The following is a 72,089-nucleotide window of genomic DNA, read 5'->3' as shown; positions in this document are numbered from 1 at the left end:
CAAGAACTTTCCTAGAGTAGCTCAAGGATTCATGGAAGAGTGTAATTAACCAGAAAGATTAGCAACTGGGACAACTCTAAGTCACTCCAGCACCAGGAATTCATGGACCTTTCCCCTCAAGCTGTACCTATTTATACCTACTCCAAATCTCTGTCTCACTTCAAAACTAGGAGGGAGTATGTAAGCAGCTCAGCCTCAAGCAGCTACCTGTTCCTTTGCCAATCAACCGTGTTCAGGAAATCGAATCAAACAGCTGCTAGTGGCTCACCCCGTGGATTGGGGTCAGTTTCTGAGGAATCCATTTTGAGCTGGGTAAACACTCAGGAAAGATCTGCCACAATGAGCAAGACGATGAACTTGGATTTGCTGGGCTGAATTTTCAAAAACATCTTCTGGAAGAATTGACAAGGTAACAATTAGAGGTGAGAGATAAATACACAGACCACTGGGGGTAGGTTTTGGCAGTCCTTATCATCCAGAATAAGAAGTACAGCTGGGACAGAGCATCAAAGCATCGGGGAAGGTAGCTGGCAAGAGTGGTGAACTGGACACAGCCTCGTGAGAGAGAAAATGAGGTTAGATTACCCAGAAAAATGCAAGTTGTGTAAAGAGCCAGATTCATGGGGGAAGGAGTTAGAAAGCCTGAGAGATGTGACAGCATTTAAGGAATAAAACCTGTTAGATTTGGTGGTTTGGAAGGCTATGACCTTTTCAAGTGGCAGGACAGAAGTTAGACATGGAACAGAATTAATGGGTGGTCGTGTTGGGAAGGGAAGAGGTAGGGCGGTCGCTCCGGGAGGAACCAGAGAAAGGGAGGGCTTGTGTTTTGTCATCTGAGGGGAGAACTGGACAGAGTTTGTAAACCTGAGGAGTGAGAGGCAGCCCTGAGGTAAAGATGATGGTGAAGTCACATAAGCCCCAAGGAAATTCAGACATTAGGGATCAAGAACACAAGTTAATGGGTTAGTTTTGAACAAGTGAAAGGATACTTTCATCCCGAGATGGGAGAGAAATAGGGGATGGATGTTAGAGGAGAAACGAAGTCCAAAGGAGAGAGGTTGCCTCTGGTCCCTCGGGGTGTCCTGTCATCTCCACAAACATGAAATGAGTGCTGGAGTTCTCAGTTTCAAGAGTGCACATTGAACCCAACAATTTTTGATCGATGGAAGGTTCAAGAGACTCTCTAAGAGGTGAGAAGAAGCCTTTATTAAGGACCATTCATCTAAAGAGAAAAAATTACTGGCCATGTATATCACCAGTTCTACAAGCTGTCCTAAATTGTTCAGGTAGCTTTGAAGAATATGATAGAAAATAAGTAGAAAGCTTCCCAATTATCTGCTTTTTTTAAAATAAAAATCAACATATTCAACAAGCAAATGAAATACACTTTCCGTTTCAAAGAGAACAATATCAGTTTTATGTGGTTCAGTCGCATTGGGTATTCACGAGGTGTTCCTACAGCTTCCCCTTCTAGGAAGGAATTGTCCGTAGTAACCATGTAAGTGGTTCCCCACATGATCTCCAGGTCATTTCTTCGTCGGAGCTGAGTAGATTGTGGCAACAGCCCTCATGCCTGAGTCTTTCAGCGTCTCTCAGAGCTGGCGGAGCCCTGAAGTCACATCCTGGCAGGTACTTTCGAGAAGGTCAGAAGAAATTCAGAGTGGAGATTGGTCTTGGATCTCATTCTCACCTGGACAGTTCTATAAACTACGTTTTATCAGCTCCTTCAAAATGATCCGGATGTGAGAGGCTGGCCGGTCACACTAGGGAACCTCACTAGATGGCCGTTCCCACATGATCTCACAGTGCAGCGGGCACGCACTTCCTGCGGCTCCGTCATCCCAGACACATTCGCACTTTGCTGTCGTTGGGTAATCATGGAGGCTAAAAGAGGACACAGAAGAAACAATGTCTCAACCACAGTGAAGCCTGAGGCTTCCCTGAGCCTCCAAAGAAAATACACACAGCTCCCTCCAGAGTGCCTAGCAGAGTGTGGGAATTCAGTCGGGGAGGGTTGTGGGCCAGTGAACACGCGTTGGCTAATCCTAGTCTCAGTCTGACTGCAATGGAAACATACAGTCTTTGGGACCCTTTTTTTTTTTTTTTTTTCATTCAAGCCAACTTTGTTCCTTTCGGGATATGTTAGTGGCCCCGACTTGGCTGAAGTCGCCAGTACAGTCTGACATTCATGGGACTAGACCTTTGTCCCTGTCTTTCCAGCTCCATTCATCCCGTGGTGCTACCAGAACCATACTGACTTCTGCAAGCTTGCTCTCACCCATCGCGTTTTGACACGTGACTGCTTTGGCTGGGTAGAGATACTGGTTTCCAAGACTATCTTCAGTGATGCCTTTTCCCTGGACATCAGAGGGTCTTCTAGGCACCCTTTGAACCATCCAGTGTCCTGAGCTGTCTATTGGGAGCAATGCTCTTGGCTTCAGTTATTGAGACGCTGTTCAGTATTGAGACCAGCCCTTCCCTTGTGGCTTTGACCTTCTTGTTCTTACGGAATTCCCTCCCAGGTCCTCTCCCACTCAGGCCTGCTCCCCTCCAGGTTTGTGTCTCAGTTCCAAAACCCCTCCTGAAGACATGGTTTCCAGACCCTTCCCTTGTGACGGCTTGCTGTTAACTGCAATCTGATTCCTCACTGTTCCAAAACGGGTTACTCAGACTGTAGTGTTGCTCCAGGGAGCACAGATTAGCGTGAAAAGAATACTTCTCCTGGGGCTCGACATCCTAAGAAAATGGCACCAGGTTTTAAAAAATACCCACATCTTACGTTTTTGCTTCTTGTGATCATGTAACCACTCAGAGTTTTTAAAATGAGCATCACCATTCGTTTACATTCAGCAATACTTTTCAACGTAATTATAGGACTTTGCAAGTATCCCAGTGATATTTCACTTTTCTCACACAGATTAAAAGGTAAAGCACAGTTTGAAATAAAAATGCAGGTAGCAAAGGCCTTTCCAAGTGCAAAATGGGTTGGTTTCAGTTGCCAGAGGATGTACAAATCTATTCATCCAAGACCAGAAAACCCTCCCACAGCTTGGACATCTCTCCTTTGTTCAGCTTTCTTACACACGCGTGCGCATACACACACACACACATCCCATTGCTGTGGACCTCTCTTTCTTCGTGTGTGTTTTGTAAAAAGGAACTTTATAATTTACCTATTTTCCACGTAAAATCACCTCTTGATAGTCACATAGTGGAGATCCTAGTTCACATGATAAAGAATGAGCCTGGGAGAGGTAAACTGATGAAGTTGAAATAAAGAAGAGATTTTCAGTCCCTGAACCTCCCTGTCTTTTGAGTAGCATATTTGTAGGAGAAGCATCAGGAATTGTGTTTTGAGCTGCAACTCTCATTAGAGCAGAATGACCTTATTAGCGAGATGTTATTCTAGCCTCAAAAAGAGCTTCCCGCTCTCCACTTCCATTGATGGCAAGTGTCTGCCCTCTTCTGGCCAAATGGAGATGACAAGGACCGCTGAGCAAATTCTTGGGACAAAAGTTAGACCTTGGAATCTGGGAAGTGTGTAGGTGCTCCAGGATAATTAGTGCTTTTTAGTGAATTCTGGTCCTGGCTCTGCATGTAACTTTTCTCTGGAACGCTCAGGGCACCCAAACCACCCTCCCACACGCCCCCCGCCCCGCCGTCCCTTGAACTAGGTAATCTCTGAACTCCTCACCAGCCCGGATTCTAAGAATCATCAAGGTGGCTGTGTGCTAATGATGTCCTATAGAAATAAGGAGCACCTGATCCGGATCCACTGGGCATTGCTGTCTGGCGTCGGGGGGGAGGGGGCGCTAGTATAAATAGGTTGCAATTAGCTACTGATTCTGCACGCCCACACTTCTCCTCGCTCTTCTGAGCTCCATCAGGTAGCTCCTGTACCCAGCAACCCTTTCCAGCGGGGTGAGCCTGGGTGTGAGGGCCTTCACTCCCAGTTAAGCAGACTGTCTCCAGTTCAGGGACACTGAGAGACTGAGCTACAGCCTGGAGCAACCACCACAGGAAATCTTCCCACCAGATGCCTGGCCAACGTTCCTCGCACGCTGACCCAACGGAAATGCTGCACTAGTAGTGCAAGGTAATGGAGTGGGTTACCCATGTTTTTTCTAATTTAAAAATTTTCCTCTTTCATCAAGCAAGTGGAGACCTAATGGGGTGGACAGATTAGAAGGTCCTGGCCAGTACTCTCACTCCACAACTAAGCGCTGTGTGTCTCTGGCCAAGTTATAGTACCTTTCTGGACCTAGCTTGATCTAGTTTGATCAAGTGTTTATTATACCACATTTAGTAATACTAAATGTTGGGAAGAATACTGCGTAAGGATATGCACCCTAGGCGCCATGGTTTGGAAGACAGGCAGCAGCTGCACAGATAAGATTTGGGAGTGTGTACTGTGTACTAGCTTGATGCAGAGCAGAGTGTGTGTGAGAAACAGATAGTTAGAACAAGGGCGAAGAAGAAAAAGAGAGGGAGGGAGTGGGGAGGAAATTGAAAATAAGTTGGGGCCATGAGAAAAAAAACTGAAACAAAATTTGTTGTGAGTTGGAATTTCTGCCAATCATTGCAACTGACCCAGAGGTGAGTGGGTAGGGGCCACTCATATAGGTGCACCAGCCAGCCCAGAAGGACAGCCCTATTAGCCTTGGAAATTAACATGTAAACCATCATTGCCCATAATTAGCATCGGACATAGCTATTTGCCGCCCTCTGCTGGCCAAAATAAATATGTCTGCATTACAAAAAACCGGTTTATCTGCTTGCAACAATACTTACCCAAGATTTATTTATGGAACACGTATTAAGTACCAGACACTGTTCTAAAACAGACTAGTGACCAAAATAGACAAGGATTCCTACCTTCATAATATTTATTTGATAACAATGACGATAATATCTAATTATAGAGTCCTTGCTATGTAGGTGACAGGCAGTATTGATATTTGATATTTATCAACTTGATATTAGTCTGATATTTATCAACTCATTTTAACCCTTAAATTATTTTTTAAAGATTTTATTTATTTGTCAGAGAGAGAGAGAGAGAGCACAGTCAGGGGGAGGGGCAGGCAGAGGGAAAAGCAGGCTCCCAGCTGAACAAGGAGCCCAGTGCAGGACTTGATCCCAGGACCCTGGGATCAAGACTGGTTCTAAAGGCAGACACTTAACCCACTGAGCCACCCAGGTATCCCAACCCTGAAATCAGTCCTATGAGTTAGGTATGATTATTTCCCATTTTACAGATGAGGAAATTGCTGCATAGAGAGTTTGACTGAACCACCCGAGGTCACACAGCTGGGAAGTAACTGAGCCTTGTTTAAATCAGTCTGGCTCCAGAGCCTATTCTAAACCACTCCGTACATTCCGTTTACTGTCATGTTCTAGTAGATATGCTCTCCTTCCTGCCCCCAATATTATACAGATGGGGCATTATTAAATGGCAAACACCAGCTCTGCTCATTTGGCTCAGGCTCAGCCACTCATCAATTTCTGCCACCGTATAGCTCGAGCTAGTCCCTCACCCCATGTAGGTGTGGGAAGATTAATGCCTGGCAAGTGCCTACTCACAACAGGGCCCTACCAGCTGTTTCCCCCAACCTCCTCCCTCACAAACACTGGCCCTCAGATGGGAAGGTCAAAGAAGCCACAGGGGTCTACAATTTTTAGAAACCCTTGATTTCTATTTGTTAATTTCAAAAATCAAGTGTTCTTAATCTCAGACAAAATATTAATTTTATAAGGAGAGAACAACATATTTTTTTAAAAGATTTTATTTATTTATTTGACAGACAGAGATCACAAGTAAGCAGAGAGGCAGGCAGAGAGAGAGGAAGGGAAGCAGGCTCCCCTGCTGAGCAGAGAGCCCATGTGGGGCTTGATCCCAGGACCCTGAGATCATGACCTGAGCTGAAGGCAGAGGCTTTAACCCACTGAGCCACCCAGGTGCCCCAGAGAACAACATATTTTTAAAAGGCAATTTTTAAGAGTTTACTGTTATGGTATATACCCGAGAATCCTCTCTTGTAACCAATGTCCAAATAACCGTGGTTATAGCAACAATGAGAGACCTTAAAGAAACACTGATGTGCCAGCCCCTTCCAGCAGCCCCATGGCATAGGTAGTGATACTCACGGCACTTACAGATGAGTACACTGAGCTCAGAGAGGTTAAGTCACTTGCCTGGGGTTACACAGCCAACACAAGGCTCTGCCTGGGTGACTCCATTACCACCACTCTATGCTATGTCCCCAAATGAGGGAAGCATGATAAACTGAGTGACTCACCTCTAGGACCCAGAGACCCCTACATGTCTTCCCAAGAGGCAGAGAAAATGTATACCTGGGTTTTGTCTGACCTCGAGGGTTCTGTTGCTGTGATTTGGAGGTGACAGATCTGTGTGTCCCTGAGTTGGGGGGGCGGGGGTTAGGCCAGTTCTCACGAGATGCAGATCACCAGTGTGGAGCAGCCACGAGCCCTGGGGGGCCTGGAAAGGACTTCTTGAGAAGCAGTGTTCAAACATGAGGTGGCAAGCATTGTCCCCCACACTAAAGGAGAGGATCTCAGCAGCTTATGTGGGGGAGGGGAGGGTGGGCAATATAATTTTTCCACCCATTAAAGAGAAGGGACTATGGCCCAGGTGAAGAGGCTTGCCAGAAGATACACGGCAGCTGGGAGTCAGTGCTGAGCCTAGAGCCCAGGCCATGCAAGGCCAAGGTTCCTTCTACCTTCAGCCTAGCACCATGCCCTCTTTCAAGACAGAAGAGCAATATCAGCATCGCCCAGGAGCATGATGGAAATTCAGATTCTCTCCCAGCCTCAGGCCCACAATTGGGGCCACACCTGTCTGCACCTGCCCAACTCAGTGCTGCCTCCCATCTGAAATGGCTCCTCTAAATGGAACAGGAGAGACTTTTCCTCAAAGGTGATTCAACTTTGTTGGTTTACACTATTCCAGAAGGAATGCGCCCATAGCATGGTAACTGGCAATTCTGCTGAGGCACAAATTTGAATCACACTTGCCTTGGGCTGGGGCTCTGGGTAAGGCTCTCAGCTCCTGGGGAGCCAGAGGAAAGGATGGGGGTACTCAGGCACCACTTCATCATCTGGCTGCTTGGGTCTCTCTACCAGTCACTTGGCACTTAGATCTTAGAAGTCATGATTCACATAAAAGGAATTGAAATGAGGACCTGGCCCTGTTGCTCAGTTCCCTCGTGTGTAAAATGCATACGCTGCTCATCTCCCAGCATTGAGTCTGGAAAACATGAGTACGACAGTGCTTGGCATGTAAGGAACCACCAGTAAGTGTTCGCTATCACCATCGTCACCATGATCATCATCATGGATTCTGGACACTTGTGTACTATGAATGGCTCTGGACCTTCCCAAATTTCCTCAGTGACAAGAGATGCTATATTGGCTCCCAGGTTTCTCCAAATGGCATGTTCCTTCTAGAATATAGCATTTCCTGTGTATATTTTCCCATAATAAGTGAACCAGCAATTTAAATCAGAGTGAAGGCTTCTTTCTCCCGTGGTGGCTGGTATTCATGGAGATTCGGTGTCTTTTTTCCCCAAGAGCATTGCCATAGAGTCACTCAGTCATGGGCAGGGACCAATTCAGCCATATGAAGGAATAATCTCTGGGTCCCCTCCATCCCCCTAGCCTGCCCTCCAGAACTGAGACCTTTGTCCAGAGCCCCAACTGGGCAGTGGGCATGATTCAGATTTGTGTCTTGGCAAAGCTGCCTATTATCATCCTGTTGGCTCATTCCATCTGGAACTATTTAAACCAAGCAAGGTGAATCTGTGCATGCCAGGGGGCCATATGGTTTTTCCCAAGGTGCGTTTCACAGGACACTAGTTCCATCGAATGTTTACCATTGTTGAGTCATCATTGAGCTACCAAATACGTCTGAGGAGCTTGGTGTTTTAAGCAAGTGTCCTTTCTGAGGACATCCTCGTCTTTCACATGCCAGCTTGCTGAGTCTGCAAGGGAGGGACAAGGTACGCTTCTCAAACTTGCTTGGCCATTCGGCTCTCTTCTGTTTGTGGGATGGTTTGGGGGACTTGGGATTCTATAGTTTGATTTCCAAACCTTTCCCTGCACATGGTTCACCTGGAGAGCTCATTAAGATGCTGTATTGAAAGGCAGTTTCTGCTTCAGAAGGCCTGGGAGGAGCCTGAGATTCTGCTCACATATCATGCTCCCAGACGGTCTGACGCTGCTGGTCTGAAGACCGCACTTTGTTGTTGTTGCTATTGTTTTAAGATTTTATTTATTTGACACAGAAAGAGAGAGTGAGTGAGAGTACAAGCAGGGAGAGTGGCAGAAGGTGAGGGAGAAGCAGGCTATCACCTGAGCAGGGAGCCTGATGAGGGGCTCCATCCCAGGACCCTGGAATCATGACCTGAGCCAGAAGGCAGACGCTTAACCGACTGAGCCACCCAGGTGCCCCCACAGACCACACTTTGAACAGTGATATCTGAGGAATACTTCTGAAAGGTACATCTGCTGGGTTCCCTTCCCCAGGAGCTCCTGTGACACACCTGTCCCAGCGCAAATGTTTCCTGCAGGGCTTGGATCCCGTGAAAAGTGGGCTGGACATTGAGCTGGAGTGCATGCTTGTGAGGGCAGGGAATTCTGTTTCATTCCCATCGGCAAGTCTAGAACCAAGAACTGCGCCTAGATCACAGAGGCAGTCAGTAAACATCTGTGCAGTGATTGCATGGCAAGGGACATTCAGCAAAGATGCCCTTTTCCTGGCATTTTCTGAAACATCTGCTCTGCTGAGCTGTGGTAGATTTAAGTCCTTAAGGTCTATGATGGCTGCAAATTCATCAAAGATTTTGAAACCCAAAGCACCTTTTTCTTAACCTTGTCAACCTGACTCAGCCAACTTACGTGTGAGGCTTCCACCTATGAAGACATGGCTGTTTTTTCTTGTGAGAAGAGCTTCAGCCCTGATGGTCTCCAACTCTCATGCGGAAGGTGCTTCCTTGCTTCCTGTGCCAGCATTGAGGGGTGCATGCTAGAGGTGCCCCGGAAGCTCCAGAGGGAAGCACTTTGTTTCAGATGGCACCAAAGCATCCCAGGCTAAGTTCACGGGCAACTTACTAAACCAGGTTCACAGATCTGGCCTCATCCTCCTCCTGATGCCCTCATTGCCAGTCTAGGCAGGGAGCCAATTCTCTTGCTCTTCAACAGTTTATCTGTCTCTCTGTTTTGATCAGAGAGAACAGGAAGATAAGCCATTTGTTACCATGGTAACTGCTTATTGAGCTTCTTAAGCTCAAGTGAGCATGGGGGCCAAGTCTCCCCCAATTCTTCTTTTTTTTAATTCAAGTTAATTAACATATAGTGTATTATTAGTTTCAGAGGTAGAATTTAGTGATTCATCAGTTGCATGTAACACCCAGTGCTCATTCCATCAAATGTCCTCCTCAATGCCCTTCACCCTCGTACCCCATCCCCTCACCCACCTCCCCTTCAGCAACTCTCAGTTCCCTACAGTTAAGACTCTTACGGTTTGCCTGTTTATATCTTATTTTATTTTTCCTTCCCTTCCACTGTTCATTTGTTCTGTTTCTTAAGTTCTACATATGAGTGAAATTATTTGGTATTTATCTTTTTCTGACTGACTTATTTTGCTTAGCATAATACTCTCTAGTTCTATCCACGCCATTGCAAATGGCAATATTTCATTATTTTTGATGGCTGAGTAGTACACACACACACACACCACACACACACCCCATATCTTCTTGATCCATCCAACTGTTGATGGATATCTGGGCTCTTCCCATATTTTGGCAATTGCAGACATTGCTACCAGAAACATTAGGATGTGTGTTGCCCTTCTAATCACTATTTTTGTGTCCACTGGATAAATACCTAGTAGTGCAATTGCTGAGTCATTGGGTAGTTAGTTCTTTTCCCCTAAGGTCAAGAACACAACAGGGATATCCACTCTTACCACTGTTTTTCAACATGGTACTGGAAATCCTAACCTCAGCAATCAGACAACAAAAAGAAATAAAAGACATCCAATTCGGCAAAGAAGAAGTCAAACTTCCACTCTTTGAAGATGACATGATACTCTATGTAGAAAGCCCTAAAGAAACCACCAAAAAAACTGCTAGAACTGATACAGGATTTCAGCAAAGTTGCAGAATGTAAAATTCACTTCTTAACCCAATTCAGTTCTTACCTTCCAGGAAATTATAATCTTCTTGGAGAGCAGGGCTACCAATGCATAAGCTGTATAGCCCGAGCCCAAAAGGAGAGACAGTGCATATTTTCCGTGATTCCTGTGCTGGGGCCATCCCAGAAATCTTCCCAGAGAAGCAAAAATGAGCCAAGCTTTCAAATAGTTGGGTAACAGGGAAGCACAGAGAAGGGGTGTGTGAGAGTGTGAAGATGAAATTTCAGAAGCATTATTTGGGAGGCAAGGTAAAGTAGACTGCTTAGAAGAAAGTCGGGTGTGGTGAGTGGAAAAGCAAACTGGAATCTGCAATGTCAGGTCACGGGGACTGGACACTTGGATCCATTACTTTAGAAGTACAATCTGTAGGTATGTGTTGTTAGGTTCAGGCAACCACAAGGCGGTCACAGAGCGGCTCCTTAGCAAAGCCAAGGCTGGGTCACCAGACTGGCAGGGAATGAGAGGGTCTGGCCACTAAATAGAACTGTGCAGCTCAAGCATTGCACAGAATCACCGGGCCAAGGGGGCAGGTGAGCACTGACACCCCCACTTCTTTGTTAACTAAGGCACCCCCCAGGGCTGGCGATGGTCTGATTGGCTCCTCACAGCCGCGAGCTCTTTCGTCCTCGAGGTAAGGCATTTTCCTGGAGCAGCCACTCCAGTGCATTCCTGGTGTGTCCCAAGGAGGGCGCTGCTGAGCTTTTCACAGGGCAACAGAGCCCCAATGCACAGTTGTTCCGAGAACGCAATGAGAACTGGAGCAAACCGGTTTTCTTCGCCTGTTGGCTGCGGGACGGAGCAAGCGTGGTCTGTAGTGTTTGTAATTGTCCTCTCCAAACGAATTCAACGCAATCTCACTTCAAGAATGATTTAGCTTCCAAGCAGGAAATAGATGAGAACAGAGCATCTGTGGCACTCAAGATCCTGAAGTTAGGACCAGCAACCAATTTTCCCAAGGGGCTGGGCAGAGATGTGCACATTGACACTGTGCTTCCCCTCCCCCCCCCGCCCCCAGTTTCCTGGGCGGCTGGCAGCAGTGAATATCACATATGCGGGTGACAGAAATGTGATGGCTTGAAGGGTGATAAGAACAGGTGCTTCTCATTCAGGGCGCCACTGGCATTCTTGTTCCTCAGTCACTGTGACAACCAGAAATTTCCTCTGCTTGTTTCATAAGGCCTCTCCCGAGGGTCGAATCACCCCCAAATGAGAACAACCAATCCCCTTTCTTGACAGAAGAGAGAACTGGAGCACAGTAACATGTCCAGGCTCTCAGAGCTAGGGAGAGGAGGCTGGGTCTCCCTAGAGACCCAGAGACCCAGAGGAGGCTGGGTCTCCCCCCAAGCAGGATCTGGGGACAGGCGGCTCCGAGGGCTCACCACGAGGGTCCTTCCTTCCCTCAGCCTTACTCTTTCTCTGTCTAGGTTTCTGAGTTCAGACCACAGAACATAGTGGAACCAACGGATCCAAGTTCACCCATGGTTCCCAAGTGTCCATAACAGCTAAACAGAGAAAAGATAAACAGGCATATGATCTCTCTGATATGAGGAATGTGAGAGGCAGGGCAGGGGGCCATGGGGTCGTGGGGGGTAGGGAAGAAAAAAATGAAACAAGATGGGATTGGGAGAGAGATCAACCATAAGAGACTCTTAATCTCAGGAAACAAACTGAGGGTTGCTGGGGGGGTGAGGGGGTAGGGATAGGGTGGCAGGGTTACGGATATTGGGGAGGGTATGTGCTATGGTAAGTGCTATGGAATGTGTAAGCCTGATGATTCACAGACCTGTACCCCTGGGACTAATAATATACTATATGTTTAAAAAAAAAAAAAAAAGATAAACAGAACAGTCAGGCTCCTGGCTTTGGTCTGTAGCCCTTGGTCTTGAACTGGTTCATGTGAGTACAGATATGTGGGGCTCCTGGCTGGCCCTGACTTCCAAGGTCCCACAGGGTCCTGCCATGCCCTCACTTTCCCCTGGGCTGGACCCACATCCCCCACACAACCTTGGCAGCCTATGCAGTAATTCACCGCTTTGTTCACACCACTGACTAGTACTAGCTGAATCCTCTCTGCTCCTTGCCAGGGCTGTGCTTACAATGAGAAGGGGAAACTCCTCTCTCACTCTTGGAGGGGGTCTAGGCAGAGGACCTGGTGGGGAGGCAGCACCAGTGCCCTGCACCCCCAGCATTTGACTGCATCCCTCATCCCTATGCCTATATCTGGACCCCGTCCCTGACCTTGGGAGGTAACATGGATCCTAACCAGCCATGGGCTTCAAACTCATGCACTGTGATCTCTAGAAACAGAGCTCAGAAAGGGCCCTTTGCAGATTCCTGGGTTCCTTGCATTAATACCTAATAATAAATTCCGGCCAATATATGTGTTACTATTATAACTTTGAATATTCCTCTGGTATCTTAAGATTTTTATATGTAATACTTAATAATACAAAATGTGTATGTAATGTTTATATAAACGATTAAAGGAAATGATAAAAGCCCACCAACAACTTAGGAATGAGAGTATTACCAGCAGTTTCATTTCTGCCTATGTCCTGGGGCTCCGTGACACACTATTTCTTGGTGTGTTCCAAGTCATCACTTCTCTAAATTGGGTTGTTTACTGTTCCTCTGCCTTATTTTTATATTTTATCACATACTTATGAATGTTTAAACAATATATTGTTTCATCGTGCTCGTTTTGAACATGAGGGACAGATAATGCTATATGAGTGCTATATGAGCTACTTCTGTCTAAAATTCAAAACTACATTTGGAGTTGGTCATATAGGCAAAGAATATTCATTTCACATTTCTTATTCATGTCTCCCAGCACATGTGTGCAAGAGTTCCTCTAGCTGCACATTTAGGAATGGAGTTAGTCGGTCATAGAAGATGCAAGTTTTCAACTTTCGTAAATGCTGATTGTTTTGCAAAGTGATTGCAAAAGCAGTAGTCCCTGCTACTAGCTAAAGGCTCCCGTTAACCCACATCCTCCATAAACACTTGCTATTGTACTAATTTCCCCCAATCTAGTGGGTAGTTACTAGACAATCTAGTACTATCTAGTATCTAGTACTGTATGTAGTACTAGTACAATCTAGTACTCAGTACTTTAAGTACTGAGGTTAAGCATATATTCATATGTGTATTTGTTATTTGCATTGTTTCTTCTGTAAAATGCCTATTTGTATTCTGTTTCCATATCTTATTATGCTGTCCTAATTGATTTGTAGAATTTTAAAAAATACAAGCTGGACATTCATTCCTTATCAGTTATATCTGTTCTATCTGTTATGAATATTTTTCAGCAAGATATTTGATATTTTTTACTTTTTTTAATAGTGTCTTCTGATGATACCCGTGTAGTTGATTCATCAGCTTGGGGGGTGGTACTTTATCTTTTAATAAATCCTAAGGTTATAAAGATATTCAAATTTTCTTCTAAAAGTTTTAAAGCTTCATTTTCCATATTGAAGATTTTAATCTATCAGAAATTAATCTTTGGATATGAGGATAAGGATTGCCTTTCATTTTTTTTCCTGTTGGATAACCAGTGGCCTCAGCCCCAGGTATTGAATGGTCCACCCGTGATCTACTATCATGTTCTGCATCTAACAACTTATCATATATATAGAGAGAGAGTTCTATTTCTCTAGTCCACTCCTTTGACCAATTTGATTATCCTCACTATCCTGTTTTAATTAGTTTAGCTGTTTAGTAAGTCAGGCAGTCCAGAAAAGCAAGCTCTTTTGTCCTGTTTGTCTTCAAAATGTCTTGGCTCTTCTTGGACATTTGCTTTTCTGTTTAATGATAGAATAAGGGGTACTTGTGTGGCTCAATTGGTTGAGCATCTGCCTTCAACTCAGGTCATGATCCCAAGGTCCTGGGATAGAGCCCTGCATCGGGCTTCCTGCTCAGCTGGGAGTCAGTCTGCCTCTCCCACTCTCCCTGCTCATACTCTCTCTCTCTCTGTCTCAAATAAACAAATAAAATATTTTTTAAAATGATATAATCATATGCCAGTAAAACTATCTGAATATTTTCTTTACAGAAGATTTTGGGCTACTGTTTCAATTTGTTTCATAATTATAAGGCTGTTTAGATTTTCTATTTCTTTTTTTTTTAAATATATATTTATTTATTTGACAGAGATCACAAGTAGGCAGAGAGGCAGGCAGAGAGGGGTGGGGGGAAGCAGGCTCCCCGCTGAGCAGAGAGCCCGACGTGGGGCTCGATCCCAGGACCCCGGGATCACGACCCGAGCCAAAGGCAGAGGTTTTAACCCACTGAGCCACCCAGGTGCCCCTAGATTTTCTATTTCTTCTTCAGTTACTTTTATAAGTAATATTTTTCCAAGAGTATTTTTTTCATTTCTTTGAAAGTATAGGTGTAAATATTTTAGAGTATTCTATTACCACCTTTGAAAAACTTTTGCCTATCTGTGGATATGCCCCTTTGTTCATATATATTCATATCTTATCTCTTTTTTTCTCAATCTTAGCAGAGATTAATCTATTTTTATAGTCTTCTCAAAGAACTTTTGCTTTGGTAGTTTTTCTCTGTTGTATCTTTACTTCCCATTATACTACTTTCTCTATTAAATACTTCCTTCAACTTTACTTGTGTTTGTTTTACTAGGAAATCAGGTTGATTCAACGCTTTTCTCACCATCAGTTTATTATTTGGCTTTCTTAGTTCTAATGTCTATTATCACTTGTTCATCTGCCTTTCATTTTCTAAAAGTTTGTTGGTATTATCTTTTCTCATATTCTGCTCATCCTTGTGGGTTTATATCATTTTAAAAAAATCCCTTTACTATAGTTTTAATGGATTTGGGGAAGGGAATAAGTTAGATACATGTGTGCAATCTACTGTTTTTATCTGGAACCTATGATCATTATTTATTAATCTTTCTTATCATCTTCTGTTTATCCCTCAGATGTACCCTGTTTAATTTCTTCAACTCTGTTTTTCATTTCACTTAATTCTCTCTTCTTCTGTTTAACCCATTTATTGGGTTTTGTTTAAATAATAATAATAATTTTACTTTATAAAAGTTATATCTAATTCTCTTTTGAAATTTCCCATTTCATTTTTGATGGCATTGGATGCTTATTTCTGTGAGTTTACATTCTATTTAAGGATTTAATAAATCATTACTTTGCATTTACGTGTGATTATTCCACTACTTCAAGTCCTTCAAGCTCCGAACTGGGTGTTTTTTGTTTCTTCTTCCTCTCCCTTACAGTGGTTTGGTTTCGTGTGTGTTTGGTTACATTTTCCTGAGAGCTGATATTTGTATTACTGATCTTAATCAGTGAAAATCCTAGAAAACCAAAGTGAAGGTGATTTCCTCTAGAGAGGGTTTGCATTTGCCCTTGCTCAGAGCCAGGGGGTGCTACCCACCTATTAAAAACTTTTACCCCCTGCTAGCATCCCAGGCTTAATCTGTCTGCCAACTTACTTAGTTAGCTTTTGACTGTGGTTTTAACATCAGCATTTGCCAGCAGGGCCGACTGCTGTGAAGTGATTTCACCTACAATTACCACTTAGTGCTTAGCTAGGCTGTGAGTGGAAGAGTCCTCTATCTCTTCCTGCAAGCCCAGAAATCAAATGAAAATTATGTTTTATCAGGTTGTATTGGTCATGTAGCAGCAAGCACTCCAATGAACAGTTTTCCATGGTGCCAGAATGCTTTTCATTCTACTGGATTCTACTAACATGAGGATTTTGGTATATATGCTCAAGACAGAAATTATATGATCTTCACAATCATCTCTATCTCCCAACTGGTGTCTGAATAACTTCAAACATTCCTGTTTCCTTTCTTTATATTCCTTTGGCTTTTCTCTGAATTCATAGCCTCTTGGATGTGCTTATTTTTTCAATGATATGAAAATCTCTCCCCAATTTTTCAGCTCTTTGACTTCTGTTTTACCTTCTCCAGAGATGCCTATAGACCTGAGCTGTTCAATATGGTAGCCACTAATTCCATGTGACTATTTATTTATTATATCATGACCTGAGCCGACATCAAGAGTTGATCATTTAACCAACTGAGTCACCCAGGTGCCCCCCATGTGGCTGGTGGACATTTTTTAATATTCTCTATGACCTTATCTGGTCTTCAAGACCGTAAGTGTTACTATCCCCATTAATGACTCCTTTTAGAAGATGGAAAATCTGAGAATCTGAAAAGTGAAGTAAGTTAACCAAAGCTGCATAGCTAATAAGTTCCAAAACCAGGATTCAAAACCAGGTCGTTTTTACTTTAAAGACTAGATCCTGGGCGCCTGGGTGGCTCAGTTGTTAAGTGTCTGCCTTGGGCTCAGGTCATGATCCCAGGGTTCTGGGATAAAGTCCCATGTCAGGCCCCCTGCTCAGTGGGGAGCCTCTTCTCCCTCTCCCACTCCCCCTGCTTGTGTTCCTTCTCTCTCTCTCTCTCTCTGTGTCAAATAAATGAATAAAAAAAATAAAGACCATCTCCTTTTCCAGTAAGCTGGGAATATGCTCCTTTCAAATGATTTGGGAACCAGCCATCAGGAGTTTTCTTTGTCCCAATATAGGATGTGAGGTTTGAGAAGCCACTCATCCCCTGTAGGAGACCTACCTCACCCATAACACAGAACTATCAGCGGGACCAGGTGAGAGGATGGAAGGCAAACAGCTTGAAAGTAGACAGTTATTATGTACATTTAAGGATTATTATACCCATTTCCAAGATTGATTTTTTAAAAATCTCTTTGAGGGGCACCTCGGTGGCTCAGTGGATTAAGCCTCTGCTTCGGCTCAGGTCATGATCCCAGGGTCCTGGAGTTGAGCCCCGCATTGGGCTCTCTGCTCAGCGGGGAATTTGCTTCCCCCTCTCTCTTTGCCTGCTTCTCTGCCTACTTGTGATTTCTCTCTCTGTCAAATAAATAAATAAAATCTTTTAAAAAATCCCTTTGAACTTAGGCTACGAGGCTTGTCAGGACCACTTTGGTCTTAGTGCTTAGTTTCCACCAAAAATTCTGTTCATCTCCCAAGAGCCAGGTGTGGAGGCCAGCGGTGGTCGTAGAGCTGGCTTTCTGGAGAACTGCAGGACGTGCCTTCTTCTGCTTCAGGTTCACCTCGGAGCCTGGGCTTTGAGTCAGGCGGACCTGGGTCTGAGTCCCCGTTCTGCCACATTCAGCACTGTGCCTCTGATTGGGTAGATGGTGCACCTGTCTCATTTCCACCCGTGTAAAAACATGGGTAATAGACTAGTACCTGCTTATAGGTTTGCCATGAAGTTTAAATATTCCCCCTCCCAGGGCGTACCAGGATGTTTGCCAGGCTTGTTTGCTTTGTCATGATGTGTGTGTGTGTGCGCGCGCGCATGCCTGCTCGTGCATGTTTTTGCATGTGAGTAGAGGCTGCAGGCATTTAATGCCTGAGAAACCCTGAACTCTTCTGCCCTGAAATCTGGCATTGTTGAATAGCTGCTGGTGACTTCCTAGATTGACCCAGTTTCTGGAATAGGGTTTGGAATAATTTGCCTGCTGGGTGAAATCAAGTGATAGCCCACTTTCCTGGGTCTGGGGATTAGGGGGGTCCCAGAGCTGGAGGCCACTGGGGGGGCTTTATCTCCTGCCCAGAGATGCTGTCTTTATCCTTCACACTGCCTCTTAGTGTAGTCAAGATGCAGAGGTCACACCGAGTCTTGGGAACCCTGAGGATGCCAACTTCCAGCACACTTTCAGGGGTCCCTTGGGGTCTCCCCACCAGCCCTGCCCGTGCAGCTTCAACGTCTTGCCTGAGCACTCTCCCCTGACTCTTCTCCTGGCCCTTGGGGCATGTTGTCTTACACTAGCCATTGCTCGTTATGAATGGTTCTAAGTGCCTTTTAATAAACCACTCAAGAACCTATATATTATTGATGTATCTATGTTTTAAGTACAGAGCATTGCTAGGAGAGTGACCATTTGTTGTTTTTAGCTGGGATTCTTCCCAGACACAAATTTGCACAAAGGAATTCTAGAATTTCAGAACCATGCACTTGGTTTCCTTTAACAAAACTTTGACTGTAGTGACCAATGTTAAGCTTAAGGTCATTGTTCTAAAGGAAAATAATAGAAAAATGCTGGCATATTATCCTCTTTTCTTTTTTCTCACCCCTGGTACCTCGACACCAAACTCATGCACCTTCCCATGAGAGGCTGAAGACATTTTTTCCTTTTTCTACTGAAATGTCTTTGCATGCTCCTCTGACTTTCAATGTGGAGATCTCTTTCCATAGATGCAGACTCAGAACTCAATCCTGTCTTCCCACTCCTATTTCCTTAGGTCAAACATATTCTGACTCCTTGCTCTAAGGCTGAGGTTACTCAAATGCCTACATTCCAAGAAATATGTCCTTTCTGGATTTCTAGTTTAGTATGGCAGTTAGTTTCCTAGTACATCTTGAGTAGAATTCAGAGAGAAAACTAGGATCCCTTTTCCACTGGGATTTGGACTTCCTCGTTTGGAATCTGCAAAGTCGCCACTCATGACAATTAAGTTCTTCTTGGAGTCTTTCTCAAGTCTTGGTTATTGCTCTGTGGCAAATAAACTAGACTTTCCACAAGAGTAATTGAACTGAATGAAAATTTAGCAAATGTGTCCGATCTATTAGACCTTAGAAATCTTTGTTAAAACAATTGAGTGCAGGGGTGCCTGGGTGGCTCAGTCGATTATGTGTCTGTCTGGCTTGGGTCATGATCCCAGGGTCCTGGGATAGAGCCCCGCATCGGGCTCTCTGCTCAGTGGAGAGCCTGCTTCCCCCTCTCTTTCTGCCGGCCTCTCTGCCTACTTGTGATCTCTCTCTCTGTCAAATAAATAAATAAAATCTAAAAAAAAAAAAAAAAAAACCAACGAAATACAGAAGTACTAGACAGTGTATGAGCCCTCCGCAAAGGATGGATGCTCAGGTGGGAAGCCTTTTTCCAAATCCTGAGGGCAATACATTACCAGGTAAATTAACTATGATGTTTCAACAGATTCGAGAAAGAGCAGAGAAGTCCTCAGCTCCTGCCTTTCCTCCAACTTTTCTGTCAAGAAATTAGAAAGAGAAAGGAGAGCCATTGATAAAGGACAGGTTAGGCATTTAGCTTCATTAAACATGCTAATCTAGATAAATTCGAGTTGAAAAAACTGGACCATGCAGATAAGATCGATTATTCACGGGCAGTAACCTCCTGGGGCCTTAAAAACCAGGAGAGGTGCACAGTGGCTGGGTGGCTCAGTGGGTTAAGCATCTGCCTTCAGCTCAGGTCATGATCCCAGGGTCCTGAGGTCGAGTCCCACATCAGGCTAAGGAGCCTGCTTCTCCACAGCCTGCTTTTCCCCCTGCTTGTGCTTACTGTCTCTCTCTCTTGCTCACTCTCTTTGGGTCAAATAAATGCTAAAATCTTGGGGGGAAAAAAAACAAAACAGGAGAGGTGCTAAAGAACCAGAGACAGGATTGCACTTTGATTTTGGTTTTGGTTTTCACCACGGTGAGGTAAGCACTCCCTGTAATCGTGAATTTTAAAATGCTGAAGCTGAGCTGAACTTGACAACAGAAGAAGCCAAGGGGCTAGAAGGGGTCCTGGACCCCCACAGAGCTGAGGTGGGGAGCCATGTGATGTTGCACCAACAAATGAGAGAGCACCTCGGGGGTTTGCGCTGGTTACGCAGGGCCCACCATGAGTCACCAGCAGGAGGCCCCAGCCATGAGCTAATGTGAAGTCCAGCCAGATTAATGGAACTGTGGTGTTTCCAAAGGAGGGAACGGTGACCTCCCCCCCCCACCCCCAGACTTCACACACCCGGCCATATCTGTAACACTGAGTCCTCCTGCATTGACCCAGATACCGTGGAAAGAAGAGGTTTTATTTGACATTTACCCCCGGGCAACAGGGTCTGCACTTTGATTTTGGTTTTTATCACACACATGCAGTGAACATCCCAGGGTCCTCAGAGATGGAGGTGATTCTCTTTGTTCTTAATCAAACACTGCATCAAGGAACATTGAATTTTTTTTCCCTACTGTTTCTTCCCTCTGCCTGAAGGTGGGAATGTCCAACTGGCTGGGACATCCTGGGCCCAAAAGCCAGCCTGGCTTGCTCGGTGATGGGCATACAGGACAGAGGGTGACTATGTCTCAGGTTTGTAAATAAGTCTCGGAACTCAGCCAGCCAACTGCATCAAGGAGGGAACCCATTTTAACTCAAGATAAGGCAGATTTGAGGACTGTCTCAGCTATTTTAAAAAAGATTTGACTATCTTGGGAGAGAGTCCTTCATCACTGAAAATGTCCAAGAGCACAGTGTGGGCAACCCTCCCAGTATGGATGCAAATCAAGAAAAGGTTTGGCACAGATAATGCCAGTGTCTCTTCCAAATCTGACACCCTACATGTAGAACACCCTGGGTCTTTTTCTGATGATGAAAATTCCCAAATAACTTGATGATTCTTTTTTTTTTTTTAAGAATTTTTTTTTTCACTTATTTATTTGACGCATTTGAGAGAAGGAACACTAGAAGGGGCAGAGGGAGAGGGAAAAGCAGTCTCCCCACCGAGCAGGGAGCTTGAGGTGGGGCTCGATCCAGGGACCCCTTCTGCTGAAGGCAGACGCCTAATGACTGAGCCACCCAGGTGCCCCAGCTTGATTCTTCTAATGTGGAGTTAGCAGCCTCTTTTGAATTATGATCTTAGGATTCAGAATTAACTTTACTTACTTACTTATGCTTAATTTTTAAAATTTCACATTTTTAATTAAATTCCAGTTAGTTAATGTGCAGTGTAATATTAGTTTCAGGTGTAGAATTTAGTGATTCATTCCTTACATACACTATCCGTGCTCATCACAAGTCCCCTCCTTAATGCTCATCCCCCCACCCACTTCACCTCCAGCAAACTTGTTTGTTCTCTATACCCAAGAGTCTCTTTCTTAGTTTGCCTCTCTCTCTCTCTCTCTTTTTTTCTCCCTATGTTCATCTGTCTTGTTTCTTAAATTCCACATATAAATGAAATCATATGGTATTTGTCTTTCTCTGACTGACTTATTTCACTTAGCATAACACCCTCTAGCTCTATCCAGGTCATTGCAAAAATGGCAAGGTTTCATTCCAAATCCATTTTAAAATGACAACAAGTCCTTTAATCTCTCCCTTTCATGAGGGCACTGCCGTCCCTCTCCCGCCCCCATCCCCATCTGATTCTTGAGAAGAGTAGGAAGGACTGCACTATTTTGTTTTTCTAGCTTTCCTGTCAACTAAAAGCACACCATGGCATTCCCTGTAGTTTCCTCTCTAATCCCTTTGCCTTTTTGGCAAAGCAGTGGAAAAAACCCTTTGTAAGGACTGTGACTGTATTGCAATGGAAGGCAACTCACGATTATTCCCTCCTCCTCACCTGCTTCCAAGTCAGCTCAGCCCCAATCCTTTTGAAACAAAAGCACAAATGAGTGCTAACTTAGGGCAATTCCAGGATTTACAAATTAAACCTATTCCCATTGGTTTCCCTAGCAACCATCTCTGAATCACACAATGAGCTAAAATTATTGTTCTGTTTAGTGGAGTCCAATATGAGGAGAAGCCCAAATACATAACTCGCAGTGAGTAGCCACCCAGGTGTGCGCCAAAGAGCATGGGGCAGGAGCCCTATATTCAGCTTCCAGGATCTTATCCCAAGACCCTGGTGGGGGGATGCTCCCAGCAGAGAACAAGGGTTTGAGCAGTGCCAAGGTGAGGAAGGCTCAGGTATTTCCCAGGGAGTGAAAGCAACAGAGAACAGTTTGAGGCCAGGGGTCTGCTGGACAGAGCGGAGGTGCAGTGAGGTCTGATAGAGGGCCGCTCATCCAGCTCCACAGGGCGCAGGCTGTGCTGAAAGCAGTGGAACAATGGAACAGTCTCAGGCAATGCACTTCATTATGTGGCCAGCACCTTGCTGCAGTCTGGGAGGCTAGGCCAGCCAGAAGGCATTAGGGTCTCAGCTTTCTACCTACACGGTATGGGGCTTGAGCAGTATCATTTTTCTGGCTCCTACAGCTCTTGTAAACAGTAGGACTTTTCTGGTTCTGGACCAATTAAAATCTGTCCTATTTACATTCAAACAAAGATGAGTATAGCAGCTTTTATTGGTGGTCATGTTGGAGCCATCAAACTGCACCTGCCACCAGATGACCTTCAAATGGCACTACTCTGGGTCTGGACCCCCATGGGGGCAGACTTGGGGCAATGGCTCAGATGCATGGGGTTGGGAAGCCTGTCTTGAACCCATGAATTCTGGTGGAAGAGACCTTGCTCTCTGGACCCTAGCCTGGAATTCAGCTGTTTTTCCCATGGGAAAGCAGCAGCAGTGACAAAGGGTTCCAACCCGTGTGCAGCCAGCCTGAAAAGAGAGCCCACCATTCAGGACTCATGCAAGGTAACTGGGAGGAGAGGTCATTGCCACCCATTGGAGGAAGTGAAGGAGAGGTAGAGGCATGGACACAGGCTTCTTTCTAATGCCCTCAAGAGGTCAGAAATTCCTGTTTTGTAGACTGGCAAGAATGCAGGAGGGAAGAACATGGTTTCCTAACACAGGGAGGGGGCTGTAGAGTGGAATACGGAAGCCACACATCTGGCTCATGGCGAATCCTCTTTGCCTCTTCTTTCTCCCCTGAGAACAGATGTCTGGCCATCCACAGCTCTGCATGCCGAGAGACTGCAGGTCCCAGAAGCCACGAAGAAGGCATTTACTGCCATCCCCTCCCTACTGCCCACATACAAGTCCAAGTCCCTTTGAAAATCAGAATCTGCAATAAGACATTTCACATCTTTCCAATGACAAGTTTGAGTTCCTGAATTTTTAAGGGTATAAAAACATTTTAGTAAGTAACTAATATTTCTTGCTATGACTCAATAGAGTTCTATAATGTTCCCGATAAAAGAGAGTGTGTTTATAAGCCTGTACTTTGCAAAGCATTTGGCTGCCGATCATTCCGAACTGTCGCCATTGGAAGATTCGTCCCTGCTTCACTGCCGTTCTAGATTTCTTATGCAATATTTCAAATTTATTTTAATTCATACTTAGAACATTAATAATGGCAAGCCCTGTCATGTATTATGTTCTGGACACTGAATGAATATTTGTCTAAGGGTCAGAGAAGGAAAGCAACACGCTCAAGAACATGCTACAGCAAGTGGTTGGATTGGATTCAATCCCGAGTCCATGCTCTTCTTTGTCCTGCTTCTCAGGGGCCTGGAGCAACTTAGCACTCAGCTTCTTTCTTTCCAGACATCCCCCCTTGCCCTCCACTTAGTACTGGGTTTGTGGAAGAGGAAGACACGGAAATAAAACCTTTCTGGGGTGGAATAACATATGGCCCCAGTTTTTCAGAGAGTAAAGGAAAGCTCTCTCTTGTGTCAGGTTGCCGATAACCCAAATAATCACAACAATGGGGATTAACATTTATCAGCCCTTGACTCAGTGCCAGGCATGGTGCTGGGTACTTTGTATTATCTCATTTAATCTTTGCAGCCATCCCATGTTACAGAGGAGGCAAATAAGGCATGGAGACTCTTAAGGAACTTCGTGTGAAGTTTCAACTAGAAAGTGGAGAAAGCCAGTCCAGATAGTTAACTTCTAAATTCTTGCCGAAACCTTTGCCTACTCCTTACCCGTCCCTGCTCCTGCCCAAAGTTAGAGATTTATTTAAAGGAAGTCCACGTTGAATTTGTTTATTCTGTAAGAGTTTATGGATCACTTACACTTGATTTATTTTGTTCTTTGCTCTCCATGCTTAGGGAGAGAGGGGAGTTTGAGGAGGAAGAGGGTAGTTGGGAGAAGACTGGATTGGGGAGCTCTGGCACTCTGGATAAGAGAGATCACAGGCCAATTCTCTACACCCCAGGCCAGCTCTAGCCATGATATATTCGAAGGAACAGTAGCCACAAGCTAGAGACCTGGATCCTCCACTAACTTAGCTACTTGGCCATGAGCCTTTGAGTCTCCAACTATAGTTTACCTGCTCCATAACACAGGCAGGTGGGAATGGATGAATGAGGTCAAGTTTCCCCTTAGGACCCAAGCTGGGTCATCCAATCCTACATCATTCAGTGAGAGAAACTGCCAGGAAAAGCTGTGTTTCCTCTGGGCAAACGAGATTTGCTCATTTGTTTGGCAAATGCTTAGATAATATACACAATTGGCTACCATGTACTGCTTTAAGCACCTTATTACATCAACACACCTAGTCCTCTAATAGACCTCTACAGTAGGTGTCACAGCTGTTATTATTATCCTGCTTATAGGCAAGGGGATTGAAGCACATGGTGGTTTACTCAAGGTCCCAAAGCTAGCAAGAATGAAGCCAAGTTGAATCTGTGCAGCCCAGCTCTAGACTCCCATGTTCTTACCTTGTTTTTATTTCAGAGACCATGGCATTCTGTAGCTGATCAAATGTCCCTCATCACAACCAGGTTCCTTCTCACCTTTAGCAAAAGTGCGAGCCCCGGGAATATGTGTGTGAGGTACTGGGTTCACATCTAGCTTCACCCTGTCTGCCTGGGTCTCTCTGACTCTTCATCCCACCCGATAGTCCCCCTCTGGAGATGTCTGTTTGTAATTTACCAAAACAACCTTCTTGGAAGATGATAAGAAAATTAAAAAAATAATAAAAATAGAGTGATTCAATGATACAATGTGGAATCCTCTTTAGTGGCTTGCTGTATCCCCCAGTGCCTGCTCTGTGCTCACAAAAGATTTGGAAAAGTGGGAATGAATGAGGCAGCTCTATCTTAACAGGAACTAGGCACAGGTTCTCAACTAAGATGGCAGGGCTCCCTGGGGGAGTGTTGGAAAGTTCGTTGGCTGTGGGGTGACTGGTTGTCACCATATTTAGGGAGTGCTACTGGGATTTACTGGACAAGGGACAAATCTGCTGATGTCCTACAATGAGGGAGACAGCCCCACACAAATTTTATATGCTCCACTGAAATTTTACATAGGTAAAAAAAAAATCTCCACAGTTACCAGAACCTAACACCTAACTCCATTTTACCTGTTTTTTAAAATTTTTAATAATTTTTATTTTTTATTAACATATAATATATTATTAGCCCCAGGGGTACAGGTCTATGAATCACCAGGTTTACACACTTCACAGCACTCACCATAGCACATACCTTTCCCAATGTCCATAACCCAACCACCCTCTCCCTACCCCGCTCCCCCTGGCAACCCTCAGTTTGTCATTTTACATATTTTTAAAAGGATGTTGTACATGGTTCTAATACATGCTGAACTTTCCAGGAATGCAACTCTCATGTAAATCAAGGGATGATTTTCAGAACTTGACTTTGACCAAGAATTTTGTTTCAGAACTTGACCAAGAATTGACTATCCCTGTAAAATATTCCATCATCAGTGACACTGTTTCTGGTGTTTGGGTCAATAGTACAATCTGCCTGTATCAGTCTGCATTTGTTCCTGTCACATTCCCTAATGATTCATCCTCTATATGCACACAAACATGCTCATTTAGCTTTTATCTCAAAATGTGCAATATAAAGAAAAAGTGTCAGCAGTCAATATTATTTGAGTATTGTTTTACATCTCTTACATCCAAATTTACTTGTTGTCAAGTCGGAGCAAGCATCTGCCAACTTCATTATGTCTCTCATGTAGTCACCTGAACACACATGACCAGGTTGAAATACATACTCTTTTTTTTTTTTATGGAAGTATAGTTGATGTACAATGTCAGTTTCAGGAGTACAACATAGCGATTCAACAATTCTGTACATTACTCTGTGCTCACCGTGTTGACTATAGTTACCACTGGCACCATGCAATTTTATTACAGTATTATCGACTATAATCCCTGTGCTGAACTTTTCATCCCTGTGACTTATTTATTTTACAACAGTAAGTTTGTGCCTTTTAATCCCCTTCACCTATTTCGCCACCCCCCCAAGTCCCGCCCTTCTGACAACCACGAGTTCTCTGTATTTATGATCCTATCTCTGTGGATTTTTTTCTTTCTAAATTTTTATTTAAATTCTAGTCAGTTAACATACAGTGTAATATTGGATTCAGGAATAGAATTCAGTGGTTCATCACTTACATACAACACCCAGTGTTCATCATAACAAGTGCCCTCCTTAATGCCCATCACCCATCTAGCCTATCTCGCATCTACCTCCATCAACCCTCTTTAAAGAGTCTTTTATGGTTTGTTTTTCCTCCCTTCTTTCTTCCCCCTTCCCCTATGTTCATCTGTCTTGTTTCTTAAATTCCACATATGAATGAGATCCTATGGTATTTGTCTTTCTCTGACTGATTACTTTCACTTAGCATAATACTCTCTAGCTCCATCCACATTATTGCAAATGGCAAGATTTCATTTTTTTGATGGCTGAGTAATATTTCATTTATATATATACTGCAACTTCTTTGGGGTACTGAAAATGTCCTGTTGACTATGGTGGTGGATTATATTGAGATAGATGCTTATGATTTGCACACTCTTTTTTATGTGAAATACATATCAATAATTTAATTCAATAATCAGCACTGCCTTAATCAGGTCAACCTCAGAGAATTTTGTTTACACTATCAGTTATAATAATGTTATAGTTGATGTGACAATTTATGAGCAACAGTAATGAAATAAAAGGGGGAAATTAAGATTAATAATTACTAATAAAGAATTAAGTTGAACTCATGGTAAAAAAAAAAAAAAAAAAGCTATGCGTCAAATATAGCCTAAAACTTTTGAAGAGGGTAATTGAACAAAGACCAAACACCAAAGGTGCCTGGATGGTTCCGTTGGTTAAGCAACCAACTCTGGATTTGGGCTCAGGTCATGATCTTGGGGTGGTGGGATTGAACCTCTCATCAGGCTCTGTACTGGGCGTGGAGCCTGCTTAAGATTCTCTCCCTCTCCCTCTGCTCCCATGTACCCCTGTTCGCTCTGTGAGGTTCCTCCTGGTTCATACTCAACCTAAACCTTCTCTGATCCTGGTGACACTTGTCTTAACCTCAGACTACATGAGGGCAGAACAATTTGAGCACTGACTGGCCAACAGCAGAATGGAAACTTCTCTAACAACACAAAACTGCAAGTTGCCATGATTCATCCCAAGTGAATGCAGCCCTCAGAGAGCTTTGTTGTAAGGGGAACACACTTGCCAGAACTCTTCTGTGTGGCCACGAGCTCCCCCATCTACCTGTGGGATACTGAGATTTGGGTTTTAATTTTTAATCTGAGAACACAGCTTAGTAACTGGGCTGTTCTGCTCTGAGGAGTTTTGTCTTTGCTGTTGCTGTTTTTGTTGTTGTATAAGAGAAAGGCAAGGAGGCAGGGAGAAATCTCATATTCCCTTGCCTGAATTTTAAGACCCTTATAATCTTTCCTTCAGCTAACCTTTCTAACCTCTCTCCCACTGATCCCCTGGATGGTGCCTATTAACCAGACAAAAATCACCACCACAAAATACTGTGTGCTTTTTGTGTTTGAGCATTTGTCTGGAACTTGCCCACTTATTTCTACCTGGATGAATCAATTCTGCCTTGAGGGCTGAATTTAATGCAGCTTCCTCTGGAAGGTTCTGATGACTACTTGAGGCCCCTGTGCATGATCTTCCCTGTGCTCTCCACTGGCTACATAGCAACTCTATTTTCTACACCCTAAGTCAGAATGCATGGTCTGCAGAGGAGTTGTCGACCAGTTTTGGGTATGAGTAGCTGTTTACGAGATGTTTGAAGGTGGAAATGCTGGAATTTCCCATATCAATCATTTTTCCTACTATGGAAGTGTGTCTTATATAAGATGTGCACTATGTTAAACACTCCTATACATTATTTCCTTGAATCCTCATGAAAATTCTAGTAGGTTGATGTTATTATATACTTGCTCAAGGTTATTCTAGAAACAATAAGTTGCAGAACCCGAATTCAAACCCAGCTCTATGTGACTCTTCAGATGTGCACCGCACACTGCACAGAGCTGCTCACAGATGTGGGGAAGGGCAAGGGTAACAAGTTTAGGTTGGCTGTGGCATCCAATGTGGGGAGAAGTAGGGGGGGGGGAGGAGATTGGGCCTGACCGTGGAGTTCTGTCCATGTCAGATCAGGGCATCCTGAGCTGGAGCTCTGTTCCACAGGCAACGGGAAGACGATATGTGTGAGTAAGAGGGCTTCAGGGAGCCATCTGGAAATACAAGGTCCAGTAGGTGCTCATGAGTTTCAGAGCTGGTATAGCACAGTGGCTGCAAGCAGAGTCTGGAGCCAGAAGGCATGCATTTCAGTCTTGGCTTCATCACTTATGAGATGTGTGACTTCAGACAAGTTACTTGTCCTCTTTGAGGTCACTCTCTGTGCCTGTTGTTTTCATCTGCAACATGGAGATGACAGTACTTTACCTCACAGTGCTGGTGTGGAAAGCTGTCTATGCTCTTCCTCTCCAAATATGACCCCAGTCTCATTATGAGAAAAATATCAGACATGCACTGACTGAGGGACATTCTACAGAGTATCTGACCAGGAATCTTCAAAACCGTGAAGGTCATTGAAAACAGGGAAAGTCTGAGAAACTGTCACAACCAAGAGGAAGGTAAGAAGACATGATGGTTGAATATAATGCAGTAAGTAACCTGGATGGGATCCTGAGACAAAGGACATTAGAAAAGAAAATGAAGAAATCTGAATAAAGAATGGACTTTGGTTAAAAATAACATACCAGTATTGGTTCATTTATTGTAACAAATGTACCATAATAATGTAAGATATTTATGAGGAGAAACTGTCGGTGAGGTAGATAGGAACTCTCTATACTTTCTGTGCTGGTTAATTTTATGTGTCAACTTGGCTAGGCCATGCTACCCAGTTGTTTGGTCAAACACAAGTCTAGATGATTCTGTGAAAATATTTTTTAGAAGGGATTACTGTGAAATCAGTAGACTTTGAGGAAAGCAGATAACCCTTCATAATGTGGATGAGTCTTATGCAATCAGTTGAAGGTCTTAAGAGAAAAACTGAGGTCCTCTCAGCAGAAGTCTGAATAAAGGATGGACTTGCATTCATAATTATGTATCAGCATTGGTTCATTAATTGAGACAAATGTACCATACTAATGTAAGATGTTAATAATAGGGAAACTGGCTGTGGAGTATATGGGCTATATCTCTTTACCATCTTTGTAATAATTTGGTAAATCTAGAACTGTTAGAAATTTTTTTTTAAAACTTCAAAAAAAAATCAGACTTGCAGAATTCAATTTTACTGGCAGAAATAGGATTTTGCTTTCAAACAGTGAAATGAGGAGCATATGCCATTATGTCCCACAATAGCATCCAGAGCCTTGCTGTAGTGACACAAAGGAATGAAAATGGATTTCTCTTTATGGATTCACACAAAAAAATGCTTTTGTTTAGCCAATGAGTGTTTTACAGTAGAAACACTGGGCATATGGAAACAATCAAAAGAAATATACTGGAAAGCAGAATTGTTACTTAAAAAGGACATAAAATGTGCTTCTTGTTTTTAATGGGGTAATTATTTTAATTCTTTTCTTAAAAATTATTTTCATTCTTTAATAATTATTCCTCTCCAGGTAGCTCTTTTTTGCCACTTTAATAAACCACCATGGTGAAAATAAAGAACTGGGAGTGGGGGTAAGGGATGTTTTGGGAAGAAAGGTCTTTGCTCTGTCTGGCAGGTCATGTTCAGAACAACAGGCAAGTTGAAGATGAAGCCGTTCATTCAGAAATATTCATTGTTCGCCTACTATATACCAAGAAGTGTGAGGCTTCTAAAATGAATCATTTACAAATGTTACCCTCAAGCATCTTATCATTGTTCAGGGTTGTAACACACACATATACCTTATATGTGAATATATAAATGATATGTTATATATAATATATATTATATATATATTTATATTATCATATATAATATATAATACCATATATATTATATACATTTGTAATAAGGATATATAAGTTATATCCTTATATATCATGTGTGTTTAATAACTGTTACTATGTAATACAATTATTATGTAACTGTAACAGTAATAAGTGTTATTATGTAACTGTTACATATATATCCTGCATAGATCACTTTCCTTACCTTCCATAGGCAACTTTTCTATGTGTTCACTATGTATCTTGTATGTGTATTCCTACAAAAATATATAATACTGTTTTGTGGGCATATATCTTTAATTTATATAAATGGTGAGGTGCCATATATCTCATCCCATTTTCTTTTTTCATCAAGCACTATGTTTTAAACATCCATTCTTAATGTTATGTGAATATATGACACATTTATAATTGCTACATAATATTCCAGGGTGAGCACCTTAAGAAGAAAGAAAGAAAACAAAGGAAGAAATAAAGGAAGGAAGGAAGGAGGAGGGAGGGAGGGAGAGAGAGAAGGAAGAAGAGAAAGGGAGAAATAGAGGGAGAAAGGGAGGAAGGAAGGAAGGAAAAAAAAGAAAGACCCACTTTTGCTGATTCCACTGTGGTGTCCAACACTCTCCTCCCATCGCCCCTTCCTTAAGGAGGCTTCACTTGGTTGGTACCTTCCCTTGGGTCTAGAGTATAAGTATTCACTTACACAGACATGATTGTCTAGGAAAGTTTCCAACGAAGGATTCCAGCTATTTCATTAAGAAGACTGTGGGCAGCTTATTCAAAGCTGTAATTAGTGCTACTCTATAAACCCTCTCTGTTTCCTGAGAATATATCATTTCTGATTCCTATGGAACTTTATCTTCCTTGACTTCAGAAGACTGTATTAACTCCATCTTTAAAATCTCCATAGTGTTTCTGAACATTAATTATGTTTCAGAATGTACGCCAGTGGGAGAATGAAGGTGAAGTGTCTGAAAGACAGGGACAGGCCTTGTCCTGGCTGTGTCTAATGGCCTGGGCCATCTTGAACATCTTTAACCTCCTCCTGTGGTTAGAAGAGGTGCTGAAGTTATTCTTCCTATGTTTGAGTCTTAGTTCCGCAAACTTTTAGCTGTGTAATCTTGGGTAAATTACTCATCTAGGAAATGAGGTAATTAAACCACAGATGATTTCTAGGATAAATTCCAATTCAATGATTCTTTCATTCATAGATACTTTCCTGGCTCCATGCCCTTTTGATGTCTTTCTTCTCTCTGAAATGTCTTTTCCCCAATGTCTTCTTCTCCATTCAAAGTTCTCTCTAGGCAGCATGTTCTCTATAAAGTTTTTCCTAGAATTCAGACTTAAATAAAGAATGAAAGAATGTTAAAGATGGAATAAATGAAGGTAAGATAATATCTTTTATTTTTCTTATTAATTGATCTAATAGATAATTGTTCAAAGTAGTAATAGTAAATAGTAATGATTTGTTAGGTGATTATAGCACATGAGTGAGTGAAATGAGTGACATTAATGGTGTAAGGGATGGGAGTTATGAATTGGGGATACTGTACTATAAGGTACCTGCATTGAATGTGAAATGGTATAATGTTATCTGAAAGTGGATTTAAATTTGTTATAAATATATATTGTAAATTGATATGCTTAGAAAGGAGAGAAAATGGAATTATATAAAATGTTCAGCTAAAACCTGAAAAGGCAGAAAGAAGGGGAAACATAAACACAAAACAAATACAGTGAGTAGAAAACAGTTACAAACATGGTAGATATAAAACAAAAAAAATCAATAATCATGTTAAATATGAAGGCTATAAATACATTAATTAAAAGACAAAGAGTGTCAGAGCAGATAAGAAAAAGACCCAACTATATATTTTTTACAAAAAAAATTTCATTTAAAATTTTAAATGTGAAGAAACAAAAGTAAGGGGATGGAACAAGATAAAAAAAAAATAAAAATAAAATAGCACTAATCAAGAGAAAGCTGGGATAGCTCTATTAATCTCAGACAAATTAGACTTTAGAATAGTGAAATTATCAGGGATAAAGAGGGAAATTACATAATGATAAAGAAGTCAATTTTCCAAGAAAGTCTTCAACAGGTATGTACCTAACAACAGAACATCAAAAGACATGAGGCAAAAACTAAATGAACTACAAGTAGAAATAGACAAATCCGTTATTATAGTTGGAAACTTAAATACCCCTTCAGTAATGGATAGATCCAGTAGGTGTAAAATGTGTAAGAATATAGTTTAACTAAATAGCACAATTAATCAACTAGATCTAATCGGCATTTATGAAATACTTCATCCAACAACAGCAGCATACACATTTTTTTGGTCAAACTCATGTGGAACATTTACCAACACAATCACATTTGGGGCCATAAAACAAACTTGAACAAATGTAAAAGACTAGAACTCATACAAGTATGTTCTCAGACCACAGTGAATTAGACTAGAAATGAATAACAGAATAATTTTTTTAAAAAACCCTCCCAAATGTTTGGAGATTTAACAACACAATTTTTACTGGATGTAGAGAAAGCAGAGCTCACAGAGGAAATTTACAGGTTAAAATGCCCATTTTTAGAGAAGAAGAAAAATCTAAAAGCAATAATTTAAGTTTTCACTCTAGAAAACTACAGAAAGGAGCAATTTCCAACTAAATCAAGCAGAATAAAGGAAATTTAAAAAATTAGAGTGGAAAACAACAAAATTAACTGGGAAACATACAAAAATCAATGAAACAAAAAAAAACTGGCTCTTTGAAAAGATTAATAAAATTAATAAGCCACTCACCTAGCTAATCAGAAAAAAAGAGAAGAAACAGATTATTGATATCAGAAATAAGGATCATGGCTACTGATACAATGAACATTGAAAAGTTAATAAAGGAATACATTGATCAAGTAAGTTTCTAAAGGAGTAGTTCTGAGATTTGTCTGTATCAGAATTACCTGAGGGGGCCTGTTAAAATGTAAACTGCCCAGGATCCCAGTCTTACCTATAGAACGTGGGTTGGGTATTTTTAACAAGAGCCCCAGCTGATTCTAATATAGTCTAATACAGGACCACAGGTTGAGAGTCACTCCTGAACTCAGATGAAGGCATTAACCCTGAGTGGAGAAAAGAGAGTATCACACAGGATATGTGTGGACCAGGGACTGGTGGAGTTTTATCCGGTGGTCTCTTTTCTTTATGAGGTAGATGATATCTCTGCGAACAAGGGGCTATTTGTAGCCTCAGGGTGGTAGGAGAAAGCAGTCAGGCTGGGAACAGAAGTGGCAGGAATGGAAGAAAATGCTTGCATGGAATAAAAAGGGATTTTGGAGCAAACTGGGTCCTGGAAATCAAAATCGTGAAGATTTTTTGTGAAGGATGGGAAACATAACTGCCATCAGTTTTCTACAGAGCTTAAAAGGGGAGAAGCCTGAGAAGAAAGTGAAAGAAAACAAGCTTCTAAAATTACAGTTGTGAGGGTCCCAAACATCACCACCTCTCTCTGCTAAAGAGGCAGCATGGTGGAAAATTCAGAAGCCTTGAAGCAAGCCAGTTTCCCAGCCTCTACCACTTAGTTCGTCTCTCCATGCCTGGTCTCCTCATTTGTAAGATGGAGAGAAAATAGTCTCCACTTTACAAATGAGATCACTCATGTGAAATTGTTAGAGTAATACCTATCTCACTGCAAACACTCAAGTGAACCTTAGCTTATTCACATTCTAGAAGCAACATCTTGCTTAACTTTCACACAAGAGAGCCAACTAATCTTCCAACACAGCTACTTTGGTCCCCATTTTACAGGTGAAGAAACGATGTAAAAGGCAAATTGTCAAAGTCCCTTCAACTAGTATTTGAGCTGACAGAAGCTGGAGACCAGGTTTCCAAACTCCAGCTACGTTGTCTGAGTATCTACTCTGCCAGGTACTAACAAAGATACTTGTTAATGTGTCAGCACTTACTGTGTGCTTCCCCTGTTCTCAACGGAGGATAGAGTTAAAGGCTAAACTGTAAAGAGTTCGTGATCACCAGACTGGAGAGCAGTCAGCCTGGCTCTTGCACCCCTGCTGACAGAATCTACATTAACCTGTACCGTCCTGCTTGCCTCTGAGCGCTACCTGTTGGCTCTGACTAGCACCTGTGAGGGAATTAGAGCTAGATGGATCTCTGCTCTGTCAGAGAAAACTCTTTGCTTTGTGGAAAATAGGAAACAAGTACTGACAAAGCTTTAATACAAGATGAAAAGGTGTGTGGGATCTCAGGGAGGAGGGATTCCTTCCAGCTGGAAGCACCATTTGGAGGTCCTTGACGAAGAGTAGAACTGGGGTGTGTAGAGGAGGGGACTGGGTTGGGGGATGAGCTAAGAAACATAGGAACTTCCAAGAATATGGAATTTATTAAGCCAGTGTGTACAGAAGACTCACAGAAGGTATGATTTGAAAGGGAATTTGGGGTCTGTTTATAGGGAGTTGGAAATATGAAACGAAAGACTTTGGGCTTTAATTGGCAGCCATGAGAGTTACGTTATTATTGTTTTTTTATGAGTGCTTCTTAAAATTAATGTTTTTTTCATTTTGACCTAATTGAAGATTCACATGCAGTTATAAGAAATAACAAAGATCCTGAGTAACTTTACTCAGTTTCCCTCAATGGTAATACCTTGCAAAACTATAGTCAATATTACAACCAGGATATTAACATCGATAGAATCCACTACTCTTACTCAGATTTCCTGTTTTACTTGTACTCATCTGTGTATGTATTTAATTATATGGAATATTATCATATATGTAGATTTATAAATGTGTAACCACAATCAAGATATATCCCAAAGATTTCCTTTTTTCCTAACAATTTTATAATTTTACATGTTACATATAAGTTCCATTATCCTCAATCAATTTTGTACGGTAAGAGATTTAGGTTCGAGTTTTTTTGTTTGCTTATGTGTTTTTGTCTATGGATGACCAATTGATCTAGCACCAATTTGTTGAAAAGATTATCCTTCTGCATTGAACTGCTTTTGTGCCTTTGTCAAAAATCAGCTGGGCATATCTGTGTGCCCCTTTTCCTGGGCTCTCTAGTCTGTTCTCTACCAATATTACACTGTCTTAATTACTGCAGCTGCATCTTAACCCTTAATATCAAAGAGTGATTTTTCTTACTTTATCCCTCTTTTTCAAGAGTGTGTTAACTATTCTAGATACTATGCCTTTCCATATAAATTTCAGAATAAGTTTGTCTATGTCTGCAGAAAGCTTACTGGGATTTTGGCAAGAACTGCATTACCTATAGATCAATTTGGAGGAAACTGACATCTTTACTAAGTTGAACCTTCTAATACATGAACATATTATGTTTCTGTTTAATTTGATTTATTAGCATTTCGTAATTTCCAGCATTCAGATCCTTCATGTGTTTTGTTAAGTGCATACACAGTACTTCATTCTCCTCATAGCATTTGTAAATAATAATTGTGTTTTTAATTTTGGTTTCCATATAACCTGTGTTACCATACAAAAGCATCCTTTAATTTTTTTTAAAGATTTAATTTATTTGAGAGAAAAAGTGAGAGAGAACATAAGCAGAGGGAGTAGCAGAGGGAGAGAGAGAAGCAGGCTCTTCACTGAGCAGGGAGCCTGATGCAGGGTCATGATCCGAGCCAAAGACAGCCACTTAATTGGAGGAGCCACCCAGGCACTCCCATCTTTTTACTTTCAACTTCCCTGTGTCATTAAATGTGAAGTGAGATGAAACTGACTTCAGTCACCTTGTAATTGGCTGGTGTTTCTTTTTGTTTTCTTGTTTTAATCTACTCTGCCAATATGCTTTTTTAATTGGTATATTTACATCATTTACGTGGAAAGGTAATTCTGATATATTCGAGCTTATGTATGCCATTTTATCATTCATTTTTTGTTTTTCCTGTTTCTCCTTTTTCACCTTCCTGGGGGTTATATTTTTCAGAATTCAATCTTAATTTACTTTTAGAGTATTTGATTATATCTCTTTGGGTAAAAATTGTTGTTCCAGGTATTACGATATACATATGTGACTTATCACAATCTGCTGGTATCAACATTTTACCACTTCAAGTGAAGTATGGAAACCTTACTTCTGTTTAGGTCCCTTTGCCTTCCCCAATTTTTAATATTACTACCTTGAGTATCAGATGTTTCAGTCATAAATATGATTGTAAAAACTCATGACACAGATATAATATTTACCCCAGTTTTTTACCTATTCTAAGATTCTACTTTCCTTTCTAAAATTTCATGTTATTCTCCACTATCATATCTTCCTTTAGTCTTTTTTTATTCCTTTTTAAAAGATTTTATTTATTTATTTGAGATAGAGAGCACAAGCACAGGGAACAGCAAAAGGAGTGGAAGAAGCAGACTCCCCACTGAGCAGGGAGCCAGTGTGGGACTCTATCCCAGGGTTAGATAAGATTAAATAAAAAGATCCTGACACTTCCAAAAGCCATTGTTAAAATGCTCAGACTGTGGATTTGTGGATTGTCTTGTGTAGTAGCTCCTTGAATGCTCCCCACAATTGTTTTTCATAGGTATTAGTTCCCATTCTGCAGAAAAGTAATTTCCCCAAGATCTCATAGCTCAAAGGCATATTAAGGTATATTCAAAAGAAGAGAAAAAATATATAAATATTCTAAGTCAAATTTTCTGCCTAGATCTCTCCAACATGAATGTGCTTTTGGGTAAAAATTAAAAAGCCATGGAAATTTTTTTTACTAATGAACCAGAAATAGCATATCATATTAATGGCATACAATGACAGCACCAGAAAAAGAGTAAGACTTGAAGTTAGGAAAAGTCGGTTTGGGCCTACGCCAATCGTTTATGAGCTCTGTAACCTTGAACAAGTCATTTTACCTGCTATATCAGTCCTTCTTTGGCAAACAAGAAACAAATTTGAAAGCAAATTACAAATTTCTTTGCGTTCCAAGCGACTACAAACTTCCTGGTGTAAAATAATGCCCAACTACAGGACCTACAATCTTGAAGGTGAGAAGTCTGGATGGTCTCTGCTTAATCAAGGATGAAATCAATTTGTTGACCGGTCTGTGGTCTTCTGTGCAGTTTCTAGAGAACAATCTGCTTTCAAGTTCCTTTGGGTTGTTGGGGGAAGTCCAGCTGTTAGCAGTTGTAGGACTGAAGTCTGTATTTTCTTGTTGGTTCTCTACTTCTAGAGGCTGCCCACATTCCTACTCGATTTGCTTACAAAGCTTTTGTGATGATGATCAAATGAAACCTGTTGTACCACTAGTAGTGAGGAATGTGGCTGCTGCTTAAGGCTGCTGGGTTTAGAGACCATCTCTCAACCTTCTTCCATAGAACCCGTCTAAACCACAGGTAATCCTCGCAGGAAGCAGCTTCTGAAGTCTCTAATAACAGTTGTGTTAGTTGAGACTTCTGGAGGGACAAAAACCGCGTTTTGTGGTGGACAAATGTTTACTGAGGAAAGTGGATTAGATTCTATGAAGTGCCTGGCACCAGTGGTGGGGAGAATTCTAAGTGGCGGTTCTGCACGGAAGAGAAGGCAGTGAGGCTTGGGAAGGGCTAACCCCACAGTCACGAAAGGACACAGAAGTGAAGGATGCCTGTACCAAACTAGAAGTGCAAATTCTAGAAGCATACACACCTGAATGGCCAACCTCTATGAACCCAGGACTTCCCCCTCATTGCCCCCTGGCTGGGGTTCAGCTCCTCTCACGTGGGGGACACTGGGCACACCCCCCTCAAGTCCTTCCTCTGCAGAAGGTGCAAATAGAGCCGCCAAGCCTGCCCCCTCAGGCTCTGGTGCTCCAGGCCTATCCCCGCAGGTCCCTCAGTTCCGCCTCTCCCTCCACCCTACCCTCCGGCAGCTCACAGGTAGCCTCTGACTGACTCCCGAGGCTGTGACTGGTCTTTCTGTTGCCACTGCCCACCCTCCCCTCACCCCTCCCCCACCAACGCAGACTCCAGAAGCAGTGAATTTGCCCGCCAGCGCGCTCAGTTGCCACCATCGCTAAGGCTGACTCAGGGAGCAGTGAATTTGCCCGCTAGCGCACTTGTTCCTGCCTTGGAGAAAGGTAAAAGCTGTCTTCCGCTTTTATTAACAGTCACTCCAAAGTGAGATGTAATGCGTAAACCGGTCTGGGCTACTGTGGGTGAGAATGGGAGGCCTAGTTGTTGTGGAGGTGGCTATCTGTCCCTCGATGTCCCGGGGACAGTCCCTGTGGGTAATCGGTCTCTATGGCACCGGAACAGAGAGCATCCTGGCCCCGTGGACTCCCTGGACACTCTGTCCTTACCTCCACTATTACTAAACCGGGTGTTTGGGTGTCTCCAAGCAACAGCAATTGACAAGTGGCCAGCAGGGTTCGAGGCTAGGCTTTACTGGGGCTTATGCTCCAGCACAAGGGAGACTGCACAAGGAGAAGAATCCTCAGGCTGACTCGCTGGGGAGAGGTCAGGGAGAATTTTTTTAGAGAAACTTAGATGGGAAAAGGGGGACTCGAAGCACATAGAAGCAGGAATTTATTAGCACCTGCGCACTTATTATCCTTCTTCATGCATAATGCATCTAATTAACATGATAAATCTCCAACCCTGGGCACGATTTTTAGTATCATAATGAGGACAACAGTCAATGAGAGGACAGTGATGGGGTCCATCTTGGCGTACACCGTTTTGGTCTTCCCCAGTCTTGGTATCGCAGCCCTCCCTTCGGTAAACGTCCTGCCTCCACCTTTCCCGAGACATCTCCCCACTCAAGGGGCATAGGTTTCAGCTACCAAGGAATGCTGGGTTTCTCCCTCAGGGTTAAGGGGACCTGACTCCAGTCCCCACTCTGTCTCAGGTTGGCAGGCTGTCCATCGTTTCAGCTTCTCATTCTGTATTTAGATCGGAGTAGTGTGGTGTGAAAGAAAACGGATGTGTGGTTACTGGTGCAGTAAGCCTAAGGCATCATAGGAAGAAGTATGAGCGAACCTCTCCTCCCTGCTCACACCGCCTTTTGTGGCGTCTGGGATGGGCACTGAGCCTGGTTCTGCTTCAGAGGAGGGAGGGAGATGGGCTTGGGGAGTGATCCTAGACCCTCCAGAGTATCCCCAGGGAGCGGCTAGACAAGGAGACATGGGGACACCCTTCTAAGTTCAAACTCCCATCTCACTCTTCCGTTCTTTCTCCCTAAGAATCTTTTGCTCCTGGGTAAGTGCCAATAACTTGCACGCTCCCCTCCCCGCCAATTCCTGCAATGGGCAATAATTGCTTTGGCTTTAAGAAATGGCCGATTCGGTGATGCGGCCTCTGCCCACCCTGATTATCCTCCCTGCCCTCATGCCCCGGAACAAGAACAAAGACTGCTGCATTGTGCTTGGCACCGCTGGCATGGGCAAGAGCGTGTCAGTGCGGAGGTGGGTGCGTGGCAACTTTCGCGATGCGTATCTGCCAACCATCGCAGATACCGACTGCCATGTACTGAGCTCCAACCACGGCGTCGGGGCGCTGTACAGCACCGAAGCCACCGGCAGACCCCGCTACCCGGGTCTGCAGCGCCTCGCCGTTGCTAGGGGCCCTGCTGTCTTCCTGGTTTACTCCGCCACCAAGAAGCAAACCCTGGAGAAGCTGAAGCCTTTCTATAAGCTGATCTACAAAGTCAAAGACAACACCTTGCATAAATACCCTATCGTTTTGGCGGACAGCAAATGCCAAGAAAGCCGCTGGGAGTCCACAGTAAGTGCTGCCTGCGCGTTGGAGTGGAATTGTGCCTTCTTGGAGACCTCCGCTGAGACGGATATCTGTGTGCAGGAGATATTTCACACGCTGCCGAACCAGGAGAAGACGTCTGCCGCCTGCCTTCACCATCCCCAGAAGAAATCCCTGATGCCGGAGACCGCGGAGAAGCTGCTTAATACGTACATCGTTCTGTGAGCCCCGGGGTCCTAGGATTCTGAACTTCTTCCCTTACAGTGTGCAGAAAACATGGAGCAGTCCCAGTGTAATGTGTTACCTGTGTGTGAATGACTTCTGTGCTGTGGTTTGGGTAACAACTAGGTGCCAAGGAGGACACGAAAAGAAAGGAGCGCTATGCATTTAAAGTCTACTTGTATAGATGTTAGAGATTAATATTTGAAATAGAGAATGAAATGCTTGAAATTAATTGAAAGAGGCCACTGCTCTTCTTGTAGCTCTAATTATGGTGTGTTATTTTAAAACATTCCAAGTCCTATAAAGTTGCCATTGTGTATTTAATTGTTAAAAAATGTGTTTTGGGGGTGCCTGGATAGCTCAGTCCTTAAACATCTGCCTTGGGCCTAGGTTATGATCCCAGGTTATGATCCCAGAACCTTGGGATGGAGCCCCATGTTGTGCTCCCTGCTCAGTGGGGAGTCTGCTTCTTCCTCTCCCACTCCCCCTGCTTGTGTTCCCCCTCTCACTGTCTCTCTCTGTCAAATAAATAAATAAAATATTTTTAAAATGTGGTTTTGCCACCAAAACTGGCAAATGAATTTCAAACAGGCATGTTAAACAAGGTAAATAAATGGATATTCTAGAGCCGAGCATTGAGGGCGGGGACAGAGAAAATGGGGAAAGTGGAACTTGCTTATTAAATGTGTGTCAGTTGTTTTCAAAACCATTTAAAAATGTTTGGGTATTCCATGTAGCAGTTTTTGTGACTCAAATCAAGCTTTTCCTGCATGCAATCAGCTTTATAATGTCTTTTTCACTGGTCAACAACAAAAATACCCATTGCATTAAAATTTCAACCACATCTGGGTGAGGTTTCTAATAAGAACTTGAGGCACATTCCCTCTTGAAATTAGCCAGTGCGGCCAGGGGTGCAGTTAAAGGGTCCCTGCGATGCAAAGCTGGTCTGTATCCATAACCATTCCTAGGCTGACATCTGGAAGAACTCCAGACATCTCTGAAAAGGGTGCTTTCTCTCTTGCTGTCTTGGAGATGGTGGAAAGCAAGCCTCGCCTTTGGCTGGCTCAAAGTCTTCCCTCAAGAAATGCTGGATATGGGGAGTGGGGAGGGGGATGGAAAGTAAGGGAAGAAATGGTGGAATGTGAAATTCAAGAAATTCCTCCTTAAGGGAGTTTTTTTTTAAAAGATTAATTTTATATTTGAACATACTTTTTTGAGTAAGGGAATACCTACCTATACATATCTTTTTGAGTGTGATTTTTTAAATTGGGGGAAGGAGTTTCTTGATTTGGTGACTTTTTTGCCATTAAATATTTATTATCAAACAAATATCACTGAATAATTTTTGTTTTTAAAAAATTTTAATGATTTATTTTAGAGAGAGAGATAGCACAAGTGTGAAGGGGAGAGGGAGAGAGAGAGAGAATCTCAAGCAGACTCCAAGCTGAGCATGGAGCCCCATACTGGGTTTGATCCCAGGGTCCTGGGATCATGACCTGAGCTGAAACCAAGAGTCAGATGCTTAACCAACAGCACCCACCCAGGCACCCCAATTTTTGTGTTTTAAAAGTAGTTTCCTATAGCTTGATTCTTAGGGAAAAAGCACACTGTTGAGAAGTGCTCATAAACACAAGGGAAATTTGGGGGAAGATCTATTTGCATATGTATAAGAGGATAATAAGTTGCATTTTGGATAACACAGTTGTTAGGATAGCCAAGTGGAGCTTTCCAGTGGGAATTAGACTGGGACTAGGGGCTGGAGACAATAATTGTGAGTTTTCAGCATAGAGCTGGTAGCAAGGCTGTGCAGGGAGAAAATGAGGCAAGATAAATGGGTTTAGGGCAGAATCCTGAGCAACACAAGCACAATAGAAAGCTACTAACCTAGAGGAAACTGCAGATGGCACTTAGAAGTGACCAAATGAGGAAACTCACAATGTGCAGTAGCACACTGGAGAAATGAGTTTCAAAGACAAGAATGTAATGTACTCTATCATAGCAAAAATTTCTTAGAAGCTGAATAAGATGAGGATTAGAAAGCCTTGCTCATATTTAGCAGTTAGGAGATTTCTGGTTTCAGAAAAGATAGAGTAGTTCCTCTATTCCCCACAGGTACTACTTCTTACAACTAAAATAACTCTGGACATAACATAATAAAGAAGCAAAGGAAAACACTTAAAGGTGGAAAGCAATGTACTGCCTAGGAACCTGGGGATGTGAGGAACAGCATGATGGTGATTCAGGTTTTCTTATTGTCCATCCAGGACAAGACCATGCAGAATGCCTCCAGGTCAGAGCTGCCAAAAGGTACAGATCAAAAACACCAAAATGGGGCACATTTTCCCTAGCCAAAGCACCAGGAAAAGATTGGTTTAGTAATAGAAAACCTTCTTGATGATATGTACCCAAACATCAAATGACATGAGTGAAACCCCTGCTCTCCCCCCGCCTCCCCAGGGAAGATCTGGTTTTCCACCTCATTACTCCCTGCCCTGCAGAGGCAGAAGGTAGTTTCCTGATGTCCCCTCCTGGTGCTGGACACCAGGCCAGTGCAGGGAGCCAATCTCTACCCTACAGCAGCAGGTTCCCCAACCCTTTCCCCACTGGAAGCTTGATGTCCGTGGGGCTGAGCAGGGAGTTCCTGCTCTCTGTCCTCTGTCAGCAGGTGTTTGGCAGGGAGCTGAGCCTCCATCTCCACCTGTCAGCAGCGAGGCTGGTGACATGGTGTGGAGCAGAGCAAGCCAACGGTCTACTACTCCCCTAGCCCACCCGCACCTTCATGAGTCTCTGCTCCTGTGTCCATAATCAAAAGTTCGGGACACGATGATCACTTCCGTCTCTCCCAAAAAGTCCTAAGTGAGAAAATTTACATATTACTGCTTGGATTGGAGCAGGGAGGATATAAACCATTCTAACCATTCTCTGCACTAACAATTTTATTCAAAGGAGCTAGAATCTATAGCTTCTATTTTTGCACCATCCAACATCATAGCCCCTGGCCTTATGTGATGTCTGCACTTAAATGTTGGCTAGTCCAAATTGAGATGTATTGCAAGCGTAAAATAGACTCTGGACTTAACTACAGAAGGAGCAATGTAGACAAGCTTATATATTTTTAAATTTATTACATGTTGAAATGATAGTATTTTAGATAGGTTGGTTTAAGTGACATATATTATTTAAATTAATTTGATGTTTCTTTCTAGTTTTTTTTTTTTAATTTTATTTTTAAGCAATCTCCACACCCAAAATGTGGCTTAAACTCATAGCTCTGAGACTAAGGGTCATGTGTTTTACTGACTGAGCCATCCAGGCACCCCTCTTTCTACTTCCTTAAATGTGGCTACCAGAGGAGTTTCTAGGTGGCAGAGTCAGTTAAGCATCTGGTCTTGGTTTTGACTCAGGTCAAGATCTCAGGGTCCTGAAATCAGCCTCCATGCTCAGCGTGGAGCCTGCTTAAGACTCCCTCTGTCCCCTCCACCCCCACTAGTGTGTTCTCGCTCTCTTGCTCTTTCTAAAATAAATCTATGTTTAAAAATGATATTTAATATCATTTAAATTTATATTTAATATTTAAATTTTTAAAATATTTAAATTTACATATTTAAAATTATATTCATAGCTCATCTTTATGTCCTACATATCTTCTGAGTAGGCAGTGCTGATATATGTTCAGAATGGCTATCGGAACTAATTTCTGTTTTTTTTTTTAATTTAAATTCAGTTAGCCAACATATAGTACATCATTAGTCACAACTAATTTCTATTTTGAATTTGATTACATACATAGCCAGGATCAACAATCAAGAATCGAAAAATGTTAGCATGTATATAAAATAATATGTGTCGTCAGATGTCTAAGTAACTTCATGAAATTCAAGATTAACAGAAATGGAACAAAATCCACTGAGATGTATGTTTGCATATAAATTAATTTGAATAGTACATCTATCAGCTACATTTATAAACCCAGGCCCATGGGCTCAACGCTTGGAGAAATAAACATGTCAGACTGTGTATTCAGTGAGTTGGTGAGGATTAAAATAAATGAAAACTGAAAATATGCCCACCGCATTGATAATGATATTTTCCCGGGCTATGGATACTGACAACCCTGCTAGCCACTTGACACCAAGAAGTGGAAAGCGGAGGAAAGAAACCTGATGTGGGAATAATACCATTTTGTAAACTGAGATCCAATACATTTCACTATTCAACACTACTATTATGGGGATATGGTGGTGTATTCATGGAAGTCATCCATTTTGTCTTCCAGATGAATAAATGTATCCTGGAAAGGATCTCACAGACTCCAAACAGCATTAGAATTCTCTTTCTGCCTCCAAATATCCTTCCCAGTATCCTCTCTGAGTACATCTCAGCCACACACCCTTTTCCCAACCAGCCTGGATGAGTTGCTGCCCCAGCCGGCATCTTAGGTAGTTGTTCCTTTGCTCTTTCTTCACGGAAGGTGCTATTTCTTCCATTTTCTGTCTACCAAAATTTTATTCACCTTTCAGAATCCAGCCCAAATACCAAAGGCCACTCCCACTGAAGTCTTCCCTATTTTTTAGTAATCATTTACAGAGAGCCCTGGAGTACAGAGTCCCTGTCTTCAAGGAGCACGTGATCCAACACAGGAGATGGGGAAGAAGATAAAAATACACAGCATTCTGTGGCTGGTGCCATGAAAATGAGCACACTCTCCATGCTGCTATCATATTGGCCTTGGAAAAATACACTTAAAATGCACTAATTTAAAAAATTTAAAACTGCACTTGATTGCACTGCTGCTTTTTTCAAGGGTCCTCATTTGCCAGAGAGTCTGACAAATGTGCATAAAACTGTGTGGACAAAGATGTATGTCACAGCGTTGCGCCGTCTACCTGGGTGGGAATCTCACTTCCGCCACTTACTGTTTGTGGAGGAAATACTGATGTTCTCAAGGCATTGTTTTCCTCAAATGTCAAATGGGGGTGATAATAATACCCAAGATGACTGTGAATTGACATAAATGAATTAAGACACATAAAGCACTTAGAATAGTGCCTGGCATATTATAAGCAATCGATAAATATTAGCCTTTGCTAGTATTAATGAAAGATTGAAAATTGCCTAAATGACTTTCAATATGGTTCAGCTATATTAAAGGTTTATATGGGCCAATACATAGTATCTCCAAGATTTATTTTAAATTTTCTCCTATTTGAGGGTTAGTGTATATATAAGCATGTGATTATATATATGTATAATAGAAAATTTTTCCAGAGAGCTATTGAAGTAATTGATAATTGGCGTTGGCTTTGAGGACCAGAATGACCACTTTTCATTCCGTAACCTTTAATGTAGTGTGAATTAGATTATCATGTATTTCTATTACTTTTCTAATTATTGGGGGGGAAAAAACCCAAGTAACTTCTTCATGAGTCCCAGTGGGAAAGAATAGAGTGGGGGCTAGAATCCAAGTTTTTTGACACCAACCACAGTGCTTTTTCAATTTTATTCAACTTTAAAGTAACTCAAGGAACCCCCAGGTCTAATTGAGAGAAAATAATTACGAATGTATTATGCTTCTAACATATGGCCTTTAACAGACAAGGAACAGAGGAAGCTGGGATTGGTTAAATAAGTAACCTAAATACCCATGCTGAGGTCACCCTAAGACCCAATATGTCACCCAGAATGGACAAATATGGGTTTAACCGTGTGTCTTTCTTCTTTTGCTTTATGGCTGCTCCCAACCTTGTGAGTTGTGTGAATGAAATCAAGGAATACCCGTGAAAGCCCAGCACAGAGCCTGACACACAGTAAGGCCTTAGCCGCTTCATTGAAGTGGGCTTATGCTACCTTCTCTCTCTACGTCTCCTAGACCTTTCCTCCAAGGGTAATGCAAAAGTCTTTCCACCCAACACACATTACCCCTGCACTCCTGGAGTTTATGTTTGCTGATATTTGTAGGGGAGGCACATCTAAAAAAATTCCATTTTTGAAAGGTCTATGCTCAGATATGGGAGGTAACTAGCCTGCTACATTAATACACATCCTGTTTACTCCTGTTGCTCTGAAAGCCCCTGGAACCTCTCTGTAAAGGTAGTCATTAGTACAGAGTGAGAGAGGAAAATGGGATTCAGAGAGAAATTACTGATAATTGAGGTCCTCTATCAGTGTCTTTTCTTCTCTCTGCAACCTGGAGCTGAACATTGTGAAATGTATTTGTTCCCAATGTAATTGAAATAGGAATTAAATAGTGTGGTGGGGCTGGGCTATTTGAGGACAAGGCTGCTGGTCACATGTTTGGAACTGTTGCTTGAAAATGCCCACCTGAGTGAAAATGCCTCCCGTCCTGCTGACCCGGGACCCTCTTTCTGGTGCTAACTTCGGTATCAGCTCTGCCATTCTTAGCTTACCTGGCAGACTCTAAAAATGTCTGTGGACTGTAGGTTTTTCTTGTCTGTAAAATGTGAGGATCTCAGACTCAAGGTCCACAGCCAGCAGGTAAGGAGTCTAAGTGGTGACCTAGAAAAAGATTATGCCCAATCTGGAGGAAAGCTTCTTCTACTCACTTCTGTTGGGAAAGGTGGATCTGGCGTTACAAAATTTTGCTAATTTTTCTTGGGAATCTAACAATTTTTAAATATTGGCAACCAATTAGAAATTGTTCAAACACATTTTTGTTTGGGTATAATTATGTCAGGCCTGCCAGCCACCAGTTAGAGACCCCAGGCTAGAGAATAGCTTTAAGGAAGTATTAAGGAAAGTTCCTTAATACTCAGAAATATTGTGATTTCTTCATTATCATCTAGGGGAATAAAAAAGTATGGAAGCTCTTCATTGATGCCACTTCTATTTCATAGAACTGTTGCAATTTGTCCTTCCTAAATCCCAATTTTTTTTTCTGGGAAATGATGATACAAATAACTTCCTGACATCACTAGACTCTATGGAGTGTGTTCAAAGCTGTAAATGTAACAGAGATAAGGATAATTAGGATTATTGTTTGAAGATGGAAGATGGCAACAATCCAGGGTAAAAACAAAATTACTGATGTTTTATGAAAGGAGGAATCCAGACTGGACCTTCAACTAGGTGTTGTGGCAGAACCTCATGGTCAAGAGCATGGACTCTGGGGGTCGGACCTTCTGAATTTGAACTCAGGCTCTCCTGCTTACTAATCATGTGAATTTGACCAAGTGTCTTTGTTTCCTCATTAGCAAAATGAGGATAATAATAGCTCTTCCCTTATGTCCATATGCATATGCCGACAGTGAACCCCAATGATTCCCATCTCATCATGTTTATAGTTCTGTAGAATCCCTCTTCTTGAGTGGGGTCAGAGAAAGTGCTCTGTGACTTGTTCTTAACCAATAGAATATGACAAATGTAATGGAATGTCACTCTTATAATTATGCTACACTTCATAAGAACTGTATCTTGACAGACTGGGGCTAGAGTTTTTGTGAGCTCAGTGAAGTAAGGAGTCATGTCAGAGAAGCCCATATGGCTAGGAGCTGGGAGTAGCCTCCAGAAGCTGTGCGTGGCCTGTACATCTTGTAGGACCTGAGGACAGTCTCCAGTCAGCATCCAGCAAAAACCTGGGGCCCACAGTGATACGGATATGAGATGAATTCTGCCGACAACCTGAATGACCTTAGAGATAGATCCTTGCCTGGACGACTCTCCAAATGAGAACACAACCAGCTGACCCACGACTGCAGCCTGGTTAAGACTCTGAGTAGAGAATCCAGTTATGCTGTGCCCAGACTCCTGACCCACAGAAACTGTGAAATTATAAATATGTATTATTCTAAGCTGCTATGTTTGTGATAGTTGGCTACACAGCAGTAGAAAATAGATTCTCGTATTGTTATACATACTACATGAGTTAATGTTTGCAAATTGCTTTCATTTCAATGATAGGAAAGTATTATCATATTCTGCATGATCAGTTCATTATCAAATACTTGCGTCCTAACGTTTTTGCTCTGGGTTATGGCTGTCCTGGAGATATGAGTTACTCCTCTGATTCTCTGAAACTCATGAACAAACATTTTACACAAAAAATCCTTCTCTTGTCCTCATTGGTAATGCCACACTCACCACCCATACTCCCACCGAGAATTTCTGAGAGCCTCTTTGGGTTGTAACTCTACACAAACTGGTCAGTCCCACTTGGCATCTGCCATATTCTTCCAGAGTTGCTTAACTGCCTAATAGCAAGGTCCAAAGCCAGGGTCACATGAAGTTGTTCCCAATGCTGGAGAATGTCAGGTCTTCACAAAGAAGTGGGGATAATTGCCTTTTCCCAAACTCTATGCACTTTTTGTCACCTGATCCCCAAGGTGGCATGGCTATTCCAAGAGTCTCACCAAAACTCTTATGAAAACAGACTCTTCACATCTAGCCCTAAACCATACCTCAATAACAGGCTTCAAACTCTTCCTCTTCCTTGCAACCCACTCACTCACATCTCTTCTTTGCCTAACTCAGTTTAACTCTACTGCCTCAGGTAAACCTTCCCTGATTGTCAAGACTGGGTTATATCTCCATTGCAAGTTCCCACCACACCCTGTCATTTCCCTTTGCATTATTATATTTAAATCATTTTCTAAGCAGTTAGAGTGTAAGATTATGAGCATGAGGTTATGTGTGGCTTTTGTTTACTGATGTATCCTAAGGGCTAGCATGGTGCCTGGAACTTGATAGGTGCTGAATAAATACATGTTAATGAAGGAAGTCACATTTTACAGAGGTCGTTGTGGCTCAGAAAGGTTAAGTACCTTCCCAAGTCACAGAGCTTGTAAGGGGCAGAACTAAGATTCAAGCCCAGATTTGCTCAATTCCAAAAGTCCTGATCCTAACCACCATCATCAAGAGCAGAGCTTCTTCCCAAAGAAGAGCACAAGTCAAACAAATCTGAAGGTGGGATTTTATTCTTAAGTCAGAATAAGAAACTGACTTTCCTGTGCAGATCAAAAATAAAAACTAAATATATGCTTGGAAATGTAGTTGTTCCACTGTTGCCAGAAACTTGTCATTTTGTGGTTGGCTTCATCAGGACTGAAGCAGAAAAGTTTCCTAGGGTATCAGATCCTAGTAACAGACCAATTTCCCACGAGAATCGGAAAGGAAAATTCCCCAGTAACCTTCTTACCTCCCCAGAACATAGTAGAAAACGATGGTATGATCAAAAGGGCTTGGAACTGCTACATGAAGACAGGTCAGGAACTTGAGGAAGCCATGGCAAGAAGGTTCTAGATCCTGGAGTAAAGTGAGCCACCCAATGGAGCCCCTAACCCGAAGGGAGTTATTTGAAAAAATAACATGAAGTTATTAATAACCAATATTGGGGTCTTCCCCCGTCCTCATCTACCCACCCATCCCAAGCCATATATCCTTCTGTCAAATATTTAGGGGGGCCTACTAGATCCAAGAACTTGTTTAGGTGCTGAAGATACAGAAGTGAGTGCAACAGACTGAGCTCTTGCCCATAAAGAACATACATTCTAGTGGGGTGAAGGGTGGGGGAAGGGGACAAAGAACAAATATGTAGATATTATATAATATAATCTCAGGCAGCAATAAGTGCAGTGAAGAAAAATAACCCAGGATGAGAGGACCATGTGAGACAGGGGAGCTGTTTGGATAAAATGGACAGGACACTTCATTAAGCACAGGACCAAAAACACGACTGCGTGTGATTCTATCCTCTGAAGTGCATACTAGTACTCCTACAGGAAAGGAAACTGGACAGTGATTAACTAACTGAAGTGTCCTAGACTCAGACTCAAACCCAAACCCACCTGATGCCAAAGCCTGCATTCTTGGCACTTATGCTTTCCAGTCCCAGGGATCTGGGCTGGTCTGAGCTGAGCCAGATAAGGCCGGGTTTGTTGCTATTACGTTCACTCTAGCACAAATATTTATGAAGTTTGTATGATGTATGAGACTCTGTGCCAGGCTCTGGAAAACAGACTTATGTCCCTGCTCTAAAGGGAGCATGAAGTCTGGTCAGAAGGCGGGCAATTAGCCAAGCACTCAGAAGACAGCAAACTAAGCCCCAGATCTGCAGTAAGGGTCGGGTTTGCAGGTGCAGGGTGGGAGAAGAGCCTCCTGGCCCTGCCCCGCAATCCCAGCGCCCTCCCTGCTCAGCCCCGCCCTCCTCTGGATCTCGCCCCCTTTCCCCTCTCTCTCACATGCTCCACCCACCAGTGGCCCACCCAGCTCGCTGTTGCCTCAGACCTTTTACGCGTCACTTTCTCAGCCTTACTATGTTTTGTTTTCTTCACAGAGGTATTGCTGCCTACAAGCCTAGCGTAGAACCTTTGCTTCCGTGTTTATGTACTATCTCCTCCCCTCAACTCGAGAGCAGAGGGCTTGTGTTGTTTCATTCGGTATTATCTTCCAGGCTCCCTGCAGCAGGGTCTGGCACAACACAGACCCTTCGTAAATGTAGGCTGAGTGCTTGAATGAAGGAAAGACTGTCCAAATGACTCTCTCTGTGCTTGGTGATATCTCAGGGGCCTGGTAAAACTACAAACGCCGGGGCCTCAGCCCGGAGAGTTAGAGCCGCTACTTTTGGAGAAGGGCCTAAGCATCTGAAACCTCCAAATGCTCAGCAGTTAATTCTGAGGTACTAGAGCCAATTGTTAAATACTGAGAAATGCAGGGAGCTGCTCGTTCAACACAGCCGCTGTTAAAAGTTAGAGTACACAGCACACAATTAAACATATTGCTTAATTACATTTAATGTAAGTACTCAAATCCCAGAATACTCAAGCTTCATCATTGTAATTCCTAATCGTGCTACTACGTTGTACTGTGATCTGGGTTCTTGAATGTTTTCTGTTGATTATATCTTATGGCAGGAAAAGCTCTATGATTATATCTATGGCTATATCTCATGGCGGAAAAACTCTTGCTGGGTACTGAAATATGCAAATGTATTAGGTAGGCAAAGGGAGGACAGGGGAAAAGTGTTCCTGCTGGAGTCATTAAAAAGAAGCTTGAGGGGCTCAGTGGGTTAAGTCTCTGCCTTCGGCTCAGGTCATGATCTCAGGGTCCTGGGTTGGAGGCCCGCATCAGGCTCTCTGCTCCGCAGGGAGTCTGGTTCTCTCTCTCTGTCTCTCTCTCTCTCTCTCTCTGCTTGCCTCTCTGCCTACTAGTGATCTCTCCGTCAAATAAATAAATAAAATCTTTAAGAAAAAAAAAGAAGCTTGAAGGAGAAAGAGAGAGGGAGCATGACATTTTGGGATACTCTGGGTGCTTCCATTAGACTAGAGCAATAGTTCTCACATTTTTAAGAGTTGGGATCCCTTAAAGTTTTTGGTATTTACAGTATTGAGTTAAAACATTGAAAAACTTAAAAGATGTGTTTATTAATATAAAATAAGAATAATTAACCAATTTTGTACTCACACAAATTACATATCTTCTATGAAAACTGTCTTTTCTAAGCAAAACATATTTCATGAGGATATATATGTATGTATATGTGTGTATAGATGTATATGTGTAGTTGTATGTATATATATGTGTGTATATATGTGAACACACACAAACTTTTTTTTTGTTTTTAAATATTTTATTTATTTATTTGAGAGGAAGAGACAGATGAGTGAGAGAGCACAGGCAGGGGGAGCAGCAAAGGGAGAGGGAAATGCTGTAAAGGAAGAGGGAGAAGCAGACTCACTGCTGAGCAGGGAGCCCAGTGTGAAGCCCCATCTCGCTCTGAGATCGTCACCTGAGCCAAAGGCAACTGCTTAACTAATGGCGTCACCACACACAAATTTTTAAACATTTCTTTAAACAACCACATACTTGGTTGATTGAAATATGATGTAATTTAAGTCATTTTCTATCGTTGGATATTTTCTTTGGTTCCTGTCTTGTTTTTGTAGGTGCAAATAGTGCTATAGGGAACCGTTTCACACATTAAACTTAGTCCTCGTTGTTGAGGATCTGAGTGCAATTCCTAAGAATGAAATTACAGCCTTAAGGAGGTATTATCATTCTTAAGGTTTTGGATCTCTATTTCTAAATTGCTTTGTGGAAAGACTGCACCAATTTGCATGTCGACCAGCCCTGGGCAAAATTTCTACCAGTGGATTGCACATTTTGTGTCAGCTTGTAAGCATCTAGCCTTGAATTAGGTCAGTGATGCCAAACCACAGTATCAAATTGGATTTCAAATATTTTGACTTGAATTATGTATCAGATCAGGACAGCTCTTTCTTGAAACCAGGTTTGCGTAGTGGACCGGGAATTAAATAATTAATTGTTTATGATGTGGGAGTAGAAATGAGGGCTGACATCATCAAGCTCGTGGCCTCACAGGGATGTAGCTTTGAGAAAACTAAAGAAACTGGAAGAGGCCTGACTTTTCAGATACCTTTGTGTTAAATCAGCTTCAGCGTAAGCAATCCTGATTATTTGGGGCCTGAAGACCCTGAATTTTTATCCTTTTTCTCTCTCTCTCCTGATGAACTGGGATCTGATCAACTCACTTTTCATTAGCACTTCCAGCAGAGAATTGGAAGAAGGAATAAAAGGAAAAGAAAATCAAAACTGCCCAGGCTGATTCTTTGACTGGTGGGAGGATAAAATGAGAAAGTAAGTGAACACTTTCACCATCCCTGTTCTTTCTGATCCCCAAATCACAGAAAATTGGAAGATTGTCTTAGAAATGATTGGGAAGTTTTTTAGGTTTTTCTTTCTTTCTTTTTTTTTTTTCCTTTTCTTTCTTTCTTTTTTTTTTTTTTTAGATTTTTCTTTCAATCACAAAAGATGCCTGATTTTTCCAACTCTGGATAATATGTCTCAACTTTTTTTAAACCTCTAGCATACAGAAGGTCTCCTCTCTCTCCAAGAGACTCTTGGGATTTTGTCCTATCTCGGAGTGTTCATTGTCATTGCCGGGACCAGTTTGCTTATCTGCACAGTGTGCATGAGGAGCACATTAATCCAAGCTAAGGACCCTCTTGGCAGGGAGTAAAATTTGGAAGACCCTCTCTTCTTGGCATTTCCTATGGGCAAACTGCAGTTCCTTCCTGTGACAGTTATGCCATTCTAAGTGCTCCTCAGATTTTTATCACAGTCAGTCCAGATGAGGACAGGCACTGTTTATAGTGCCACAATTGACAGATAAGGAAACTGAGGTACTGAAGTTTTAGTAATTTGGCCTAGGTCTCACACACAGTAAGATGCAGAGATACCTTTCCAACCAAGTCACCCCTGGCCTCAAAGGGAGCACTCTCAAAACACTGTGCTGTGCTGGCTCCATAAGAAAGCTCTTCTCAATGAGACTCTGGAGATCCAATCCTGCTGATTCTGCTTCCTGATATCAACCCCTTTAAACAGGTCTGGCTGGCTTGCCTCAAGCTGAAAATGGGACCCAAGCATCATACCTCACTGCAGTATAAATTAAAGTGCTTGTAAAATAACTTGATGCATTTATTGGCCTTTGCTAGCTCAGTGACCTCAGGAAAACTTACTCACTTTCCTTGTGCCTCAGTTTATGTATCTGTCAAATGATCACGATAATAGTATCGAGTTCAGGAGATTGTTTTGAAAATCAAATGAGTAGATACATATATGTGAAGTGCTCAGAATCGTATCTGGCACAGTGAAATTACTCTTAAGTACTGTTACTATCACTACATTACATTATATAATAAACTACAACTATGTGCCAGGCCCAGTGCAAAGCACTGGAGAGAAAGGACTAAAGACAGGTGGGTTCCTTTTGGAACCTTTGGGTCTAGTGAGGGAATTATTTTGAACAAATAATGACAAAGGTTAATGTTGGGGGTGTTACAAAGGAAAACTGCGTGTTGCTCAAGGAGCAACAAATTTAAAGCTCTAACCAGAACTGGGGATCAGGGAAATCTTCAGTGAAAACATAACTTAGTGTGGCAGACACTGAAATATTATTTTCTCCTTGGGGTTATTCCTTCCTTACTCTATGTATTGCCTCCTCCATTTTCTTCACCCCTCCATCCAATCCATGAACAAGGTCTACAGGCTCCAGGTCTAAAATATATGCCAGTGTCTCTAATTCCACCATTGGAAGTACCATTATTGCCATCTTGCCTCCTGGAGAAATCTCTGGAAGTTCTTTTCCCGTGTGCTCTGTCACCTCTACTAGCCATTCTCCTGCATCATCTTGTTAAAATCTAAATGTAAATTTAAATGCTCCAGTGGATTCCATTTATACTTAATATCTGAGCCCCTCCCCCATGGTTGATAATGCTCTAGATGGCCTGCCTCACCCTCCTCTCTGAATTATGCTATATTTCTCTGTCCCATCACTGTGCCCTAGGACCCATGCCTTCCCTTTTCTCCTGACTTTATAAAGCTCATCCCTGCCACACACAACTCAGTTTCCTAAGAGGTGACCTAAGAGGGCATATGGCCCTCTCCTATGCAACTGCCACCCTCAAGAAAGCCTGGTGTTCCCTTTCCCATTATCCTTTTATTGCGTTCTCAGTAAACACCATCAGCACTTACCTTGCTTGTTCACTCTACTAGGATGTGAGATTCATGGGATCAGGGGCTCTGCCTTTCAATTCACAATGATCCCCAGCATCTAGAACAGTGCCTGGCACATAGTAGACACTCAATAAATATCTGTGATTTGGTGACTGATATTAACTTAAGCTGAACCGTAAAAGGATGAGACTGAACCATAGCATAGTAAGGATCGAGAGTCCTCGAGGCAGGAGAACAGTATGATCAAAGGTCTTGCTTGGAAGAGTATGGTATCAGGTGAACTATAAAGAAGGCAAATGCAGCCGGAGTACAAAGAGTGAAGGAGGGCCTGGTACGAGATGAATCTGGCAAATGAGTAGGGCCTGAACATGCTGAGCGCTGTAAATCATGCTCAAGGTAATTTGTGTAAGGGCAGCAGGAAGCTGTTTTAAGGCTTAATCAACTGTTCAAGTTAGTGTTTGTTTTTTTAAGATTTTAAATTTATTTATTTGACAGAGAGAGAGAGAGAGATCATAAGTAGGCAGAGAGGCAGGCAGAGAGAAAGGAAGCAGGCTCCCTGCTGAACAGAGAGCCCAATGCGAGGCTCGATCCCAGGACCCTGAGATTATGACCTGAGCCAAAGGCAGAGGCTTTAACCCACTGAGCCACCCAGATGCCCCTCAAGTTAGTGTTTTAGAAAGAAGTTTCTATAACTAATGGGTGGCTTTAGAGTGGACACATAACATCAGGTTCCCCTTCCCTTAACTTAAACTTAACAAATACCCTGTGCAGCAAATAATCACAGTAGGATTATCTCTAAGCTTTAAATTTAAAAAGCAAAGGTTTGGGGCGCCAGCGGGACTCGGTCAGGTAAGTATTGGACTCCTGATTTCGGCTCAGGTTGTGATCTCAGGGTTGTGAGATCAAGCCCTGCTTCAGGCTCTGTGCTCAGTGGGGAGTCTACTTCTCTCCCTCTCCTGCCTATTCCCCCACCCCCCACGCATGCATGCTCCCTCTTTCTCAAATAAATAATTCTTTATAAATAAATAAAGTAATAAGGAAGCAAAGATTCTGAGAGCATAGACAAGTTGTTGATGGTCAAGGTGACTTTATTCTGGCCTCTCTTGGCTGGAAGCTGCATGGACAAAGAAAACAGGGTTGGGCTTAAGGAGATCACCTGACTGCCCTACTGCCCTTGGTGTCTCTCCTCCTCCCTGTTCTAAGGAGGGAGGGCATCAGACATGGCATACATTTAGCATCTTTTGTTATAATAAATTTTCTAGTTCCCCTTCCTTGTGAAAAGAGCATCATGAATCTTGTGTCTTCAAGAGCTTCTTTGCTCCATGAATTTTAACAACCTTCTTTAGTGAGTGTGGAAACTTGGCCTCTTGTTGTCCATGGTTAACTTTCAAATCTCAGACGACCCGATCCATTATACCACTGGGCTGCAATAGCAGTAAGGCCATTCTTCCATCTGCTTCAATGTACGTCAGTCTTTTCCATCTGTAACTGATGAGTCCTCCGCTCTGGTCGCTTCCACAACGCTCTTCCGCCAGCTGGACTCTCCCAGCATGATGGCCATCCAGAACTGTGGTGACTGTGTGGGGAGGGGAGAGGAAAGGAGGCAACAATTACTGAGTGCCTACTCTGTGCCAGGCTTCCGGCAAGGCGCTGGATGCGCCCGATCTCATTCAATCTGTCTACAGCAATCCCTTCCCTGTTCAGCTGATTAAGAGAACTAAATCACATTTTTTTTCAGGTGAAACCTACCAACATATTGGGATCAAAGTCCACAATCTCTGTTCGGATTACCCCCACGCTGGCTCCAACCTCATTATTTCTCACATTATGAGAACCACCTTTCAGTGTTTGTCCCAGCCTTGGGTTTTTCTCCCAACTATTCACCGCTCCATGAGCACCAGGCTCATCTGATTGAAGCACACATCTGACTGGGTTGCTGCCCTGATCAGAAATATCCCCAGGCCCCCCATTGCCCATGGTTTATTGCCCTATAAGGAAAAAAAACAATCATGCTAGAGGTACGATAAGGGAAGAGGGCTGTTAGAGCGAGGGGAGGGGAGCAATTCAGGATCCTTCTGCTAAGGGAGGAGAGACGTCACAGATAGTGGCTGAGCTGGGTCTGGTGGTGGATCAAGAGATCTCTCTAAAAAAAAGGCGATGCAATGAGCGAAGGCACTGGAAGCTGAAAGTCGAGGCTCTGGCCGCTAGTGAGATACATAACTGGTTGTTACAGCACCGTGAAATCTTTCTCTCAGGGCTCCAAGGAGCAGCCTAGCAACAAGCAGTGATTTGTCACGGCTGGGCTGGCAGGCAGTTTATCTGATGTTAGTGCCCGTGTGAACTGCATGATGATTTATGAAACTCAATTTCTCCATCAACGCAGGCAGACAGATTCAGTAGCACAGTGAGAGAGCGCTAAGGGAAAGGCAGCCTCCCCCCTCCATCGTCCCAGCTCCGCCTCTAAGGAGCAGTGAAAATCACATTTTTGGAGCCAGGCCATGGAAAATAAAGCCATAGGGCCAGGGCAGAGCTTCCGATGTGATAAGGAAAATGATTCCAACCGCAATAACAATCCTGGAGTTCAAATACCATGGGGTCTCTTTAGCCTTTCCCTTTTTGCCTTCTGTATTGGGCTTTGGAAATAGCTCTTCTCCTATGAGGCTAAGTGAGGGGTGTCTGTGCCTTGGGAAGGTCAAGTAGACACCACAAGTGTACCAATGAAGGGGCTTAGGGAAAGGGAGGCTTCAACTGTCTGCCGAGGCATTTCCTGTCTAGACTTAAAACTAAAAGGGCAAAGAGAGTCTTCAACATTTTCCCAGATCTGCTCATCGGGACCAAGGCTCCAGAGAGGGATTAGGTCTAAACCATAGCTAGTAATAAAGAGGGTCCATTTTCCCAGGCTCTTTCTCTATGTATGTTCTCCTTCTCTATGTTTTCTTTCATGAAACTTGGCACAACTTAGGATCCATGCAATTGATTTGTCTTTGAGGACAGATTAATCCCAAAATTGAGAGTTGTTATGCCCCAGGGCTACACAGAGGAAAAACAAGGAGGACTCGAATTCAAGCCTTGTGGTTGGTTTGTTTGGGACTCCTGCAGGCTCAGAGAGCAGGCTCTAGAAGCAAGGGTGGAGACAGAGTCAGTACCAGCTGCATTCAGCCCGAAGCAGAATTCCCACTATATACACACTTTAACCCATCCCAGGCCACCTGCCCCTCTTATACTACTTCTGCACCCCTTACACTTCCTCTCTAGGCTTGTGCGTGCATCTAGCCAGTTCATAGGAATCAGTGGATCTATGGACTCCTATAAAAGTCTCAGCATGGTTTGTGAGACATAGACAAGCTTATTCTAAAATTTGTATGAAAAAGGGAATGTGCTAGAATGGCCAAAGTAATTTTTAAAAAGAGAAATAAATGAAAATAAAAAATAAAGAATCTCAGTGTTAATTCTCAATGTTAAGACTTAATATATAGTTACAGTAATCAAGACAGTATGATATTGGCAAAAAGATAAGCACACAGGTCAAGGAAACAGAACAGAGAGCCCCACAATAGACCCCCACACTCACCTAACTGATTTTTGACAAAAGTGCCAAATCAATTCAATATAGGAAGGATAGTCTTTTTGACAGATGGTGCTGGAGTGCCAGAACATTGCTATGAACTGAATTGTGTCCCCCACTTTGTCTGCCACCCTACACAAATTCATGTGTTAAAGCTCTTACCCCCAGTTTGACTGTATTTGGAGAAAGGGCTGTTAAGAGGTGTTTAAGGTTAAATTAGATCAAAAGGGTGAGCTCCTAACCTGCTAAGTTTGGTGGACCTATAATGAGGGGACGAGAGAGTGCTCTCTCTTCCATGTGAGGACACAGCAAGAAAACAGCAGTCCACAGACCTGGAAGAAGGACTTCCTCAAGAACGCAGCCCTGATCTCAGACTTCTATACTCCAGAACTGTGAGAAAATGAATTTCTGTTGTTGAAGCACCACAGTCTGTAATACTTTGTTATGGCAGACTGTGCTAACACAGACATCTACAAGCAAAAAGAAAAAAAAACCAAAACTTCAATGTAAACTCTATACTTAGTACAAAAAATTAATGCAAAATGGATCATGGGCTTGAATGGAAAATGCAAAACTATAAAACTTTCAGAAAGAAACATAGAAAATCTTGTAACCTAGGACTAGATAAAGTGCTCTTAGACTTGACACTAAATGTATACTCTGTCAGAGGAATAATTAATGCATTTTTGTCAGCATGAAAATCAATATTGAAAATTTTTGCTTTGTGAACAACTCTGTAAAAGGATAAAGTGATATATACAGACTGGAGGAAAATTATTTGTAAATCACCTACTGGATGAAGTATTTTTATCAAGCATGTATAAAGAACTCTCAAAACTCAAAAAAACATTTAAAAAAATAATTAGTGGGCAAAAGACATGAACACACATTTATCAAAGAAGATTTACAGATGGCAAATAATCACATGAAAAGATGTTCAGCATATTAGCCATTGGGGAAATACAAATTAAAACCACAATGAGATTGGGGTGCCTGAGTGGCCCAGTCAGTTAGGCACCCAATTCTTGGTTTCAGCTCATGTCATGATGGAGTCCCATCATGGGTCCTGGGATGGAGTCCCATGTGGAGGGCCCAGCGATTGTCTCCCTCTGCTCCTCCACTCCCCGCTCTTGCTCACACACTCTCTCCCTCTCTAAAATAAATACACGAATCTTAAACAAAAAAAAAAAAGAAAACTCACAATGAGATATCACTATACCCCAACCAAAATTCTAAAATAACTTAAAAAACAAAAGGCAATAACTCTAAATGCTGGGAAGGGTGTGGGGAAACTGGCATATATTGCTGGTGGGAATTCAAAATGACAGAGCCACTCTGGAAAACAGTTGGACGATTTTTTAACAGAGGTTAAACATAAATTTACCACATGACCTAGCAATCCCATTCCCAGGTATATATCCAAAAGAAGTGAAACATTTTCACACAAAGGCTTCCACATTAATGTTTATAGTAGCAGCTCTATTCATAATACCCCAAATGAGGAGACAATTCTGAGCTTCATCAAATGGTGAAGGGATAAGCAAGATGTCAGTTGGTGAATGGATAATCACATTGTGGTACACACATGTAATACAACACCACTCAGGAATGACACGGAAAAAAAATCTGATGCAAGTCACAGCATGGGTGCACCCCACAAATTTCTAGTCTCTGCCCCCTGCCTCTTAGGATATCCTTGATATGCTTAGCTGAGTGTCCACTGGGCCCAGAATGTTTATTGTTTTTAAATTATTGTGCTTGGCTCCTCTAAAAGCCGTGGTCCTGGCGGAGCTCAGATGGTTTAACTTGACTTTGTAAAAGAAGTTAGTCCTAACAAGGTTTCCATAGGCGAACCTGCGGAAGGATCAAAATTGGGTGTTTCGTTCCCCGTGCTGTGCGGAAGGATCTAGTACAGGAGCCCCTGACCGCAATGGAGGACCCGACGCCCAGGCCGCAGCTCGGCTTCACGCGCTGGCGTTCTCCCGTTCGGGGACTGCCCTGCGCCCTGCTTTCAGTTGGTCGACCTGAGTGGCTTTGAAGGGAACATGGAAGTCCAGGCACAGAAGACCACATACGGTAAGATGCTGTTCATCTAAGATGTCCTGAAAAGGCAAATCTGTAAGAAACAGTAAGTTATTGTTTGTTTGGGGCTGAGAACGGGAGCCAGGAGCAAAAATGGGTAGGAGAGGACCTTTCGGGTTGGAAATGTTCTAAAATTCCACTGTGGTTATGGTTATACAGTTCAGTAAATTCCCTCAAAATTCTTGAATTTACGTGAGTGAATTTTGTGTTATATGTTGCACCTCAAGAAAACTGAAAAATTTTTAAAAGGTAGTTTTTATTTTTGAAAGGGTCCGTAGACAAAAGGACAAGACTGATACAAAGCGAAAGTTAAGCAGGGCTTTATTTCGTGCCAAGCATCCAGAATCAAACTGACCGGCCAGGGCCCTCTCTTGCAAAGAGGCGACCCCTCCCAGCCTCACAGGCTAACTTTTATAGAGTAAAGGCCATGTGGTTGAGCCTGGCCACACACAGGTGGCCAACTGAATTACATTCTACCCCATGATAGTCATCTAATTCAGCCTATGACCTTGGCGAGAATTGGCGCCTTTGTCTGGTGCCCAAAAGGCGGGGGCTCACACTCCCTGGCTAGTAATACCTGCGCTTTTACTTGATTGGACGTCTCCACCTGGCCGGACACGTCCTTGTATCTGGGCTCCGTTATTTTTGCCCAGCCTGACATGTCCTGGTATCTGTGCTCCGTTATTGGGGCTATTTGGCCCTATTTCACCAGTTCTGTTTCTAAGCTCTTTCCTCTTGCGGGGAAGGGGCAGGTTCAATCTAAGTTTACTGCATAAACAACAAAATGGCTCACTCTGGCTAAGTAGGCCCTTACAATTTTATTTTTAGATTTTATTTATTTATTAGACAGAGATCACAAGTAGTCAGAGAGGCAGGCAGAGAGAGAGGGAGGCAGGCTCCCAGGGCAGCAGAGAGCCTGATGTGGGGCTCGATCCCAGGACTCCAGGATCGTGACCTGAGCTGAAGGTAGAGGCTTTAACCCACTGAGCCACCCAGGCACCCCTAAAAGGTAGTTTTTAATTTGAAAATGAATTCAACAGAAAAACTATGAAGGAATGAAGAGCGTATTTAATATGCAGCTACAGCCATAAGCTAATTCCCAGGTAAGAGAAACTTGGGAGACCTTTTGTTCTATGCCTCAAGCTCCATTTGGGTATAAAAATTGCTGACGTTAAGATGCTGGGTTGAAATCAAAATTTAATCAGGGAGAATCACAAACATGGTGGCTCTCCAGTTATCTCACGGCACATTGTATATTCGGATTTTCAGATCTTCATGTCCCAGAGCTGTCAGTGTTAAAGAAATTATAGCTTTTGGGGGAAATTAATCTTAGAATTAACTTAGCATTAAATTAAGAAATCAGGTCAGTAGAACTCAGAATAGCCCATCCTAGTGCCCGTGCTCTGCTCTCACTACACAAATTTCACCCAGTGCAAAATCGTAATTGTAGTTTATAATTTTACCCAGTTCCCTGGCATTCTTAAACTCCCAGGCTAAGAAAGTGCGGGATATAGCTGTATATTGCAAAGAAGTTCAGCTATACTTAGAGAACAAATGAGCCAAACTAGAGAATTCTAGAGAGAGATCAGCATATGGGTTGCCATTATGTTTGCTAAAAATATGTTTACTGTAGTAGCACATATTTTCAGACTGCCAAGATGTGGAATCCTCATCTCGTTCTTTTTTCTCTCCATCTGTTCGGTGCTCTGCCACTTTTATTTTTATAGCATGAAGATCATTTAGTCTCAATAGAACAAGAGAGAACAGAGTAAGGGGTGTGTGTGTGCGCACACGTGTATTAATAACCTTAGGTTGGCTGATTTGTTTTTAATACAGTTAAATTCTTTTCTTTTTTTTTTTTAATTGTAAATAGAAGACTCTACCTTAATGGTCATGGGCTATTTTATCTAAAAATGTTTGAAAACCAGTTTTAACTAAAACACAAGCTGACGTACAGGAATGTTTGAGTAATGCAAAAGTTCTTGAATGGGCTGTGTCTCATCACATGGGCCAGTCACTTGGCCTCTGGTGGCCTCCTTTCTCTTATCTCTGAAGGTCTGTAAGAGATTTAGGGGAGATAACCTCCAAAGTTCCTTCTAGGTCTGAAATCTGTGATTCAGAAACTTTGTTTTTTTAAAATACAGAATTTGTTCAAGAGACAATTGACCAGCAATTTATATAGGATACTATGTAGTATTGTGGAAATACAGTGGTCTCTGGAGTCATAATTCTGCCTCTGCCAATTTCAGATATTTTACCTCAGTCAAGTTATTTTATCATCATGAGCCCTAGCTTCACTACCATTAAGCATGAGGTTAATAATATACACCTCACAGGGTTGGAGTATGGTTAAAATCACACTAGGTGATATAACAGATAAGTCCCCAAGTCTCAGTAGATTACACAAATAGAAGTCTATTTCTTGCTCTTAAAAGATTACAATGATGAAAAGGGACGAAGCCTTCTTCATCTTTATGGCTCCCTCATTATTAACACATAGTTTTCCAGGGCTCTGCAGAGGAGAAAGGAAGAGTGGAGAAGGCGTGTGTTTCCTAACCACTCTACCTCTGCTCAGATTTCATTAGTGAAATCGAATTATGTGGCTACACCTGCAGATAAGAAAACTTAAAGAAATGTAGTCTCTGGTCGAGCAAGCAGTTTCTAGAAACAACCATCTGTACAATGGAGGGGAAGCACACATTTTGTATTATAAACTAGCTATCTGTTCCACAAGGTGGTAGGAAAATAAAGTGAGTATAAAGTTTCTAGGGTAGTGCCTAGTACAACATGGATGCTGAAAAAAAGGTAAGATTTGGTAGAATATAGGAGGAATAGAGGAATAAAAAAAAGAGTTAAAATTTTGTTGGAATGTTTATGTTTTTATATATATTTATATTTTACAAGATAAAAAGTGGTATCAGAGAGTAAGAAGTGCAACGAGACATTTTATTAGTTTCCTGTTGCTGCTGGGACAAATGACTGAAAACTTTAGAGTTTAACACAATACAAATTTATTATTCCATGTTCCTAGAGGGCAGATGTTTGAAATGGGTCTACAGGGCTAAGATCAAGTGTCAGCACAGCTGCATTTCTTCTGGAGGCTGTAAAGGAGAATCCATTCCTTAATTATGCCTGCCTGTAGAAGCTACCTTCATTCTTTGGCTCACTGCCTTCTCTCTCTAAGCTCTGTTCCTGTTGTCACATCTCATTCTCTGACTCTGATGAGGACTCTTATGGTTACATTAAGCCCATACATGTAATCCTAAGAACAGTCTATCCATCACAAGATTTTTTTTCCTAAACTGTATGAGCAAAATCTCTTTTACCTTGTGACATGTTCACAAGTTCTGGAGATTAGGTTGTGGACACCTTAATTGGGGGGAGGGACATCATTTTGCCCATCATGAATATCAAAGGAAAGAAAGACACTGGTTATAATTTACAATTTGGAGAATGACATGGACTTGAAAACCAGCTCTGTCTTTTGCTAGCTAAATGATCTTGAAATTTGTTCCACTTTCCTCTTCTGTAAAATGGGGATCGTAGTAGTAACTACCTCATAGACTTGCTGTAAGGATTTAAGAAATAATGGTTGTAAATTTCCTGACACATGGGAGATGCTCAGGTTAAGAGAGCCATTATTATTTTACTATTTAATGGTATATACTGGAGCCCTTACACATCCCTTTATTATTCTAGGGTCCTTTAACATTCCAGTTGAATCAGAAATGGGTATCACATTATTGTGTGCCATGAGGGTAAAAAGATACTGACAGTCTCTTGGGAGAAAAGCAGATTAATGCATTTTACAGAACTTTGCCCTAGCAAAGATTGAGCAATATGGTTCTTCTGCTATGTCTGGTAACCCCTGTATTCCAGGATGTCATCATGACTTGAGTTTTCTGAGGACTGTGGTTTTATTGTGTACTTGGTCACCCAAGAAACCACTTGGCAGGGCATAGGAAAGCTAAAGCATTATCTCCTGTGGGAGAGTTGGTCACACAAAGTGATTACAAGAATTTGGCCAGACAGTGGGCAAGAGTTAGAATCACTAGAATCACTTCCTGAGGGGCTACTTCCTAGCACCAGAACTTGAGAACCCATGAGCAAGCCCCCAACTCACCCATCCTACTTTTCTAGGTGGTTTAGAACCTTCCCTCTTAACTCCTGCCACAGCTATCAGATGTCATTTCCAGGTAAATAAATCTTCTGGTTGAAATTCTGCCACCCACCGAAAGATCTGTAGCCTTAAGTTTATCCTAAACAATTTGGCTTTATCAAAAGGCTATGATCATATTAGTGTTAACTGTCAGGTAGGGTTTAATCATCTAGAATGTCTTCAAAGTTTCTCCATTTCCTTATCAGCAAAATAATTGTTATAACACATGTGAGACAACTCCATCATAACATGGGGAAGCCTCCTCCCAAGGTTAGTTTCCAAAGTCAGAAGCCTTAAGATTAGGGTTGGTTTGTTTTTTTTTTTTTTTTTTTTTGGTATAACCAGAGGAAGATTTATTACTTACACTGGTGGGGAAGTCTCAAGGTGAGGGACAAAGGGAATGGGTCTTCAGGTAAAGGTCCAGAGAGTGTATGGGCGTTTATTGAGAGAAAGTCCTCCCATTGGGAGGATAACCCACCTGCTGCAGCAAAGTATGAAAGAGGCAGTAAGAGCACACCTGAGATTAAGGGACAGGTGTGGAAGAGTGTGAACCTTAATGTACAAGGACTTGTCAAACACAGGAATGTCAGTTGGGGTAGTTATGTCCCAGTTTCTCTCTCATGCTCTTCACCACTCATCTGAGATATATGGGGGTAATATAGCAACCTCCTAGTTTTACTACAAATAAACATGTATTTGAAAGGAACCAGATTTGCAAAGTCAACCCAAAATAAGAAGACCAGTGGATGTTATGATAGTTTTCTGAAAGATAGTGGGACATTACTTGCCACAGGCAAAAGGAGATAGCTAGGAGAAGAAATGGATGGAGTCCTGGGAATGTCTTAGAGTATTTTAGTAATGACACTATTTTAATTTTTTGCTTTATAGGACTCTTCTGAAGGCCTTTTTTGCGTTATTGACCTACACGTATTAGGAGGTTCACTTCAAGGCACACACTCAACTTAAAGATACCAGTAGGTAGTCAGATGCCAATCTGTTATTAGCTATTTTAGCAACCAAAGAGTTTTCTCTCTCATTAATGGCATCTATGGCTTCAGCAGTTTGAAGTGTGTGGTCTTCCAGGAGCTGGGACATTGTTTTGTGGCCTCTCTGAGTTGAGTCTGTGTTACAGAATTGAAAATACCTAAATCTATGCCTGTTATACCAAAGATGTGATGAGGTCCAATATAACAGATAAGAGGTGATCCTTTTGAGGGAAGGCTCCATGAAATAAGTGAATTCTCTGGTTGGAGGTAGAGCAATCTAAGTGCTGTATGGTGCCAGAACACAGGCCAGGTTGCATAAAATGAGAAGGGGTGGGATGGAGGAGGAGAGCATGAGTCCCTATTGAGCAGGAGTAGTGCCAGAGAAACAGTAGCCCTAGGGTCTTAGAGGGTCGAGTTTCTGGTGGGCAAATTTATATTGATGCAGACACGTGAGAGCCAAATCATCTCCATGGGGTTTGGGAAAAAACCACACTATATATAATATTGATTGATGGGGGAGTCTGAGAAGGGCAAGGAGCCCGGAAAGGGAAGGTTAATGGGAAAGCACATGGTGAGACAAGGGAGTGCTGGGCGTTGTACAAAGGTTGGAGGTTGACTGGAGAGGATGATGAGTAATTAAGATGAATATTTGTAGACCCGAAAAAAGAGCAGAAATCAGTTGTATAAGTGGTTTCCCCAAATCAAATAATTGAAGAATCCTAAATCCCTGAGCTTCTTGTGCCTAAGATTTGGAATGGGATTGTAATGGGGGTGTTGTTTGAGAGATGTCTATTTTGCTTTTTATTGTCATTGTAAATTTTATGAGGACTACTCTTCCTTTAAATTGGGTACACTGTGTCATCTACAACACTTATGTGCAGTTAATAGGTCTATTAGGTCTACAGCCTGACAGCCTGGCCCATTAAATGCAATAATGAGGTCCCATAAATGCAAAGACATCCTTGCAAAAAGAGTTGGAGGATATCTAAGTCTAAAGGGACCTGTTCAGTGATGGTTAGGGCATCTCTCCTTCAGATACTTGGCATAATGCTAGATCTAAATAGGACCAAATAGGACAATGCCTATTTTCCATAATGTTTGGTAACTCCCCCTCTGAAATAGTCCAGTTACTGAGGACACATACATTAAGAACAGTGGCAATTGGATGAGCTAACCTCCATGCCATCAATACCCACTGGAGGAGGGGGAAGGCCAGAGTTATTGTCTCACTGTCAGGCGTGGGAAGATTTGGGCTGACTGTTGAGGAGCAGGTGGGGGAGTCTCAATAGATCATTAACTTAAGGAGCCAGAGAGACACTGACATCTGTCCTGTTTTGTGCTGGTTGAGTTCTAAGTCTGTATTAAAGAGATAAAATAATTAATAGGCTTCTGGTTATGAGATAAATCTGTACTGGGGATGTAATGTAACACACGGTGATTGCTGTATGGTATATGTGAAAGTTGTTAACAGAGTAAATCCTAAGAGTTTTCATCACAAGGGGAGAAAAACCACATTTTTTCATTTTCCTTTTTTTCTTTGTATCTGATGAAATAATGGATAGTAACTAAACTTACTGTGGTACTCATGTCAACATATGTAAGTCACATCATTTTGCTGCACACCTTAAACTAATGCAGTGCTGTATGTCAATTATATCTCAATAAAACTGGAAAATATGAGCTCAAGACAACATTTAAAAACCTGGGAAGTGGAGCACCTGGGTGGCTCAGTTGGTTAAGCATCTCAGGTCATGATCTCAGGGTCCTGGGATAGAGCCCCGTGTTGGACTCCACACTCAGCATGGATTCTGCTTGAAATTCTCTTTCTCCCTCTGCCTCCACTTGTGCTCTCTCTCAAAATAAATAAATCAAATCTTAAAAAAACCCAACAAACAAAACAAAACCCTGGAAGCTGATACACCAGTGCAAGGTAGTAGTATTATTTGGGAGCTTAGTTACTCACTACTCATGTGTTGATCATCAGTTGCCAAATTATAGTGACAAATACCAGTTTGTCCTGGTGGGCATGAATGGTGCAAAGGAGGAAGTTTCAAAGAAGAACGATTATGAATGAGAGTGAGCAAGCCCTGCTGCTTCTCCCTGGAGCAGAGGAGGAGTTAAAGATAAGAGTGTGGGTGGGGGACTCCTCTCCACTATACCTACTGCCTTCCTTCAGTGCCTCTTGTTGAGCTTACCATTTTTTTTACACTAGCATTTCGTCCTTCTTAAAATTCTTGAGATACCAATAGCACTTACTCTGAGGCTACAATCCACATAATAAATCAAGACTGGCTATATGGATATTAGAGCAGATTCAGGTTGAAAATGAAAGTAATATTTTCTTACTTTTCCGAGCTGAAGGTAAATATCTTCCACCTCTGAACTTTCACAACATTTTTCTGGTATGCTTTGTAGTCTGGCCTTTGTGTAAAGTGAAATCACCTCCCATAGACTGTGAATTCCTAGAGCAGAGGACCATATCTCACTTATTTTTTTTTTTTATAATTTTATTTTTTATAAACATATATATATATATATATATTTTTTTTTTCCCCCTGGGGTACAGGTCTGTGAATCTCCACGTTTACAAACTTCACAGCACTCACCATAGCACATACCCTACCCAATGTCCATAACCCCCCCCCAACCCCCCTCTGCCCAGCAACCCTCATATCTCACTTATTTTTGATCCCCACTGCCTGACTCAATGTCTGGCATGTTGCAGGGGTCATTAAGTGTTGTCGAATGAATGGTGGAAGAATGAATTTTTATTAGATAAACTAGCCTATTCCTTGGCTATTTGGGACATTTTTGTGGTCGATGGAAATGTCTACCCAGGAGAAACCACTAACTGGGAGATAGCAATGAAGAATATTTGGCCACATTTTGGAAGCAGACAATTTTTGGCATTCTATGAAAAACAAGACCGTTTTAGTCACGAGTTACTGGAAATTCACCCTACCAAGGACTTATGCAAGTTTACAGGTTATTCAGACCTGGGGGGCTTTTCCAGAGCATTTCACAGGATTTTGGGAAAATTCATCAGTGTGATCTGGATATGCATGAAAGGGGGGATGGGGCAAAAGACTCACAAGGCAGATTCCTGTCTGAAGAGAACTTAAGTGTTATTGGAAAAGTAATATGTACATATATTGAACAGTAAGAGTAGACTTTAAATCAGGAGCCAAACTGAGAGGCTGAGCAGAAGAAGAGGTACCTATGGATAAGTGGAAAAGAATGAAGTTGCTGTCACAAGACCCTAGAGTCCCAGGTATGTGAATGAGTGATCTGTGTAAGTAGGATCCAAATCTCAAGTTTTCTCCCATGTACAAAGGGGCTAATAATAACACATGCCCTGCATACTTTCAAGGCTGATTCAAAGTCAAACAGGGTCATCTATATGAATCTATTTTGTAGGTGGGAAAGTGCTGAGCAAGTGATAGTTAATATGGATGGAACTTGAAAACTGGATTTTGGTATTAAGATTGGCTAAAAGAAAGGGTAGGAGGTCCCACAAAGGGAACTAGCACAAGCTGTGAAGTATGGAGGTAAAAAGTTACACAAGAGAGTAAAACTCCTGGCCTGATGGGAGCATGCTAGATAATGAGAACATACTTACACAATACGTTTTTTGCTCTTTAGCTGAAATTCAAATTTAACTGTGCATGTTGTATTTCTGTTTGCTAAATCTGGAAACCTTACCCAGGTTCCTCATTTCTGCTGCTGCTGTCCAGCTCCTATCTCAAGGGCCAAATGCTATTTCTTTACCTGGGTTTTCTGTTTCTCCTGGTTAGGAGGTATTTTTCTCAGCAAGATGGGGAGATTGGGGAAAGAACTGGATTATTTAGTGTTTAAGAGCTTAGACTCTGGAATCAGACATCCAGAATTTATAGTTCATCTCTCCTGTTGACCATATGTGTGATCCAGGGTTTTACAAAAAATCTTTCTGAGCCCCAGTTTTCTCTTCTGTATAAAAAAAGTACTTTGTGGGATTGTTTTTGAGGATTCAGTAAACTATACACAGACGCATACCATCTATGTATCTGTCAATCCATCCATCCGATTTTTGAATACTTACTATAGGGAAGGCACCCAACATACAGAAATGAAAAGACATGGACCCTGCTCTTAAGGAACTTTTATCTAGGAGTTTGTGGAAATTTATTCACAGACATGTACCTCTGGGGCAAATAATACATTATATGTTATTAAAAGAAAATCATAAGGAAGAGGAAAAAAAACCAAGCCCATCAGTTCCATGTCTTTCTGGTATCTTCTACTAATAACTAAAAATCTTGTATTTCCTTCCTAACTACTCTCCTATATTTCATGCTTATTGTCTCTTGGACCACTCACATAGCACATGACACATCAACCTCAAGTCCAAAGTGGAACCCCAGGTCTTTTTTTCCTTTTTTAAAAGTGTATTTTTTTTTTTTTATTTGAAAGAGAGAGAGGTGGGGGGAAGACATGGGTGTACCAGGTCAGGGGCAGAGTGCAGGGGGCTGAACAGGGGGAGGGAAAGAGGGACAAGTAGACTCCTGCTGAGCACAGGACACTATCCCATGACTTGAGATCGTGACCTGAGCTGAAACCGGTAGTCAGATGCTTAAGCAACTGAGCCATCCAGGAGCCCCAATTTTTGTCCTTTTTTAACTCCCTACCTTAGTGAACCAAGCCACCCAGTCCCCAAAATCTTTTAGTCTTTCCTCTTCCCTCATGCAGTTAGGAACCCATTTCCATCTAGTTTTTGCTGTTGTTTTATACCATCTGTAGCAGGCAGATTCTCAGATGGCCCCAAGATTTCCTGCCTATACACACCCTGCATAATCCCTGGATGTGATGAATTTTACTCTTGTCATTAGGTTAGTAATATGGCACAGTTGGTTTTAAGAAAAGTGGGTAGAGCTGTGGGGGGCGCCTGCGTGGCTCAGTTGGTCAAGAAAAGTCGGTGGACCTACTCTAAACATGTAAGTCCTTTGAAAGCAGAGTCTGTTTAGGATGGTCACAGAGAAGGGAGTCTGAGACACAACTGGCTGACTTAAAGAAGCCCAACATCCACATGTGAGCTGCAGATGGAGAAGGATGGCTTCGGGGAGCTAACAGTGGCTCCTACCTGACACCTGGCAGGAAAACCAGAACCTCAGTCTTACGAAGGCAGGGAAATAAATTCTGCCCACAACCTGAGTGAGGATGGAAGAGGCCCCTGACCCCAGTTGAGAACTACAGCTTTGGCGGGCACATTGATTTCAGCTTCGTAGGACCCTGTCCAAAGAATACCCCCACACCAGGCCCCTTCTGACCTGTAGAACTGTGAGCTAATAAATGGGTGCTGTTTTCAGCTACTGGAGTTTGCTGTTTTATTATGTGGCAGCAGAAAGCCAATCTGCCATCTCGGAAATGACTTAGTTTTCGTCTGGCTGACCTCACCTCTCTCCCACCCTATATCCTTGTCTTCACTCTCAAATCTTCACCCGTTATCCATGTTTCACATACATGATGGTATGGTCTTTCTAAGATGCCAGCCTGCCCACATCACACCACTTAGAGCCCTTCCACAGCCCTCACTTCAAGGTAAATTTCAACAGACTTTCAACATGGTTTCAGTGCCTTTAATTTTTTTTTTTTCCTATGCCCACCTCTGTGGCCTATATCATGCCCCCTCAGGCCAGCATTTAAGAACCGCAGCCCCTCCCTGTTCTTTCAAACTCGGTATCTCTGCTCTTGCTGTTCCTTCTATGCCTTTTGAAACAGAGCCAGGTCCAGCTATTCTATGCCTTTCTGAGGTATTCTTACAGAATTAAATGCAATATCTAATTAAGATTTCTATCATAGTAGCTAAAATAACCCATTGCATGAGAGTTTGTGTCAATACCTGTCACCCACTTGGAGAGGAAAGACCTGGTCCACGCACAGGTGCAAACCCAGGGTCTGGAACACTGTGATTGCTGTGTAAGTATGTGATCCATAAATATTCATTCAGTGAATAAACAAGTTTCTGTGCTACTCTGTTCCGTGTTCCTTCCTTCAGATTCTATTTCTTAAAGGGCAGTAGAGGCAGGTGCCTAGTTAAGACAGAATCAAATAAGACATTATCTGGGGCAAAAAGAGCCACCAAGGCCAGGTTGATGTGACATTAGCTTGTTCCTGTCGCCTGAGTACAGGTGGCGGCTCTGTTACTTTGTCCATCATTGTTATAGAATGTTCATATCTTCAAGAGTTAAACATTGAATTTAAAGATTATATGGGCGTCTTATTTCTCTGGCTCCTTCTTTTGGTCCCTGCCTTTTAGTGTTTGTCTGTTTGTTTTTCACTAAGGATTAGCAAGGCCAAGAAGGAGATAAATTTATCAGTTAATCTTAGTACTTTCCAGGAGTCCCCCAGAATGTTGACACAGTAAAAAATTTAGAATAATTTGGTACAAAGCCATGATTTTACAGATGAGAAAATGTAGCTCTAAAAAGATGGGTGACTCTTGTAGGATCTTACCTGAGATTTGAGTCAGGCCAGAGCCCAGGTCTCTGGTCCCCAGACTGGCACCAGAACCTTCAGGTCCTCTGAAAGCGTTCTTGGCTGTAGTTATTCCTATTACCCCACATAATAGATGCAGACACAGTTCCCACAAGATGTTGGTTGGCAAAATGATCCAAACTAATGGCTAAAGTGAGATAGTTGTACATGATATGTATTCATATGTCATATGTTATATACATATTGTATACTAGCAGATTGACAAATACCATTTTCATGTGACAGTACCAGTGTTGG

General features: G+C 42.3%; 1 protein-coding gene across 1 annotated transcript; it reads left to right on the top strand.

Annotated features, from left to right (window-relative positions):
- The first annotated feature begins 39,368 nt into the window (after positions 1-39,368).
- On the top strand, positions 39,369-60,132 carry DIRAS3 (DIRAS family GTPase 3). The gene is given in 4 exon segments (XM_032870290.1): positions 39,369-39,408; positions 39,411-40,041; positions 42,307-42,349; positions 59,998-60,132. Coding segments are annotated over 4 exon segments (849 nt in total).
- The last annotated feature ends 11,957 nt before the right edge of the window (positions 60,133-72,089 follow it).

Source organism: Lontra canadensis, unplaced genomic scaffold (assembly GCF_010015895.1).
Source record: "Lontra canadensis isolate GAN:19392208 unplaced genomic scaffold, GSC_riverotter_1.0 scaffold40, whole genome shotgun sequence".
NCBI classification, from domain to species: domain Eukaryota; kingdom Metazoa; phylum Chordata; class Mammalia; order Carnivora; family Mustelidae; genus Lontra; species Lontra canadensis.
This window is presented reverse-complemented; position numbering and strand designations above follow the sequence as displayed.